The 72089-nt window shown below is 37.5% G+C and overlaps 1 protein-coding gene and 4 long non-coding RNA genes across 6 annotated transcripts; 3 read left to right on the forward strand and 2 right to left on the reverse strand.

The window, feature by feature from the left end:
• The first annotated feature begins 2716 nt into the window (after window positions 1-2716).
• On the forward strand, window positions 2717-5577 carry LOC147544206 (uncharacterized). Its single transcript, XR_015223043.1, has 5 exons — window positions 2717-2816; window positions 3324-3385; window positions 5047-5174; window positions 5260-5365; window positions 5467-5577. It is a non-coding gene; the product is annotated as an uncharacterized LOC147544206 (long non-coding RNA).
• Window positions 5578-35953: 30376 nt separating this feature from the next.
• Window positions 35954-38460, forward strand: LOC147544207 (uncharacterized). Its single transcript, XR_015239840.1, has 3 exons — window positions 35954-36083; window positions 36722-36799; window positions 38244-38460. It is a non-coding gene; the product is annotated as an uncharacterized LOC147544207 (long non-coding RNA).
• Window positions 36871-45291, reverse strand: LOC147544208 (uncharacterized). The gene is made up of 2 exons (XR_015239843.1): window positions 44795-45291; window positions 36871-40162 (listed from the first exon to the last, which is right to left on the reverse strand). It is a non-coding gene; the product is annotated as an uncharacterized LOC147544208 (long non-coding RNA).
• Window positions 42450-47305, forward strand: LOC147544209 (uncharacterized). 2 transcript variants are annotated; one of them, XR_015239841.1, is made up of 3 exons: window positions 42450-42568; window positions 43207-43284; window positions 46001-47305. It is a non-coding gene; the product is annotated as an uncharacterized LOC147544209 (long non-coding RNA). The 2 variants fall into 2 exon arrangements; XR_015239842.1 differs by lacking the exon at window positions 46001-47305 and adding an exon at window positions 44728-45003.
• Window positions 47306-63287: 15982 nt separating this feature from the next.
• LOC147544210 (uncharacterized) lies at window positions 63288-67411 on the reverse strand. Its single transcript, XM_086635653.1, has 6 exons — window positions 67124-67411; window positions 66862-66980; window positions 66418-66649; window positions 64869-65766; window positions 64506-64823; window positions 63288-63958 (listed from the first exon to the last, which is right to left on the reverse strand). Exons 1-6 carry the CDS (start codon window positions 67409-67411, stop codon window positions 63288-63290), a joined length of 2526 nt encoding a protein of 841 aa, XP_086491779.1.
• Window positions 67412-72089: the final 4678 nt, after the last annotated feature.

Genomic DNA, 72089 nt, shown 5'->3' on the forward strand with positions numbered 1-72089 from the left:
TTACGTAATGTCGTCGAATGGACTATAGGATTGTTAAAGAAAAGATTTGCATATTTGAGAAATGCACCATTCCACGATATTGGTACACAAGCTAAGATTGTGATCGCATGTTGTGCTTTGCATAACTTTTTACGAGACGGAGATCCTGGTGATATAAGTAGTGACGAAGATAATGAGAGCGACGACAACGAAGTAGGCGAACTTGAGGATGTAGACCAACTCGTGCAAGATGAAGAAATTAATATTGTCCCGTCACAAGTTTGGACAGCAAATAGGGATATAATAGCGGAGGAAATGTGGACTAATTTTTCGAATTCATAATTATATTAATGTTTCATTCACGTTCCATTATATTATTGAATATTTTTTTTCACGTTTAAAAATATTTATCATATTATTCTCTACATTATGTTTTATCGCACAATTTATATAGTTTTAGATTATCAAAATATATGACATTGTGCTTTTTTAGGTGTTGATAAAGATGACGGTTGACTCTGGTCCTGTCAATTCAAACAAAAAGTGTAAGAAGCCTGCTGTGACGTGGAGCACTATAATGGGCGATATTCTAGTTAATACGCTTTATGATTACATTTTGGCTGGAAAAAAATGGAAATCAACAAGTAATTGATGAAATTCATAAGAAGACGGGAATCCGTATTACTGTTGATATATCAAAGCTCGTATGAAAACATTCAGAACCCACTATACTACTTGGAAACATGCAATCGACGCTAGCGGGTTTGTCTTTAACTCTGTAACTTTTCGCATCGAGGTGGATGATGATGCATGAAGAGATTACGTGGAGGTACGTTTTCAATTTATATTGTCTTAAAAAATTTACAAATAAAGTTTGACTTTGCCCTTCACATTATTTATTATCAGGCACACCCCAATGCAAAAAATTTGCGTACGAAGAGTTTTTCGTATCAGGAAAGATTAGGAGTCATCGTTGGGACAGAACAAGCCACTGGCAACAGACAAGTGGAGGCTGATGATATTTCTTACGAACTACCTGCTTAGTCAATCATTAAAAGTTATCAATTCTAAAAATTTTAATCATTTTCGTAACACACTTATCTTATTTTTCTTATAGGTGAAAATGTTAATATGACGTCCATCAATCTGGATGAAGATGAAGGTCTATGCTCTCCAACTTCCGTTAATCGAGATCAATTTATAGCGCCAAAACGAAGACGACGGTCAGAATTTGATGAAACATCTATTTTACTTGCGCAAGCTGCAAACAAACTTGCCGAAGCGTTCAACCTCCTTCAGTTCGTGGTGTGGAAGATGCGTTGATGGCCATTCCAAACTTAAGCGAGCAAGAGGTTCAAGATGCTATGTATATGTTCGGAGAGAAACCCGAACTTACACGTATATTCCTTGACTTTCTTGAATCAAGAAGAACATCATGGTTAAGGAGAAAGTTAACCAACGGTTAATCAAGGGTCAAGTAGTTGCACTTTTTCGCGAATTGATAAACTTTAGTATGACTCAACTTAGCATTAGTATTAGTAATTTAGGAGATTGTGTTAATTTTAATAATTTTTAAGTACTTATTAGCGTATTAGTTTGACTCGGTTTGGTAGTTGCTATACGTTTTGAAAGTATACTTTTCTGGATACTATGGTTTATTTTGATGTTTAACAAAATATTTTCCTTGGTTAACAAAACATAGGAAAAAGTAATGAAGTAGGAAACATATTTTTTCCCCTAGCAAACCAAACAGTGGAAAATTAAGAAAATGAAAAACTAAAGATTTTTCTCTTAATTAACCAAACAATAGAGAATATGGAAAATGTTTACGGAGAAAAAGTTTCTTGGGGAAAAAATTTCTCCGAGTAATTTTTTCTCTATTTTTTTTCCTTACCCCAAATTGTTATCAAACACACTCTAAATGTTTGAACAAATATTTTAGATACTTTACGACTACAAAAATTATCGGGTGTGAAAAATTTATTACTACAAATTCCAAAATATCTTAATGGATAGATAATTTGAATATTTTGTTTTTGATTTCAACTTGGGAATATTAATGCATAGATAATTTGAATAATTTATTACTAATTTCAGTTTATTTCTAATTTCAAATCACAAACATTTCTTCCCTTAGGTGTACCCAAATTAATGTCGTACCCAAAAACTGAGTCAATTTGTTTGGAAAAACAACCAAAAGACATCAACCAGTTTCATTACCAAAATGGAAGAAGCAACAGACTAAAACAGACACCTATTTCAATTAAAATCATTGGAAACAAAAAATGTATCGCCAAAATGTAACATAATTATAAATTTGATGACTAAAAATCGAAGGTGCAAAGATTAAAATGCTGAGTTGGGTTGGTAGAGACTTGAGATTATCTGTTGCCCTTCAATATCATGGTTCAACACGGTTACATTTATTATTCGCAACGTAAATATCTTTCTTTTTTTTACATGCGTCAAATGTTAGGTTGTAAATTATTTGTAATTTTAAAAACGAAAGAATATAAATATTTTTCTTGACTATATCTCTAGGATTTTTTTATTTGAAAAGGGAAAGAATATAAATATATCTCTTAACATTCATGGTGCTTAAGATCCTAGATGGATTTTTTTTTGTTGCAAGAGCTTCCAGATGGATCTTAGGTAGGAAGCAATCTCATTATAAATACTTTGTTAGGTTTCTTTTGTTTTCATCAATCTCATCTTCTTCCATCAAACTACTCATTCTCTTCCCTTTAACCTTGGTAAAATAACTTTATTTTTGCTACTTTATACATTCTTAATTCAAGGATTGAATAAAGACAAGAAAAGGCTCCATCTTAGCCAAGGTTTCTTTCTTTCCTTCTTCTCTCTTTTTTCTCTTTGTTTTTAGTTATTTTTTTCCTGTCATTCATCTGTGTTTAGGGTTCTTCGTTTTTTATCATCATGACGAAAAAATTTCTTTTAGGATGTTTTTTTAGGAGTTCTATTAGTAATTAATTTATCATTATATTTTAGTTTATTGGTTTTAATGTTTTAGCAAATCTTTGATTTCACCCAAAAAAAAAAGCAAGTCTTTGTTTATTTTGCTTAGAATTGGTTTTTCATTTGCTTGATTTGATTCAACGTAATCTTCAACTTCCACTTGAAACTCTTTTTAAGTTATTTGATGAATCAACCCAAATTAAAACCTTATCAATTTTATACCCAAAGAACCCTAACTTAACTTATGTTTTTGGTACATACTCACGCTGTCATCTTAGTAACTTATAGCAGAACGTTTCTTAACTTCTGTTTTGTGTTCTCGTTCTCTTTTTTGGTCAATCCTCTCTAACGACACTTTTGTTCTTGTGTAGATTATCCACCAAATGATTTAATGAAGGAAATGGAACAAGAAAGTAATTGATCTAAAACAAAGGTATGCGTTGTTTTCTGACTTTTAGTTTTTTCTTTCTATAATATACTATGGTTGTTCCGGCTATTTCGAAAATCAAGTTGGCTAAACAATTTTCGAACAAAACAAAATTAGGAAAAATCATTTGATAGGAAAGAAGATTTAATTGAAGTATAAAGTTGTTTTGATTCAATGGAGATTTTCGGAATAACGTCATACTAATGGGAATGTTGCATCTATAGAATATCACCTTATTTTAATACATTAAAATGGATTAGATTCTAAGAGTTAAAAGATGAATAAAAGTACATCGATCTCTCAAAACTATATGTGGAAAACATAGTTTCTTACAGTGGCAGCCAGAAAGTTGTCTCCGGGGGCACTTTACCGACCAATTGATAAACATATCTCTACGACGAGTTTTCATCATACGAAAAAGTGCAATTACAATGAATAATAGTTTTAAATATGTATTTTCTAAATATAGCTGAATTTGTCTCCCATTTGGTTGACTAGCAATCTTTTTAGTAAAAATATACATTTTGTCAGAAAACGAGTAGGGTTAATGCTAAGAGCAAGTAAATCTAAAGATAAACGTTATTTTTTTTTCTCTTAATCATTTTTACAAGATGAGTCATCATTGGTAAATATGTTGTTTAACTTCTCTTGAAAAAATAAATAATAATGAACGCCTTTGATTAATCTTTCTTTTTTTCAATATACCCTTGTAAGAACTCTATTGGAGACTGTCGTATTTTTTCAACTGTTTATCCAATGAACAACGAAATTTTGCAGTGTTTTAGAAAATCGTCTCTCTAGAATCTTGCAAAAATAAAGTTTCTCCAGATGTTGAACTAAAAACATGTTGAGACTAATTTTTAAATAAATAGACACTTTTCTGTATGATAAGGGTTAAAGCGTGTTAAAGGCGCCTCCTTAAGATCAATAAAAGTATATCTTTCGAAACTATGGGAACCATGGTTCTTCCTATCTAAAAAATATATTACCTTTCCCGCCATCAAAGACCTCCAAATTATATGATGCTTTTCCATATGAAGGAGGACAAAAAGAAGTAGAAGAAGAAACTTACATCAGAAGAACACGAAGAGGAAGTAGAAAAATAGGAAGAAATGAAAAACAACTTCAATAGAGAGTAAAATATAATTTTATTATTTAGAAAAATATCTAAATTCTAAATTTCATTTATAAAGCTTTCACAGAATTAGTCTATCACTTTTTGTGCCGCATAGGATTTTCATTTTTAAAACTTGGTGACTCTATTTAAAGTTAAAGAAAAAGAGATATCATAAATACTTTAAGGGAAACTTCGGTATATGTCAAAGATTTTTATATACGAAAATAAAATTAGGATCTTATTAACTCATGTTAGAAAGTGATAAAATAGACTTCAAAGGTTATGCACTCATTGGATATAAGGTAGTATATTCTAAAAAAGAACTCCGTACAAGCGAATACCCTTTGACTCATCATTGATTTCGTGGAAGAGCCACATGCACATTTGATGGGAAATTCTCCAACGTAAAAGATTCGTTACTTTTTTGGCGAAATAAACCATTATTTGGGAATTAGTTCCTTAAGATCACTTACAATTTGGTTAGATTGTTGGTTAAATATCATATAAGAATAATTTGTATGACAGTTTATTCATATATTTGACCTTGCAGTTTTTTTGTTGGTTATATGAATTTAATTTCCCACAAAGAGAAAATGTCTGCTATCACTATATTTGAGCTTGATGAGGTCAGAGATCCGATTCCAAACCGTGTATTATTCTCAAAGATCAATTCTAGAGGTAAAGAACTACGTTTAGATTGAAGTTCTTATTTGTTTCATCCAATGTTAATAGTATTAAGCATTTTATTGGTCCCGAGTTTCAGGATTTAGAGAATACTTGCTTTTTTAACTCGATTCTGCAATGTGTTACCCATACGGTCCCATCATTGCAAAAGCTTTGTGCATCGAATCATCCATATCCCTGCACAAGTAAGATCTTTCAACTTTCTTTATTTTAGGTATTCATTTTTCTTCTGGTTCGTTTTGTTTTGGTTATCTAGTTGTTTCTGAATCTTGAGTTTTAATTTTAGGCGGAGTTGAAGGATTTTGTGCAGTTTATGCTCTGAATAAGCTTGTTCGGGAAATGTTTGTTTCGCCTCATGGAAATATTTTTCATATCGAATTTGTCAAAAATCTAAGCGGTATCCTCTATTTAATAGTTCTTCCGGTTTAGTTTTTAATATGATAAATGATTAATCAATTTAGTTAAATCTAACTCTAGATTTGAATTGATTCGTTTGAACATATTTTCTATCCATTTGTGCCAGGCATATAATGAATCTAGGCTAAGAGTATTGTCTTAAGTAACCTGATGTGTGCTCCTGACGAAAACAAGTTATATTTTAGATAAGTTAGACTTTCAGATAAGTCAGATTCAAACGAATTAAACGCAAACAATAAGAAAACAAAAACTACGTACAATATTTTACGAGTGAGAACAATTATATACCTCTTTAGAGGTGTTCTTTCTAGGTTGTGCCCTGATTGTGTTGACCTAAAACGAATTTGTTTTCCAAGCTAACATGCTCTTGAAGAACACTGAGTTTGAATTCATTTTGGGTTATACTTTAAGGCCCAAGTTGTTGTTAACTCATCAGTACTTTAGTCCTTTATTTGGAGAACAGGAAGAATGACCCAAAATTTAACGTTGTAAATGTATATTTTGGTTTTTTCCAATACTACCCTTATACGTTTTAAATGTTTCTCTGTCTTATTGATTTCCCAATCCACTTCACTTTACCCTGTTTCTCTCCTCTCAAGCTCAACCGACCATCCAAATTCTTAAAAGCTTTTACTCTTTTTAGTATTGTAAAGTTAACATTTTATATTCTGATTATTTTCAGCACTTTGTACTATATTTTGTAGTTCTTAACTTAGATAATTTCAGATATTTCTTCTTCTTCTTTCGAGAATAATCAACAGGAAGATGCACATGAGTTCCTTCATTGTTTGCTTTGAAAGCTTAAGAATTATTTTTCTGATTTCACGACAGAAGAAGAAAGTATCGTAAATCCACTCTCTGGGGTCGTCTTAAAAGAAAGGTATTCAGATAATATTTTCCCGTTCTTTTCTCTATTTGATATTTATTTTAAATTTGTTTACTCAAATTCTGGAAAAAAAAGAAACTTGATTATGCGCTAATGGGGCATAGAGAAAAGTCTCAGGGGCATAAAGATTTAGTAGGGGAGATATTTATTTTATAGCCCAAAAATTTACTTGATCGAACTTTGCCTCTTAATCTTCATCTTCTCATCACATTCACCAGCACAACTTCTGTCTTCCACCACCATTTTCGCCCACCACCTTGAATCAAAAACTACCTAGTAACTGAAGCTACCAAAACCTTGATCGACACTTAACAGAGCCCTGATTTCCATATATCAACAAAAAACATGACAGAAAAAAGAGTGAAGTGGGTACCCGGAGGATATTTTTCACTTCCAAAGAAAGGAAACCATTTTTCTAGCCCCAAAGAGGCATAAGATTACTACCCCTTTACAACAGAAGCCACTTATAACCCTTGGTCTTATTAATAGGGTTTGTAATGAAACTCGAAGGTTGGTCTAGATTCCCCAGATATATAAAACGATACAAGAAGGATCCCAAAATTATTCAAGAATTAACGGTAATGAACGTTTCGATTATATATATGAGTTTAAAGAAGAATAGGCTGAAAAATCTTATATTAGCACGACGTTCATAACATCAAGGTAATATCGGTTTCTAAGTGAGGTTCTTATATGTAATTAATAAAATTATGACTAATGTGAATAAGGTCGACTATGAACCATTTATGAACGGGTTGTTTTTATTTCTCTGATCATCTTTTAAGTTAAATGAATTGGCTAGTTTGAGGCTTCAATAATTTTGAGTGGAATTTTTTGTAATTACGAATTTTATAATGTGAAATTAAAATATACTTCAATCTTTTCGTTTTCCGTGGTTTTTGTACAGATCCTGTCAACTGCAATCAAATTCCATGATTTGATTTAACCATGCTAAAACTATAATACTTGGGGATCTTGTGTGACCTTAATACTGAAATGGGTGAAAGTGTGTGCAGAGAGATGAGAAAGGAAGAAGATAGATAGAGAGAAAGAAGATACAAAGTGTTTTCTCATTGTCAGGGGGCAGAAGATTTGATCTTCACTCCCCATCAAGTTTGATCTTCTGCATTTTCTACTCCTACTACCACCAACCAGAAGCAGCGAGGCCATATGGATATGTTAGCGAGTAATTTGGGTATACAAAAAGAATATTTAATATTTCAGTTTTTTTGTATATAGCAACACCCCTTTGTATTATCATACCATTTCGTGTACTTGTGCAAATTTTTTTTTTTCTTCTATATGCCAATACCCCTTTGTATTATCATACCACTTCGTGTACTTGTGCAAATTTTTTCCAGGAGATAGCAAAAACTTGAAACGTAGCAAAAATATATTATTTTTCGTTATTTTAAGTTGATGAGGGGTCTTCCTAAATGTTTAAACAAAATACTTTAGGAAATTTATGACTAATAAGTTATCGGGTGTAAAAATTTAATTACTACGAAAAGTATTCCATTATATAGTTTCAATTTTACGAAACAATTAGAAAATGTATTTTGATCTCAACTCAGATACTTACTAATTTCAGTGCATTAATTTCCTATCACCATGATCTCTTCTCCCATATCAATTTCATGGCTAAACAGAGTCAATTTGTTTTGAAAATTTACCAAAATGCTTCAACCAGTTTCATTTTCAAATTGGAACAAGAATCATACTAATACAAACTCATGTTACAATCAAAATCATTGAAAAGAAAACCGTATTGACAAAACGTAACATAATTATAACTTTGATGACTAAAATTCGATTGTACAAAAGTAAAAGTTTATAAGTTGAGTTGGAAGAGGCTTTCGATATTTGTTGCTTCTTTTAAATATCATGGTTTTGCATAGTTACATTTATTATTCGCAACTTTAACATATTTCTATTTTCATAGACATATTTCTCGTTATATTAAAATCAACTATTTTTGTTGACTTTATTAATTCAATATTTTTATGTTAAAAAGGGAAAGAATAGAAATACATTCTCGCCTACCCTTAAGACATATAATAGGAAAACCCTGTTTTCTTATAAATTTGTTGTGCACATTGTTCAACTTTCTTGACTTTTCTTTTATCCCATCATCATTACCATCAATGGTAACTTTTAGAATGGTCTTAGGTATGAAGCAAGCTCACTATAAACACATTGCTAGTTTTTTTTTTTCATAAATCTCATCATTTTTTATTAGACCACTTATTCCCTTTGTTTTTACTTCTAACCCTACTTTAGCTTTACTAGCTTATAGATTCTTCATTAAAGGATCCAACAAAGGGGAGAAAGGACTTCATTTCTAACCAAGGTTTCTTTTCCTTCTCTCTGTTTTTTTTTAATCAGGTGGGAAAGTCGATATTTTTACGAAAATCGATATTCTTGTTTGGTTTGACTACAACAGTGTAAAAATCGATTTTTCATATGAATTTTTTTTTGGAAAAAGTGAGGAATACTTTCCCCCAAAAACATAGAAAAACGACCTTCCTACATTTGAACAGAAAAAATGCTCTATCTCCTCCTTCATCATAAAACTCTCTCTAGATTCTTACCTTCTCCCTCTTTCTCGCTCTCTTTCTCTCAATCTCTGAAGAAATTCTAAAGATGCTCATCTTATTGCAACTGGTGCCCCTTTTATGTATAAAAAGGGGGCCAACAGTAATATTATGGGCGACTTTAGATGTTCTCCTTATATTTTCTCATGGCATACCAAACACAAAAAATTGAATTTCTGTTAGAAAAACTTGGTTTTCTTCCTAATAAAAAATGGGTTTCATAGCGAACATTTTCACGTGTATCAAACAATATTTTCTACTATTCATTTATGTTTAGTTTTTCTTCGTTTCTAGTTTCTTATCTTCATGAATTTTTTTTTCTTTTAGGATGTTTTTATATTAATAATTCCTTGATCAATAAACTGATTCAATTTAGGTTCAACTTCCATTTGAAAATCCTTAAAAAGCTATTTAGGAAATTTTAGTCAAAATTAAAACCTTATTGATTTATACCCAAAGCACCCTAACTTAGTCTTGTCTGACTAGTATTCTTTTCTTGTGTAGATTAGCCACCAAATGATGGAATGAAAGAAGTGGAACAACAAAGTAAGTAACCTAAGACCTTGTTATGCATTGTTTTCTAATTTTTCTAATTTTTTTCTATATTACACTACTCTTGTTTGCAGTGGCAGACTCAATTTTTTTTTGTGGGGACACTTTGGGAAGTTTTATAGGCCCCCCATTTTTGTTAAAGGTCTCTCCATGAACCCATTGACTTGGTAAATAGTCATTGACCTTGTTTGGTTAAAGGACCCCCGATGTAATGGGTTAAACAAAACCCACGTTAAGGGTGTATATCACCCACATCATCAATCTACATATCTCAACCCTAAATCTCTCTAAAACTCAAATCCCTAAGCATTTCTCTTCCTTTCTTTTTCCACTGGAAATGTCATCCATCACCGACGACCATTAGTAACAGGTTAAGTTCTCCGAACTTGTACATTATCCCCACATTGTTTCTGCACTCATCTCTAAAGTCACAAAGTAACTTCATTGTTGTAAACCACCATGGATGAAGCAACTTCTACAAATTTTGGAAAAATAGCAAAAGATCCCCAAAAATCAATTTCTGGACAAAATTCAGTCTCCCAAGAAGCATATGAAAATTTCCTAAACACATTTTTACATGTTTTATGATCTATTTGTTGGTTGTATGACTTTTTTAAGTCCTATATTGATTAGAAAGAAGAATGTTTCCACCATTGAAACTCAAGAACCATCTTCACCAAAAGTTACTTGTATGGGTCAAGTGCAAGTTATAAGATGCAACAAACAGAACCCAAAGAATGGAAGAACAAGCAGATGTAGTTGTACTCAAAAATGGTATAATTGGTTCCAAAAGTCTCTGTTCTGTAATTGTTTCTCAAAAATAAATATAATGTTGAATCTTCTAGTCCTGTTTCAAGTAGTTGGTTTTCATTTCTTAGATATGGGTTTCGTTTTTGATGGCGACCATCCACCTAGTCGGTCTCTCGGCCAGACTAATAGTGGGCCTAACGGTCAGGTTACTACATTAGCGTAGTTTCCAGATTGTAGTATTTAGGGTTTCCATATTTAGAGTCCTAGCAATCAAGGAAAGTATCTTTAATAGTTATCTTATGTCCTTATTTGTGTCTATCTAGGAAAGTCTAATCTCTATAAAAGAGAAGTCCAGTCTGTCTTGTTAGATATTGAATTGAATTATCAAATACAAAATCTCCTTGATTGCATCTTCTTCTTTAATTATTTCCGTTGTTCTTCGTTTATTCATCGTTTAATCGTTATTTTATCCGCTTTACTCCATTAGTTTAGTTTATAAGAATGGTGGATTCCATTAGTTTTATGCTTCTGCAACAATCTACATTAATTTTGCTAGAGAAGAATTGAAATCCAAAAGAGAAGTAGAAGAAACCGAAGAAGAAAGAGAAGCAATCAAAGAAAAAGAAACAGAGGAAGAAAAAGAAGTAGAGAAAGAAGATGAAGAGAGAGAAAGTAATGGGTTTGTTTTGTCTACACCACCAAATAATGCTTTAATTCTAATGAGGTGCAGATCAGATCCATGTAGAAATTCCTCCATGTTAAATCAATTTTCAGATTCTCCTTCAACAACTAACCAAGATTCAGAGAAAAAAAATAGAGCTCAAGTTGACAATGAAGAAGAGCAAGAACAAGAAATTGAAGTGAACCCCAGATTGAAACCAAAACCCATTTACTTAGATTTTGGAGATCCAGAAACTGAGGAAAAAAATGGATTTTACAGTGAAAACTGTAATAATGGAAGCATCAATTATTCCAAAACTATTAAAATGAGAGAAGAAGTGAAGAAGGTAAGTGGAGGGATTTCTTTGACATTAACAAGATGTAAATCAGAAGCAACAAGACGAAAATCAATGAGGATTGATTCATCATCACTAGTCAGATACGGTCTTAAACAAGCCTCCCGTCAATGGTTTTCAAAATTCTCCTCCGTCCTTATTGAACGAGGTTTTTCGCAATCTAAAAGCGACTATTCTCTCTTCACTTTTCGTTCGCACTCCACTCAAATCTTTGTTCTCGTCTACGTAGACGACATAATCATCACGGGAAATAATGATAGTGCTATTTCCAAGTTAAAGTTATTTCTTAACAAGTCTTTTTCACTAAAAGATTAAGGCCGTCTACAGTACTTCCTCGGTATCGAAGTATCTCGCTCATCGCAAGGCATTTTCCTATGTCAACGGAAATATGCTCTTGACATTCTAAAAGATTCTGGCCTAACCGCGGCACGTCCCTCTAAATTTCCCATGGATCAAAAGCTTCGTCTCAGTCCTACCGACGGTATTCCTTTAAAGGATCCGTCGGTCTACCGCCGACTCATTGGCCGATTACTATATCTAACGGTCACACGACCAGACATCACCTTCGCAGTAAATAATCTTAGTCAATTCATGCAAACACCTAGTCAAGTACACTTAGACGCTGCTCATCGCGTTCTACGATACTTGAAAGGCACCCTTGATAAAGGAGTCTTCTTATCAGCGAAAAGCTCTCTTCATATCACAGGATACTGTGACTCAGATTGGGCAGGTTGCCCTTCAACCCGTAGATCAACTACTGGATATTTTACAATGATGGGTGATAGTCCACTCTCTTGGAAATCAAAGAAACAACCAACGGTTGCAAAATCATTTGCAGAAGCAGAATATCGAGCTTTGGCTATTCTCACTTGTGAATTACAATGGCTCAAGTATTTACTACTTGATTTCGGAATTGATCACACAGACCCGATGACAGTTTACTGTGACAATCGGGCCGCACTCCACATTGCTGATAACCTCGTATTCCACGAACGTACGAAACACATTGAAATAGATTGCCACATCGTTCATGAGAAGATTAAAGACAACGTCATTGCCACTCGCTTCATCACTTCAGACAACCAGTTAGCGGATATCTTCACCAAGCCACTTGGAGCGAACCGTTCAAGAACATTATTGGCAAGTTAGGCGTTACTTCCATTCTCGCTCTAACTTGAGGGGGAGTGTTAGAAGGTCCACTCCACTCGGCTAAACCGAGTGGATTAGGTTCATTAATTATAGGAAACCTAATAGGATTAGGATTCCTAGTACAACCAAGATTGATGTATTTTAGATAAACATATACTTAGATATAGTTTTATATTTCTTAAACACCTTCTTGTAAAACCTATATAAAGGTATTAACCCCATAATGTAAAATCAAGTTGTAGTGAATAAACAAAGGGTTTACCTATCTCTCTCACGATCAACATATCATCTTCTTCTTCTCGGTTTCACCGAAGCTGCCTCACTCCATCTCTCGGTCTCACCTGAAGCTGCTACATTCATAGCTCTCTCGGATTCAACCGAGATCACTCACTCACTCGCTCTCGGTTTCACCCGAGAGCCATTATCATAGCTCTTGGGTTCAGCCGAGAGTTCTTACTCTTCCTCTCGGTTTATACCGAGAACATCTTCTTCTCACTTCTCGGCTTCAACCGAGGAATTACTACAACTCCCTCGGCTTCATCCGAGTTGATCATCAAGAGGTTATTGCCTCTTCACATGGTATCAGAGGCAGAATTCAAATTTTTTTAAGATGACTACTCCCGAAACTTCGAAAACTTCTCAAGTTCATCATAACATCAATAGTGGGTCGTTTGATGTCCACCATTCGGATTCCCCCACTACTATTCTTATCACACCGCTCCTAACCGGTGATAACTATTCCTCATGGTCACGAGGAATGACTAAAGCCTTAAGAGCTAAAGCTAAGTTAGGATTCGTTGATGGAAGCATCGAAAAACCAACCGATCCTAATGAACTAGAACAATGGGGACGATGTAATGATCTCGTTTCTAGTTGGCTCATCAATTCCGTTGATCCACCTCTTCGATCCTCCATCTTATATGATGAAATGGCCTCCGACATATGGCACAATCTCTATGATCGTTTTCATCAACGTAATGCTCCTAAAATTTTCTAATTAAAGAGAGCGATTTCTTGTCTTAAACAAGACAACTCCGATGTTTCGACATATTTCACCAACCTCAAGGCTCTTCAAGATGAACTCAATTCCTTGATTCTCAACGAGCCTTGTACATGTGGTCATAGTCGTTCCTTACTTGAAAGAACAAATCAAGATAGGGCCATGGAGTTTCTTCAAGGACTTAACGATAGATTTTCATCTATTCGGAGCCAAATTTTATTGATTGAACCTTTTCCTTCGATTCTTCGAATCCATTCACTTATTAAACAAGAAGAGGTTCAAAAAAACTTAGTCACTCCTATGAGTATTGACTCCAACAATGCGGCACTTGCCGTTGGAAACAATGAGTATAATCAAACTCGTTTTAATGGATCCGAGAGACAACGTACAAAACGCCCTCGTCCTTTTTGTGAAAATTGCAAGATTCATGGTCACGATGTTACCTCTTGCTACAAGATACATGGGTATCCACCCACTATGGTCAAAGAGGACGAAACCGTACCCGACAAAAACCCATCAACCTCTCGGTTTCAGACCAAACCGGTCAGGGGGTGCCTCCAGCACCCTCCTTCACTAATGAACAATATCAAGGTATATTGGCACTCCTTGACCGCAATAGGCAACCGACCGCAACCAATTCTCACGGCAACACAAACAAGCATCCTCTAATCAACCTTACCGGTAAGTACTACTCTTCTTTTCATCCTCTTTGGGTCATTGACTCGGGAGCCGCCAAGCATATTTGTTCAAATATATCTCGATCCTCCTCTTATTCCCTTGCACCACCGGATTTATACGTCCGTTTACCGGACGGTTCACGGGTAAAGGTTGAAAATATTGGTACCGTCTATTTTTCCAATAGATTCTATCTTGAAGATGTTTTTCATATTCCATCTTTTCAATTTAATCTCATCTCTATTTCTCAAATTTCTAAATCACTTCGTTGTACCGTCTTATTTGACCAGAATTTGTGTCTTTTTCAGGATCGAACAACGAAGACGAAGATTGGGCATGGTAGTCTTCATGACGACCTTTATTTCCTTCGCACGGAGCGTCCCATCCTTTCGATTTCTAGTCTATCTAAAGATAGTTCTAGTAATGAGTCTTTTATTTTATGGCATTGGCGTTTAGGCCATCCATCTTTTAGTCGTTTTCAATATTTTAATTCCAAACTTCCATGTTTGAATTTTAAATTTTTATATAATAAAGTACCGTGCGATGTTTGTCCACTTTCAAAGCAATGTCGTTTACCTTTTCCAACTAGTACCACTTCTTCCTCTCACATATTTGAGTTGATACATGCGGATTTATGGGGACCTTTTCCGGTCCCTTCCACCTCCAGGTGTCGATATTTTTTCACCCTTGTCGACGATTATTCACGTTGTACTTGGATATTTCTTATGGATTCTAAGTCCGAATCAAATAGAACAACTATGAATTTCTTTTCCTATGTCTCAACACAATTTAATTGTAAAATAAAGACTTTTCGATCGGACAATGGAACCGAATTTATCAATTCATCTCTACAAAGTTGGTTTATCAAAAAGGGGGTTTACCCACCAACGTAGTTGTACTTATTCACCTCAACAAAACGGGGTAGTTGAACGTAAACATTGCCACATCCTTGAAGTGGCACGTTCCTTACGACTCTAAGCTCACCTTCCTCTCTCTTTTTGGGGAGAGTGTGTTCTCACCGCGGTTTATTTAATCAATAAATTACCGACGCCCATTCTCGATGGTAAATCTCCCTATGAAATCCTCATGGGTGTTGCTCCCAATCTTTCACATCTACGTGTCTTCGGATGTCTTTGTTATGCTCGAATTCCTTTGCTTAAAACCAAGATGGACGCCCGCTCTTCCGCCGGTATATTCCTTGGATATCCCAATGGACAAAAAGGTTATCGTATTTACGATATCTCCACACGACGAATTTTTGTCTCAAGAGACGTCACATTCGTTGAAAACAAGTTTCCCATGTCACCCTCCTACTCTTCGGCTACACCAACCCGCTCCGATCCGGAACCGTTTCTCTCCATCGAAGACGATGATACTTTCATATTTCCGACGACCGGCAAATATCCCACCGTCTCGGCACCAAACAGCAGCACCATCACTGATGGAGCTGTTGTTCCTGACTCCTTTCAGCAGATCACCGATTCAGGGGTGCCTTCAGACACCCTTGCTGGACCGGGTTCTGGTCCCGGTCCGTTACCAACAGCACCATCGCTCGAGGTGCCTTTAGCAGCTGCTGATGACACTCCCCAATCAGGAGCGTCTCCAGCAGCTGCGGACAGACATATCCCCGACAACTCTTTGTCGGACTCACCACCAACCGAGGCTATTTCCGAACAGTTGGTTGAAATTTCCGGCTGTCCAACACGGTCTCGCCGACCACCATCCCACTTGGATGATTATGTGTGTTCTAACACTAGTTCCGTCAAGTACCCACTTGAAAACTACTTCTCCATCAATTCATTCTCCACATCTCATCAACAATTCCTATCTTCAGTATTAACTACTACCGAGCCTAGCTCCTTCACTTAAGCAATGAAATCTTCTCTTTGGAAGGAAGTTATGGCCAAAGAAATCTCCGCTTTGGAAGAAAACAAGACATAGTCCATCACTACTCTTCCACCCGGCAAGCGACCTATTGGTTGCAAATGGGTATACAAAATTAAGTTCAATTCCGATGGTTCCATCGAGCGCTATAAAGCTCGTTTAGTAGCTAAAGGTTACACCCAAATCGAGGGACTCGACTATAACGACACTTTTGCTCCAGTCGTCAAACTCGTTACTGTCCGTGTTCTCCTATCAATTGCCGCCGTTAAAGGCTGGTCTCTCCACCAGTTGGATGTTAATAACGCCTTTCTCCAGGGCGATCTCCATGAAGAAGTCTACATGAAACTTCCACCCGGATTCTCATCTCAGGGGGAGTCCAAAGTATGTCGTCTTCATAAATCTTTATACGGTCTTAAACAGGCCACCCGTCAATGGTTTTCAAAATTCTCCTCCGTCCTTATTGAACGAGTTTTTTCGCAATCTAAAAGCGACTATTCTCTCTTCACTTTCCGTTCACACTCCACTCAAATCTTTGTTCTCGTCTACGTAGACGACATAATCATCACGGGAAATAATGATAGTGCTATTTCCAAGTTAAAGTTATTTCTTAACAAGTCTTTTTCACTAAAAGACTTAGGCCGTCTACAGTACTCGGTATCGAAGTATCTCGCTCATCGCAAGGCATTTTCCTATGTCAACGGAAATATGCTCTTGACATTCTAAAAGATTCTGGCCTAACCGCGGCACGTCCCTCTGAATTTCCCATGGATCAAAAGCTTCGTCTCAGTCCTACCGACGGTATTCCTTTAAAGGATCCGTCGGTCTACCGCCGACTCATTGGCCGATTACTATATCTAACGGTCACACGACCAGACATCACCTTCGCAGTAAATAATCTTAGTCAATTCATGCAAACACCTAGTCAAGTACACTTAGACGCTGCTCATCGCGTTCTACAATACTTGAAAGGCACCCTTGATAAAGGAATCTTCTTATCAGCGAAAAGCTCTCTTCATATCACAGGATACTGTGACTCAGATTGGGCAGGTTGCCCTTCAACCCGTAGATCAACTACTGGATATTTTACAATGATGGGTGATAGTCCACTCTCTTGGAAATCAAAGAAACAACCAACGGTTGCAAAATCATCTGCAGAAGCAGAATATCGAGCTTTGGCTATTCTCACTTGTGAATTACAATGGTTCAAGTATTTACTACTTGATTTCAGAATTGATCACACAGACCCGATGACAGTTTACTGTGACAATCGGGCTGCACTCCACATTGCTGATAACCCCGTATTCCACGAACGTACGAAACACATTGAAATAGATTGCCACATCGTTCGTGAGAATATTAAAGACAACGTCATTGCCACTCGCTTCATCACTTCAGACAACCAGTTAGCGGATATCTTCACCAAGCCACTTGGAGCAGAACCGTTCAAGAACATTGTTGGCAAGTTAGGCGTTACTTCCATTCCCGCTCTAACTTGAGCGGGAGTGTTAGAAGGTCCACTCCACTCGGCTAAACCGAGTGGATTAGGTCCATTAATTATTGGAAACCTAATAGGATTAGGATTCCTAGTACAACCAAGATTGATGTATTTTAGATAAACATATACTTAGATATAGTTTTATATTTCTTAAACACCTTCTTGTAAAACCTATATAAAGGTATTAACCCCATAATGTAAAATCAAGTTGTAGTGAATAAACAAAGGGTTTACCTATCTCTCTCACGATCAACATATCATCTTCTTCTTCTCGGTTTCACCGAAGCTGCCTCACTCCATCTCTCGGTCTCACCCGAAGCTGCTACATTCATAGCTCTCTCGGATTCAACCGAGATCACTCACTCTCTCGCTCTCGGTTTCACCCGAGAGCCATTATCATAGCTCTCGGGTTCAGCCGAGAGTTCTTACTCTTCCTCTCGGTTTATACCGAGAACATCTTCTTCTCACTTCTCGGCTTCAACCGAGGTATTACTACATCTCCCTCGGCTTCATCCGAGTTGATCATCAAGAGGTTATTGCCTCTTCACATATATTAATACAAGTATCTAAAAATGGAGCAGTCTGAGGCCCACAAACCAACCAAGCAATCTGAGGGCAATCGGAGTCACCTTAAGCCCAGGTTGTTCACGTCCAACACGGACTAGATCCAGTCTAAATGCCATCGGACTCGTAGGAGCATGAAGGGTGAAGGTGTGTCTGAGTGAAAAAACGAGATAACTATAGATTGTCCTTACTTGTATCTCGTTTTTATTTTTAATTTCTTTATTTTTGGGTCATTTAAGAGTAACCTCAAGAAATTTTAATTTCCATATATTACTAGTAACTAGGTTACTATCACATAATTAAACAATTGATTTTCTGCTAGATGCCTAAATCAGCAAGAACCCTTGGTTTTTGAACATGGTTATTGATTTCAACAACTAAACCTAAAGAAACTCCCATAGATTTTCGCTATTCTCGTGGTGCCAGAGCTTGTAATCTTACCAATGAAAATGAATAAACAGATAAGATATAAGGAAAATAAGTGCTACTTGATCGAGGCGAATAAACTCATACGACTTAGATATTAACTTTTATTAGGATCTAAGTTTATGCAGTTCACGTTCAGACCATAATGCCCATTGATCGAGACGAATAAACTCATAGGACTTTCATGTCAAATAACTGTTTTCTACTAAAACTTTAACACCCTTTTTCTTTCTGTCTGTTTTTATTTTATGCAGATCAAGGTGTGGCCTCACTATCCATAATGCTTCCATAAATTTGCCTTCTATCTGGTACAACTACTCCTTCTGTTTTTGGCTCAAATTGACTAAAGATTTTGTCAACTCGACCTGTTTGATAACCTTGTCATCCTCGTAGGGTAGACTGACATAACAAGTTAAAATAATATATAGTCAAATCTTAAAGGAAGGAACGTAGCCTCTAATAACATTTCGGTCGAGGTTGTTTTAATCTTTTAGGTACGCTTCCAACCTAAGCGACCTATATGGTGGTCTCTAGCGGCTTATATCTCTCAACACTTATTGGGAAGTTTATAGGGCCCCTCCATTTTTGTTAAAATACCTCTCCATGAACCCATTGACTTGGTAAATAGTCATTGATCTTGTTTGGTTAAATGGCCCTCTATGTAATGGGTTAAAAAAATCCACATTAAGGGTGTATATCACCCACATTATCAATCTACATATCTCAACCCCAAATCTCTCTAAAACTCAAATCCCTAAACATTCCTCTTCTTCCACCGAATTGTCATCCATCATCGGCGACCATTAATAACAGGTTAAGTTCACCGAAATTGTACAATCCCACATTGTTTCTGCACTCATCTCTAAAGTCAAAAAGTATCTTCATTGTTGCAAACCACCATGGATGAAGCGACTTCCAAAAGTTTTGTAGAAATATCAAAAGATCCTCAAAAATAAATTTCTGGACAAAATTCAGTCTCTCAAGAAGTATATGAAAATTTCCTAAACACATTTTTACATGTTTTATGATGTATTTATTGGTTGTATGATTTTTTTTTGTTCAACATGAAGCTCAATTCGTTCTGGTTCCACCGAATAATGTGAACATGGTACGGTGAGACCATTCGAGTAGAATTTCTCTTAGTAAAAAATCCAATCGATGGGAAAACACCAAAACACTGTAGTGGATTCGTTATATATGGTAGGCTCGAGTCGCAAATATTGTCAAATTCGGCCCGAGACCACTGAAAATTGGTCCAGTAGTTACTCGTGCTACTTGACCAATTTTCGGTGAGCTCGGGCCCAGTTATGCTCCAATTCTCGGTGGGCTAGGGCCGAATTATGCATTATTTACAGATTGGTGGGACCGGAAAGCTCACTTGGAGGTTTTCTTCCTCTCTTTATTTTCACTCAATTCCAGACAGAAGGCTTCCAAAGAAGTTCCACAAATCTTCTTCCTTGGTAGATTTAAGTATTCAAACAATGTAGTAGGTTATGAGGAAGATGAAAGAGGGAGAGATGAAAAGATGAAAAGAGAGAGAGAGAGAGAGGTGGGGGGAGAAAAAGAGGGGTGGGACTTTTGACCGGTGAAGGGAGTTTTTGTTGGTTTAAATAATTTTGACCTAACGGCGTTACCTTTGTCGTTATGTCAAACTAGAGAAAGGGGAGTGTCTTTGATGAGACATAAAAATGTCTCATATGAATCTCTTAAGTTAGGCTAGTTAATCCAATTCGAGCCGTTACTCTGATGAATTACTTGTTTCTCTTGTCCAGGTGTCTTCTACGGAATTGAGCGCGGAAAACGGATAAAAATGGGAGAAACACACACCCAAGGGCATTTTGGTAATTATGGTAGACTGGTGAATTGGTCAACTTTATTGCTCGGATGAAACTAGACTCCAAGACGATTCTAATGGCGAAAACGGAAGTCAAATCGGAGTCCAAATGGGAGAAAATAGACCAGGTCATAGTTTTGGTCAAAATGAATTCAACTTTGGGGTAGCAACGACACGTGGTGTGCAATCTGATGTTGAGGGCTAAGTTCTCGGTATGCAGGTGGGACGCGCAGGTTAACTTGGTGGTACAGATGAAGATTGATCTGCTACTTTTTGCAGATGCAATCTACAATACTCCCAATCGATCCAATGAATTAATCAAGACGAGAAACGCTTGCTACAATTTCATCTAACGGCTTAGTCTCCTCTGTCAAACCAGCCGCGAAGTGCCTTATCGAATTCATCATTTTCAGCCGGGCTTTACTTGATTGACGCCCAATATTTTGGGTAAATCAAATCTTTCCTTCCCTCTCATCTCTATTCTCGGACTTTTAACTTCAAATACATAGAAAGAGAAAGAGATGAGACGCCAACAACCCTTGGCTCAAATGGTAAGAGGTAAGTCATCCAACTTAAAGGTCAAGGGTTCGAGGCACACGCTTACCTATTCAAAAAAAAAAAAAATATGAGACCGAGAGATTGAGAAAGAAGAGATTGATGGAAGATTTTCAGAAATTTAGAGAGAGAAATAGAAACAAAATAAAGACAGAGAAGGGAAGTTTTGATTGAAGGACTAATTTTAGAAGAAAAAATCTCAAAGAAAGAAAGACGGAGATGACCTTCAGTAATATAACAGAGAGATAGAGCTCTCGGCTTCTTCATCTTTCCATATTCAGAGAGTATGCTCTGGATTTAGTGGAGCTGTTTATGAAGAGAGAAAGATTTGATTAGCTTATTTTTCTCTTCTTTTTTTTCTATATAATGGAGATAAAACAGAGATGAAATGATCTCGGTTGGGGGATCACTTCTCTTAAGCTCAACCATAAAAGAAAGATTAGAGAAAGAGAGAGAGTGAGAAGAACAGAGGTATCTCTCTAGGTTGGGACAGTGAAGAAGAAACGAAAACTCAGATTAATCACGGTTACTTTTCTTGTTTTCTTTGCTTTGCTGTTTCCTTTAGTGAGAAAAAGATACAGAGAGAGTGAGAAGAGAGAATTGTAGAGAGGGGTAGAGAGAGAAATTCAGTGAAATCAAAGTGATAAACCGATTGTGAATTAAACAAAGAAGATTATTATAGTGATTCTCATCTTCTTCATTCTATTTCTATATTGTTCTTAGTTTTATGAGAGAGATAGATTAAAAGAGCGTGAAAAGCAGAAAGTTAGAGAGAGAAAAAGAGTTAGATAAGATGAGAAAATCTGTAGGAAAATTTTTTCCCAGAGAGAAATCGTTTCCAAAAAGACAAGAAAATCAATTTCCTTAAGGGTTTATTTGTCTAGAAAATAGTAAAAATAGAAGGAAAACTGCTCCTTAGGGTGCGTTTGGCTGCCAGAGGAAGAAATCAGCAAGAAAACTTTTCGTATTTATTTTAATCTCGTATTATGATTAGCTGAACATCCAATCTAGGGCTAGGATGAAACCATGTTCAATCTTTTAATCGGGGTTTTAACGAAAACATCTCTCGGAATTAGGATAGTTCATTATCCGAAATTCTGAGTTATAAAAAAGAGATTTAATTTGTCTAAATATTTGTTCTTAAAAATGATTTTATGTGGTGAATTCAGAAACATTAGGCTCTCCCCCATTTCCTGAGTTCCTTGTATCATTTGTTTTTATTTTCATTTCCGTTATTTTATTTTAATATTTTATTCATTTTAAAACCAAAACCAAAAACCGTACTAATTCTAAGTTTTAGAATAGATTTGACTAGTCTCTGCGGATCGACCCCGACTTACCGGAAAATTACAACTTGACGCCCGTGCACTTGCGGGTGTATACCTATTTAAGGAAACTCATCAGTCTTTTTCTAGAGGGGCCCTTCTAACCAAAATGACCAATTTGGGGGGCGCTTTTAAAGGAGCAGCCATTTTAACAATAATGGGGGCCCCTATAAAATCCCCGTAAGTTGTAAATTGTCTAGAAATCTTGATGTGTCGTCCGATCTAGTAATTTTTATACATTTCTGTTAATTCTAAGCCAACTAAACTAGTATTGACTTATGAGTTATGTTGACTGTAACCAATATAAATAAGTACTCTTATACACATTCGAGATATATAAAAAGTTAAGGAAACAGAGAGAGCAAACTCATTTTAGAAAATAGTTCAATAATAACATACACACATTTTAGAAAAACAGGCAGGAAAAAAAATTATATATAGAAAATGAAATTAAAAGAAAGCATAAAATGATATGCAGAAAACTATCTCTAGCAACATTTACGGGAGTCAATAATGAATTTACAAAGAATAAAGGCGAAAAAAATGAACTGATATATAAATAAGGGGGTCAAAATGGAATAGCATTGGGCTAATAGGACAGCTAATTGAAAACTAAGGGGCAAGTGCCCCCACGTGTCTCTGTCTCTCGCTCCGCCCTGCTTGTTTGAGCTACTCATACCATCTTTACAAATCCAATTCGTTTAAGGCTTTGCTCATTTTTCGAACAAAATAAAATTAAAAGAAATCATTTCACAGGAAAAGAGATTTAACTAAAAGATAAATTATTTTATTCAATCAAAAGTCATGTGAGAAATTCATAAATCTTGAAATAGACACAGTGATTTCGTGATCCGTTGGAAGAGCCCAGGTCGGCGACGTGCACATTAGATGAGAAATTGAGAATAATCTGTAGGATAATCTATAAATCCTACTCCAACTTGGAACCTATCTTACTTTTGGTTTAATACAACCATTATTTGGAATTATTCGTTACAGTACTCACAAACAATTTTGATTTCTCTTATCGGCTAAACTTCTTGCTAGAATCATTTGTTCTCCTTCTTTTTATACCTTTTTATTTAATATTATTCTACACCACTTTGACATTCTATTCATATAATTTGACCTTGCAGAGCTTTTAGTTGGTTATATGAATTTAATTTCACAAGAAGAGAAAATGTCCATCACTAAATTTGAGCTTGTTGGAGCTTGTCTTCGTGAATTTATTCAAAACTGAGGTCACAGATTCGAAACTTGAGGTCACGGATTCTATCCCACGCTTTTAATTTGTTATTCTCGACGATCAATTCCTGAAGTGAAGAACTACTTCTAAAATTTTGGTTCTGATCATTTTATTGTTTGAATTTGTTCGTTCTAAAGTCTTGGATTCTCGCTATTGACCTTAATCCTTTCACTCATAATGCACAAGTACGGATCCATGGGAGTGCGACCGCACCCCCTGGATCCTCTCGATAAGAAAAAGTAGTAGTAGTAATATATATATATATATATATATATATATATATATATATATATATATATGTATATATAATTATGTATCTAATGATGTATACAAATGACATGAAAAAAGTATCGGCTTAGTGGTTAAAGCACATGTTGCAATTGACACGAGTGTAAAATCATGAGTTCAAGTCCCTCTTTAATCATTGTAATATTTTTTTTCACATATATATGTGTTTATAACTCTATATCTAATTGTGAATGTGTAAAGATGTCATGAAATAGAGCGTGACTTAGTGGTTCTTGTGTTATGGACATGTGATCTTGAGAGGTTGAGGGTTCGATTCCCACTTCATACTCTTTTATGTTTTGAAATTATTAAATTTAACTATTCTAAATTCATATAAAATCAATTCAACTACTCTAAAACAATAAAATTTAATTTATCTACCCTAATTCCCTACAAAATTCAAGATGCAAACTTTTGAGTTCGTATTTTGTTTACATTTGATGAGCTTTTGTTGGGAATAACAAATGAATTGTCACAAGTACTACAAAGAAAAGACCAAAATATTGTGACTGTCATGTATATTGTTGAATCATCAAAAGCTAGTTACCAATATGTACGAGACCGTTAGTGGTCATCATTGGTTTGGAGTGTTTCTACTTTTTGTGAAAACATAATGTTGAAGTTGTTTATCTTAATGGTTGATAAGACATGAAAATGTCTCATCTGAATCTCTTAACTCGGGTTAGTTAGTCCAGTTCGAGCGGTTACTCTGATGATTTTTCTGATTTTCTTTCTCAGGTGTCTTTACAAGGCTTAGTGTGAAAAACAGATGAACTCGGGAGAAATAGTTGTTAAGGGGTACTATGATCATTTGTGGATTCCAGTAATTTTGGCCAACATTGGTGCTCGGGTGAAAAAAAGGGTCGAATACGAACCCAACGGTGAAAACGGGAGTCCAATCGGAGTTCGGATGAGAGAATTGTAGTTACTCAAAGTTGAGGTCAAGATTGGTTGACTAAAGGTCAACATTGGGAACTCGACGACACGTGGCACTCAGAGAGAATCAGATCGCACGGCTGGAAAACTACAGGGCATATATTCCGGTACATAGGTGGGACCCGTGCGTTTGAATCGGGATTTTCTTTGGAGTTGATCATTTGGCGCATTGAACGGCTTGGATTTCACCCGGTCACATGGCGTCACCTAAGCTCGCGTTGTAGCATCTTGTATTGTCCCGTGATACACCAAATCATTTTCTTCATAACACCAGCAAGCACCACCCAATTGCCAACCGGTTTGATGCCCATATTTGAGGAAGTTCCTCTTACCTACTCCCTCCGTCCCATATTCAATGACCTAATTTCTATTTTGAGTTGTCCCATTTTAGTGTCCCGTTTCTAAAAATAAAGAAATGAACTTTTCACTCTTTCCAACAATACCCATTACTATATATTTAATGACAACTTTATTTAAAAGTAAATTCAACTTTTTCATTGTAAATTACAAAAGTTAATGAGGTTACAATTGGAAAAACCATGTTATTTTTTAAAGTCAAACTCCAATTAATGATGTTCCCTTAAAAAGTTATGTTTTCAAAATAGGTCATTCTTTTTGGGACTGAGGGAGTATTTATTTTGATTCTCTCTCTACAAAAACATTGTAGCAGATTAGTGCATAAAACTGTAGAGAGAGAGAGTTTGAGAATTCTTTTAGAGATTTAATAGAGAGAGAGGGAAAGTTTCTTTATAACTAAAATCTAAAGAGGGAAGGCATAGGAGGGGATTTCCTATTTACAAATGGTATAGAGAGAAACTGGTTTTCTCGGCTAAATAGAGAAACAAGGTACGGAGGATCAAGGAATTGGTGGTGATCGATTGAAAAGAGATTTCACTGAAGATATTATTTTTTTTTAAATGAAGTTATTAAAGGAAGATAGAGAGAGTGAGTTGTTCGGTGGATTGGAGTATTTGCAGAGAGAGTCTATTCTAGAGAGAGAAAGAGATTGGTTTTTATTTTTCTTTCTTCTATATAGAGGGACAGGACAGAACAGAGACGGCTTATCTTTGAAAATCTCATCTCGGTTTTGGGGGCGACAAAAATCAATCGGTTTGTTCTCTTTCTCTTCTTCTCTGGAGCTGCAAGAAATAACTTATAGAGAGAAGAAGAGTTAGAAGAGAGAACATATCTCGTTTAAGAGAGCATTGATGTCATTAAGCTCTTCTCATCATCATCTTCTTATCCTTCTTATTATGTTTTCTATCTTTTAGTAAGAGAGAGGGAGAAACAGAGTGTAGAGGGAGATTTGTAGACAGGGACAGTAGAGAGAGAAATTATTTAACAGAGAAAGAGAGATTATTTGTAATGTGAGAAATCAAGAGAAACAGAAAGTGATTTATAGAGAGAGAAGATTGTTTTTTAATTATTAATCTAATATAATCATCTTCTCCTCTGATTTGTTATGTTATTTCTTTTGGTTTGAAAGAAAAGAAGAAATTCAAAAACAGTAAAGAGAGAGAAAAATCAATTGAGGAAGATGAGAAAATTGGTTGGAAAATAGTTTCTCCCGAGAGAAATTATTTCCGAGAAGACGAGAAAATTATTTTCCTGAAGGGTAAGTTTGGCTGCCAGTGGAAAATCAGTGAGAAAAGTTCTGTTTTCCTCCCTATTTCTCTTTTATTCTTTCTATTTATTTTAATCTCGCATTATGATTAGTTAATCGTCTATCTAGGGTTGATGATGAAACCATGTTCAATCTTTTAATCAGAGTTTTAACGAAAACATCTCCCGGAATTAACATAGTTCATTATCCGAAATTCTGAGTTATAAAAAGAGAGATTCAAGTCGTCTAATTATTGGTTCTTAAATCGATTGTATATGGAGAATTTAGAAACCCTAGGCTCTCTCCCATTTGACTTCTCCCCATTTGGGTTTCACTTTTTTTTTAATCGTTTTAATATTTTATTTATTTTATTTTAAAACCAAAACCAAAATCAAAACAAAAAACCGTACTAATTCTAAGTTTCAGAATATTTGACTAGTCTCTGTGGATCGACCCGGTCTTACCGGAATTTACAACTTGACACCCGTGCACTTGCGGGTGTAGACCTATTTAGGGTAACCTTTTAGGCCCATCAATGGTTCGTACATAGTTCAAGGGAGAAGCAGGAGGAATGCACAACAAATTACAAATTTTTATTACTATCAAGTGGAGATTTTCTATACCGTTATTGATATGAAGCTTCAAGAATTAAATGCTCGTTTCACTGAGAAGAATACCGAGTTGCTCAGTTCTATGACATGTTTGAGCCTATCTAGAGGTTTGCCCTTTTCGGCAAAATAAGTTGATGCATCTAGCTGAATTTTGTCCTTCAGATTTCAGTAGTCTTGACACTATGCTACTTAGTTTTCCGCTTGATAATTACATTTACGATATGAGGCAGAACGATGATTTCTCAAATTTAGATGAGATTGGAGCTTTTTCAGCTATGAAGCTAGTTAAAACACGCTTAAGAAACAAGATGAGTGATCCGTGGCTGAATGATAGTTTAGTAGCCTTTTTTGAAAAAGAAGTTTTTAGTGAAATTGACAATGAGTCGATCATGCGAACATGTCAAAATATGAACTCCCGTAGAGGTCAATTGCGTTTGTAATTGTTGATGTATTAATATAATTAATGAATATAAATATTTTGTTAATTATTGTGTCTAGATTTTTTTTTATTTAGGTACATAAATCAGCACCCCCTTAGTGAAAATTCTGGATCCGTCCCTGATAATACATATACACTATTTTCTTATTGGCTATTGCTTATGAGGGGTATTTTACATATAAGGGTTTGGTAATTATTATTTGAATACAGATAAATCTAATGTGGTGGATAAGACTCAACTGAAGGAAATTAGACCACTCTTTGTTACTTGTAAACGAAACGAAAGAACGATATGATGGACCTAGAAAGTTTCCTAAATAGGTCTACACCCGCAAGTGCACGGGTGTCAAGTTGTAATTTTTCCGGTAAGACCGGTTCGTTCCTCAGAGACTAGTTAAACTTATTCTTAAACTAGGAAGTAATAAGATTTTAGAATAAAATGATTTGATTTTGATTTTAAAATAAAATGAATAAAATATTAAAATAAAATTACGGAAATGAAAATGAACTCAAATGGGGAGATGATCTAAGGGAGAGAGGCTAAGGTTTCTGAATTCACCACATAAAAGTACTTTTAAGAACAAATACTTACACAAATTAAAGCACTCTTTTTTTCATAACTCGGAATTCAAGATAATGAACTACCCGAATTCCGGAAAATGTTTTCGTTAAAACCCCCGATTAGAATTTTGAATGTGGTTTCATCCTAACCCTAGATTGATGGGTTAGTTAATCTTAATATGAGATTAAAATAAATACGAAGAATAAGAGAGAAAATGGAAAAAGAATTTAACTTTTTTTAGTTGGAAATGATTTCCTTCTGATTTTCCCGTCTATCCGCCAAACGCGCCTTAAGGGAGAACGATTTTCTCGTCTTCTCGGAAATATTTTCCCTGTGAGAAAACTATTTTCCACTCACTTTTTTCGTCTTCTCCAACTCTTTTTCTCTCACTAACTTCCTGTTTCTTCCTCATTCTACTGTATTTTCTCTCTCTTCCCACTCTCTCTGTTTCTCTTTCTCACTAACAGGAACAATAAAGCAAGAACAAGATAAATAACAAAGAAATTCGGATTTCTTCTTTTCTTTTCTATAATTTCTCTCTCTCTCTTTCTCTGTAATCTCTACAATCTCTCTCTCTCTCTCTGTAATCTCTCTCTCTCTCACAAACAAAAAGAATACAAGAAAATAGAAAAAGAAAAAAAAAAACAAGAGATGATGATGATTTTGGTCGAGCTCTCTCTCTCTCTCTAATCTTGCCCTATTGAGCTCGAGAGGATCCTCCCCAAAGATGAGATGATCTGTTTCTATTTCTCCTTCCTGTTATATAGATGTAGAAGAAGAAGAAAGCTTCTTGATTTGTCTCTGATCTCCACTGTGATCCTCCTCTGACTTCTTTATTTTCCAGAAGATAGAGATGAGAGAGGGATAAAGAAAGATAATATTTCATCAATCTCTATCTTCCAACCGAGAATTCTCCTTGATTAAAACAGCTCACTGATTCAGCCTCAATCTCTACATAAAATATCATATTCCTTTCTCTCTCTAAAAGTATCCATTATCAAAGAAGGAAAATCCGGCAAGCTTTATCAATGGAATTTATCTCCTCTGTAAATCTCTTTGTTTCTATTAAATCTTTGAAGAAATTCTCAAGCTTCTCTACCATCTCTCTGATTTAAACTAGCCAATCTCCCTCTCTTTCTATTTTTGAAAAACTCCTGCCATCTTTCCATTCTCTCTTCCTTTGTTTTCTTTTATAGAGAAAGAAATCTTTCTCTCTAGATAGATATGAGAGGAGAGAGATAAAGAGACTTTCCAATCGAGATGCTCAATTAGCAAATTTCTTGAAATATTGTTACCAATCACGTGGAGACTTGCTGGGTAATAAAGGAGATGATTCCATGCATCAAGAAGTAGTATAAGACGTTGCAACGTAAGTCTAGACGAAACCATGTTATCACAAATAATTCCAGCCGTTAGATGCACTTCAATTGACGGTAGTACATTGCGTTAGGTACACATAGAATCAAAGACCTTAGAAATCCTGAAATGCACCGGTCTTGTGACAGAAGATTACCCGCATATGATCTGTTCCGTACACGTATCATTGATCGATATATGTGACTTTAGTCAATTGAATTGATTCAAACTTTGACCCGCTCTCTCCATCCGGACTCCAGTTTTACTTCCGTTTTCGTGCCACGAGTTCACCTTGGGCTCTACTTTTCAGTCGAGCACCACTATTGACTAAAATCTCCAGAATCATAAATGACAAAAATGCCCCTCGTATATCTTTCTCCCGTTTTTATCCGCTTTTTGTGCTTAATTCCTTAGAAGACCCCTGAGTAAGAGAAACAAACTATTCATGAGAGTAACGGCTCGAAATGGACTAACTAGCCCAAATTAAGAGATTCAGATGGGACATTTTCATGTCTCATCAAACATCCCCAAACTTAGATTTTGCTAGTCCTCGAGCAAAACAGAAAACAATAAAACTAAACCCATTTCACCACTTTCGTAAGGAACCACGATTGCACTTAGCCCGTGCAACAAGCCGTTAAACCTCTAGGTTACCCAAGAAGACGAGTTTTGTCTCGTGAGGGTTTGCAGTGAATATGCCCACAAAATTCAGAAATCCCAAAAATCCATAAGGGTTCCAATATGACATGGACTAAAAATGTTTATCCGGTAGACTTTCGAAAGTTAAAGAAATAAAATCCAAGTCGACCAAATTATACAAATGCTAAAAATCCCTTCACTAGTAATCAAGATCGAAAGTGCACGTGACCAACCAATATGAGTATCATTTCGGTTCAGAAAAGACAAGACTTTGGTTACTTTCTCGATACATTTCGCCTCGACTGTTGTGTCACGGTCTTACGCTCAAAATTTTAAGTCACTCAGAAATATTTCACTCAATGTGCGAGTATGAATATGAAGGAAAACTCAACACACGAAAAAGACGGACTAAAGTTTTTGTGAACGACTGATCTCATAGGAAGAAAACAACCACTAATACGGGATGGGGAAGTTTACCAACTCTTCTCACCTGATCTACTATCTAACAGTGTTTCCTAGAGGTAAATATGCTCTAATGGTGAGGTAAACTAGAACTCCTGAGAACTCGACGTCTTTAAATCATCAAGAACGAATTCAATGTATAAACACTTAAACTAGATAAACACACTTTTTTTTTCTTTGATTTTTCAAAAAAAAAATTTCTTTTTTCTTTTTTATCTTTTCCTTTTTTCTCTTTTTTTGTTTATTTATTTATTTTATTTTTTTACTTATAAGACTCATAATACAAGCACTACTTTCTTGACATTATTCTTTCCTTGGTAATATTCTCTTCATTTTGCTTCATGCCTTATTCTCAGGGTTCTAAATGATGGATGAAGTTCCTATCTTCTTCTAGTTGACACTGCTTTCAAGTTTCTCAGACTATAAGAGAAAGGTTTGCTTCCTGATGACATCCCTAGTGGTTGTAAAGTGTGAACTCAAGAGATCACATTAGCTCTAATGAATATTGCGAGGTTGAGTAGCTCTTTACTCTACTCAGAATTAGCTCAGAAGAGATCGCTCAAAACAACAAGAAAGACTCAGAATCTCACATAGGTTGAGTCTCCACTAATGATCGATCAAGTTCTCTCAGAAAAGTCTACTCTTCACCTATCTAACACTCATATGGCTAGTGCACAGACAACTTCAAGACTCGAAATTCATGGAAAAACCTTTAGCAAACGGATAACTTGGTCAACTAGACTCTATAACTATTAACAAGCAAAAAACAACTAAACTCACATTTTCAATCTAAAATTTTTAAAATTTTGAACCCTTTTGAATTTTTGAAATAAGGACTTAGCAAAAAATTCAATCCCCTATCCCCAAACTTAAACCAAATATTGTCCTCAATGTTCTGAGAACTATGCAAAAAAATAACAGGGTGAAGGGAAAGATATTACCTGATTCCAACGTCCTAACGGTGGGTTGCCTCCTAGAAAGCACTAAATTTAACGTCTTTAGCCAGACGAAACAGATGACTCGAAAAAATAGAAAGAATTAACCTACTAGATTACAAATATGTGATTAACTGTAAACCAATATTCGATACATCTGTGGGTCCACCCAAAACACAAAGTTTTCAGTGAATGGTAGTCTCACATTTTTGTGAATTGTTGATAGTGCATGTGAGACTATCAGATAAGAAGGGAAATCCCCAAACTTAGATGACACTAAGGGAGTTAAGTTTGGTACTACACCAGAGAGTGTACAAACCGGATAGAATGGGTCTTCATATGCAGGGACGGATCTACATGCAGGCCAAAGGGGGCCATGGCCCCCCTTGACTTGCCGTAAATTGTTTTAGAAATGCTGATTGCTCTATGGCTTTTCGTATAAATAAAGTTCGAGTCATACTCATAACATATATATAGCGGGTGAGGTGGTAGAGGTCCGAGTTTCAGACGTGAGACACCTGGGTTCGAGCACTGGTAGACTTAGATTTTTCACTTTTTTTTTGTTCGGCCCCCTTGACTACTACTCCTAGTTCCGTCCCTGTTCATATGGATGATCGACAGAGGGAGTGAGTGTTTCAAAATCTACACATGGTTTCGAGGGGCAAAATACAAAGAAATCTAGATGACTATCAATGACACCCGGACTTAAACTAGGGTTCTCTAAAACAGGTACTTCGGGTTCCTTCCATGGAGAAACCCTTCTATCAGACTCACAGTCCCTAGAAGTCGAGTTAGATACCTTCTATAACTTCTTTTATCATGTTATCATCGGTGTCCCTAAAGAATTCTAAATCTTCGCCTAAGTCAGGCGAGTCAAAGCTCTCATTTAGCAAATCATCCTCAACTCTAGTGAACTCTTCATTATGGGCTGAATGGATTGAAAAGTTCGGTACAATGAAAGGATATCTCAATATTGGGCTCCATCGTTTCTGAGACTTTAGTCTCAATAACGATGTTGTCGGGAGAACTGTACTCCTCTAAAATTGTATCCTCGTCATCATAGTACACAGGACACTGTGGACCGTACTCTACATTCTCATGGTGATCTTCTTCTATAATACTAATTGTTATTACTTGTAGAGTTCTACAGATATTGTCAGTCTTTTCTTCTAAAGTCTGACAAAACTCGAAAGTACTCTTTTGAAGATCACTAACAGTTTGGGTCAATAAAGATGATGATAAAGATGGAGAGTCAATAGTTTCAACATTATCCTATTGATGTTGAGACACGTTTAAAGCATAAGACTCTTTATTAATCTTCCTTAACATACTCATAGTTTCGGCCAACGAAGATGATTCTAAAGATGGAGTGTCAACCTTTTCACCGTTATCCCATTGAGGTTGAGCCACGTGTGGAGCATAAGACTCTCCTGTACTCCTCCTTAGCGCACTAATAGCTTCGAAAGTAATCTTTTGAAGATCACTGACAACTTATTGGACTAATGAAGGTGATGCTAAAGATGAAGGATCAACAGTTTCACCGTTATCCCATTGAGGTTGAGACACGTGTGAGGCATAAAACTCTTCGTTATAATACATGTAAGAGTCATTAGTTTCAATATTATCCCATTGAGGTTGGGACACATTTGGAGCATAAGACTCCCTACTATAATGTATGTAAGATGATCTATCAGGATATCTATTGAAGGATTTATCCGTTCGGTCTGAAGGAGATGTCCTTCCGAAGGAGTGTCCTTCGACCAAGGTGGCAATGCGATCAATTTGTCAGTTAGGATAACGATGACCACACGTAAAGATCATCCAGTCCGGTCCAATTAGGGGTCGTAATGCTTTGCTAGAAGCCAACTACGATCGTCGGATCAAGGAGTTGATTCGAGGCTAACATAGACCGGATCCTACAACGGGTTACACATAAGAGTGGTAACTTGATCGGAGAGATTTGACTAGACGGGAACTGGCTAAAGTTGGATGGGATTCAACTGGAAAGGCCGAAAGGGTCCGAATGGAGATTCGGGACAAGATAGAAAAGAGGCTCTTTGGGCCGGCCATGAGATGGCCGACCAGAGTAAGTGGGCCGGCCATATAAGGCCCATAGTGGGCTGCCCTGGCCGGCCACACTTAAGGGGATTATCAAAATACCCCAAAAAGGGTATTTTGGTAATTATCTTTTCTGTGACCCAGAAAATAGAAAACCTAATCTGAATGAGATTCTAATTAGGGTTTGTCTATATATTGGGTCAGTTGAGAACAGAAAAGGAGTGGATTTTTCTCTAAGGAAAATTATACAGCTCTCTCTCTCTCTGAATATACAGCTATTGGAGAGAGAGGAATATAGAGAGAAAGTTCCCATTCTATCAATCTAGTCAAGAAGAAGAGTTCTTCTCAACCTTCTAGTAAGTCCTAGCAGTCTGAAAGGAAGGGAGATCAAGTCTATTCACTCGGTGTCTCAAGTAGAGGAGCTACATTTGGAGCTCTCGATCTTTGCATGCGATTGGAATGGTTCGAGGGAAAAACGCGTTAAGGTATTTATCCCTCTCTAGTTCATTGATTAGTTTATGCATATAGGTCCTGGGCATTCTAGTGTTAAACATGAGATGTTTGAGATTCCGCTTACAACACTAGGTAGTGTATGAGATACACCAAAACCCTACATCTATAATGTGGTTCATAACCTTCTTGAGGTTGATAATAATCCCTATGACCATCATTATGCACATTGTATCTAGGATGACTAACACTATTCTGACCATTTGCTAAATACCACCATGGTAGATTTGAAGAACTCTCGTCCCTTCTGCCATTATGTTGGGACCACGATCTATCCATCTCTCGTCAATTTTTTATTTTTTTTCAAAACCAAGGAATCACTACGAAGATCATATAGGAAAACAAACACAAAAGTACCCACTTACAGGAGATTCGTGGGTGATCAAGAAATTACCTCTCATTCAAGACGGGCGATGCCCTTTGAGGACGACCCGGGCCACTCTTCCCTCGAGTGTTCGAACCCGAGGCTTCTTTGGTTTCGATTACAATAAAGCCCTTTAAATTAGGGTCAAAACTTTAATCCAAAAATAAAAACTAGAAAGTCTAAAGTCTCTCTCTCACCAAAAAATACAAAAAAATTAAATAAAAATAAAACGTAAATTCTTCTTCTTAAGCTCCTCTCCTTGTTGCGCGTTTTCCTTTGCTCCTTAGTGTTCTGCACACCAAAAATGGAAAAGCAAGTCAAAGTGTCTAAAAATAAAACTTACCAAAAATAAAATTTTCCAAGAATAGAACAAATTTAAAACTTAGTCCCCGGCAGCGGCGCCAAAAACTTGATGGGCCTAGAAAGTTTCCTAAATACGTCTACACCCGCAAGTGCACGGGTGTCAAGTTGTAATTTTTCCGCTAAGACCGGTTTGTTCCTCAGAGACTAGTTAAACTTATTCTTAAACTAGGAAGTAATAAGATTTTAGAATAAAATGATTTTGTTTTGGTTTTGAAATAAAATGAATAAAATATTAAAATAAAATAATGGAAATGAAAATAAATACAAATGATACAAGGAACTCAAATGGGGGAGAGTCTGGGTTTTCTGAATTCACCACATAAAATCATTTTTAAGAACAAATATTTAGACAAATTAAATCACTTTCTTTTTATAACTCAGAATTTCGGATAATGAACCATCCTAATTCTGGGAGATGTTTTCATTAAAACTCGATTAAAATCTTGAACATGGGTTCATCATCTACCCTAAATAGAGAATTAGCTGCTCATAATAAAAGTTTAAAACAAATATGACAAATAAAAGAGAAATAGGGAGGAAAACAAAACTTTTCTCACTGATTTTCCACTGGCAGCCAAATGCGCCCCTAAGGAAAATAATTTTCTCGTCTTCTCGGAAGTATTTTCTTTCTGGGAAAATTATTTTCCAGACATTTTTTTTTTCATCTTGCCTGTAGCACCCAGACCTTCAAGGCGGATAATCAGATGAGTTAGAGCGTCGAGCGGATTTAGTGGTTTCTTCGGGGTTTGGTATTGAATACTTATTTTAGTTGATTAGTGCAACTCATCGGAAAGTTCTCGAAAAATTATGAATTTTGACTGGTCACACGTGAAGATCGGGCGTGGTTTGACTATCATTTTGTATTCGATAATTTTCTTCTTTATCGAGTTAATGTGGACTATATAGTTTATTCGTTGCTAGTTGTGGGGTGAAAAAGAGAAAGAAAAAGGTTAAACTGGGGGTCATATGGTAATGAATGAAGGTTGAATTAGTTGAATATAAATATGATTGGACGTGTTAGTAAGTAGTTAATAATTGGGGGCTTCAAACAAATTTAAAATCCATGGCCATCTCATTAAGTGACATGTGGCACCCACTTTTCTCCCCTTAAGAAATCTAACGCCAAACACCATTTGACGCTTACACGTGCCCACCAAGTGCCTCCATTAAACCCACGTCTTTAAACTCAATTTTGAATTCATTTTCTGTCTCCACCTAAGCCACTGCATGCACCCACACGCCACCCACCTAAAGCCCCACTTCATTCTAATCCAATTAAGTTGTTTTTCAATTGAATTTCAAAGCCAACAGAAATCAGAGAGACCGAATACATTTCAAGGCTAAAGGGTTTTAGATTTGGTTCGTCGATTTCTTCGAGTCCGGTGGTCGGAATTCAATGAAACTTGTTCCAGGTAATTCCATTCGACTTGTTCTACATATCTATCCGTTTAGAATTTTCTATTTTGTCCTAATTTGGTGGTTATTTGGTTGTTATTTCGATAACTGTATGGTTGGGTATAATTTCATTTGGGATCGAAATTTGGAGCAGTTATTCTTTAATTTCGTCGAATGATTTATGTTCAGGATGATGTTTAGGATATTATAGACTATTTTGGGGTGTCCATATATAGACGGGGTGCTGCCGAATTATTTTAGTGCTCGAATTTCATATTTGGATCAGTTTTATAATGAATTGGAATAAAGATGGTTACCCGAACCTTGCCGTATTTAACATAAATGGATAGGTTGAGTTATGGATTCGTAACATTAGGTTCATTTTATGATTTGATAGTTCAAGATTCATAGTATTTGGTTCATTATATGATTTGTCAGCTTATGAAGACTCGGAAATGTAAAATAGAATTTATGGGAAGTTGGTTGGTTGATTTGTATATATTTCAAATGCTCGATGGATCATCTCAGTGGACTCTATAGTACCGATAGGACATTCCTAGTATAGTTTCATTCATTTTATGCATTCTTGCTTTGCAAGAGGAGTCTTGACAGTTATGTAACTGTCAAATGACCGTTTTGCTCTTTCATATTTCAGTAGGACTAATGAACTGCAATAGGGAGCTCGAGGAGAAGTGGAGCTTACTCAGGAGCATCATTGGAAGCGCAAGAAGAGGTAGGATCCTATGAATCTTACTTGCAGCACGGGTATTCCCCGTTTCACCATTATATATATATAGTTAGTAATTTTCTTCTTTTTATAGTTCTCTAGTTCAATTTATGATATGATATGGTATGATATGTATGTATGTGGTGTGCTCTATGTTATGGATGTTTCTCTTTTAAAAACAAATTGGTTTTTCTGTAAAATAATCACATGGAGGCAGAATCGCTTGATCTATGTGATCTTTTTGTGTGAATTGTAAACACGTGGTGGCGGAATCGCTTGAGCTGCGTGTATAACATGGAGGCGGAATCGCTTGATCTGTGTTACGTGTAATGGTTGTTTTACCACGGGCATTGGTTGGTCCCCTTGTTTATTTTATGTTATGGATTAGCCATGAATTATGTCAAGGGTTACACTCGGTTCGTGGCCAGCCGTTTGGTAACGACCATTCTAGTTTACCCGGAATGGGGTCCGGAGAGAGATTGGGAGTTGGGGTATTCCGACCCTTGGAGTGATTAGGGGACTGACCAGTGCCATGTTTGTTTATTTATTCTGCTAAGCCACTGGTAAGTGTGGTTTGAATTCTGTATGTCTTGTGTTTGATACGTACAATGTTTCACCGAACCGAAAGAGGGTGTTTACCCAAGTTTTCTTAAAAGAAAATACTTAATCCCTGAAAGTGAAAACTTGTAAAAGCTTGGCTTTAAACAGGGTTTACCCTACCTTGAGACACAAGAACGCTCTTCTCCTTCGGTTGATGGGACTTGTTAGGAGGGCTCTGTTCTTGTAGCTTTGGGAGCCTATCAGATCATTTAATATTATTATAGGTTCATGCATATGTTTGGGTATTCTTCGAATGGTCAATGAGTTACCTTGCGAGGAAGCGTCAGATCTGGCCGGAGATAGGACGCGCCTCAAGACGAGATAATTGTATCGCCGTGGGTATATGGCTCTACTAAGCGACGATACTCTTATAGTCGTCTGGGTAAGTCATGACATATTCTAAGCGTATCATTGTTTGGGTGAGATTTACTATTCGATGCGTATTGAGATCACAAGCCAGCCCGATGGGCGATGATGACGAAGGGAGAGTTACGGAAGCTCTTACCGGGGTATTACGTGGATCCATGTGTACACTGCAGTAGTCAAACGTTCGATAAGGCGCCGCCTGCCTACGTACTAACAAAGGCCTACCGGTTCTTCCTAGCCGAATAGTAGGTGACCCCGACTGAGGGCGTATTCAGTCGTGATCTTGGTAAGCTAGAAGAATTATCTTGCTATATTGTTTTGCTTCGTGTGCATATTGATATCTCTGTATATATATATCTGTATATATGTAACACTTATAACTATTAATATATTAAAATGTTGATGTGTGTGGTGCGGGTAGGATGTCTAGGTATCCTACTGAGCTGACCTTCGGGTTTTCTCGTTCCTATTTGTTGTTGTTCAGTTGCAGGTATTGGTGACCCGGAGTGACATAGTTTACTTCGACGGCTCACATTATGTAGGATTATAACTTCTATTGTATTTTCAACATAATCACAACGTTAATATTATATATGTATCATTTAGAATAGTTAGGATCGTTCTCTCACTCGTTTGCGATTGTACACATGTAAATAGTATGCACATTATCACTTTCTATTTGATGCTATTGATATTTAGAAGTTTGTGAGATATGTATGATGAATGTTTGACAGGTTTTTCAGGTTTGATATGTTCAATTTATAGAGGAGACTCTGTCCTAATTCAGTCTCTTCTGTGAACTTTTTATAAACATGAATTCAAGTTGTTTTTTTTTCTTTATGAAAACTATTTTGGGTTACATATTTTCCGAGCATATTGTCAAAAGGTTTAAACTATATTTGATTTTCTGCTGTGTTTGTTCTTGATTTGTAACCCGTGATGAGAGTTTTGGCTTGGGTTTATATTTGAAACTGGTTTTAGTGAGTCTGAGACCGAGTTTCTTTTATAAACTGCCTGGCAAACCGTGATTCGGAACACGGGGCGTCACAGTTGGTATCAGAGCATGAGTACGTGCATTGGGCCGACTGGCATCAGAATATACTTCTGTGCTATAATGGGTGAGGTAACTAAAAGTACCAAGGCTTGTTAAATTCGTAAAAGCTTCAACATAAAATATGAAAAGATAATAATATTGTTGATTTTATTTTGTTTTATTTGACATTTTAAGATTTTGATTTTATCTTTGCTGACTTTATGTGCTCAGCACATCTGAGTCAGGCCTACGTGAAGGTCCCACTCAGATATCATAATGTGATTAAGGCTCCTTTAACGGTAGGTCACTTACATTGTGATTTTGTTTGCCGAGCACATTGCCTGCAGAAGATAGTGATGACAATCAACCGAGCATTATTGAGGTACGAATTGCATTCATATTAGGCTTAGGTTCATATCATTGGTTCGTTGTGGATAGACTTCTCTGATTTTCGATACTTCGATGTACTCTGAAAAGGAATACTTGGTGAACGGTTTACATTGGTCGTTTGTTTCCTCGATTATTGTGCAAGGTGGTACAAGTGGCCGGTCAAGGATTGATAAGATGGTTTGGTATAAAGTTTTGGGCAGGGCGGCATATTGATGTTGTGAAAGTATCAAAGACAAAAGTGCCTGAGGAAGTTAAGTGTAGTTGACTTTTGACATTATACAAGTTCACAAAGATCGACAATTGGAAAATGTTAAGAAAATTACAAGATGAATATGGATATATTGGTTCATTTAGGACAAGGATAGTGAACTAGTAAGCTAATCCCCCATAGAAGGACGATTTGGAAATCTATAATGACTCAGGGAAACCGAAGCAAGAAATGGTGCTAACAATCAGGTGTCCAGCAACAATAACCTAGGCAACAAAGTCAAGGAATAATAGGCGTGGACAACTTATCTGATATGGATGAAGTTGTGGTAAAATTTTGTGAGCCTAAGTCACTCGAGCAGGTGATTCTCATATGAAGACATTGCCAGGAGTAATTAACCTAGGTGAATCGATAATATGAGAAATGCCATCGAGTAATGAAGAAACTGCAGATTGAACCACTGAAGAAGTATTCTGATCATAATGGTGCGACCACAACGCTACGAAGGATTCACTAGATGAGAAGATGAGTCGGACCTTTTGTGTTATGGACCTCATGGTAGTTGTACACCTTCCTTAATTTATCAGTTTCGATCAGATCAATTAGAGAGAGTTGAGGTTGACTTTGATCGGTTTTGTTTCGAGCATGTATTATTTTAGTTTGATTACAAATAAGGTATGGTCTAGTTGAAAGAAAGTTATATGATAGAGACACATATCTTTTATCGGCTATAGTTGTTGGTAGTGAGATTTAGGGGCATCAGACACATGACCTTATCGAGAGAGACTACTTCACTGAATGGTAGTTCGTCTCCTGGAAATAATAGATGTGTTGGCCTTCAGATTTATAGATGGGGCGCTAATGTGAGTTATGTCGGGGTTTTATTCAGTTGTCAGAGTATTATCAGTGAGAAGGATAGTTGTCTAAGTTCAGTTGTTATCTGGTACATCTTTTCATTCAGTTGTACTATACGAGATGGTATTCTCAAGTTATATGTTGACTGCACGATATTGAGTTCGATTTTTCTAAAGGATATATATTTTTCATATAAGACTACGAGGATTTCATCAACAATATTCTGTTTATTTAGTGATTGGGGAATTATGGCTAGCAAATTATTGTTATACTGCAAAGGCTAATGTGTAAGGTTGAGTTATATTGAGTCGGCGAGATATTTTGATATTGAGATTATATTGATAGAGGCAGGCTTTGTTGGTAGAAGTATCTAGGGTTCTCAGATTTTTGTAGAATGATTCTAGAGGGTTGGTTTATCTATAATTTGTATAGATGTTATAGCGGTCTTCTATCTTTATTTTTATCATCTTATCGACAACAACCATATTTTCTTGAGGTTGTAGTGGCAACGCCAACATTGACTTGTACATGTTACAGATGTCCTCATTCTTTATTTTCCTATATTGTGGGTATCGGTATTTTCTTATGTTATCGAGAATGCTATTTTCTTTGAGGATGTGGAATTAACGACAATTTATTCTTATATATAGATTATAGAGGTCTTCATTCTTTGCTTTCTCGTATTGAATATGGTTATTGTTATCGATTATTCTTTGATCGTGGGGTAAGATGGAAGCTCAGTAAATTTATCGTTCAGTTGTTTCATATTTCAGAATTTGTTTCAGAGTATGAGTTCAATGTCAGAAGAGGAAACATATGTGTAATCTTATTCTATGGTTGCACATATTAGTGTTTAACCTCTTCACTCATTTATATTATAGGTTTTGTAGAAGAATTCAGAATATAAAGGGTTGGATCTTGTTTGTTTATAGAGTTTAGCCAAATTGGTTTTGTTAGATGCAGTGAGTTTGTGGTTTCAGAAATGATATAGTTTCTTCCAAGATTAGAGTTGGTAGATGGAATTAGACAGAAGAATAGAAAAGGTTGGTTAGCTGTCTTCTGAGCATATGGTCAGATTTTTGAGCTTAGGAGTGGTTGCTTCGAACGAAATCGTGGGAGCACTTGTCGAGCGTTTATTCATTGTCTAGCACATTGGCAGATTGCTTGGATTTTTAATATGAAATTTATTCTCATCAGATTGATGTTATTTAAGTTTTCGTTTGTAGCTTTTGGTCTTCATTATTTGTAAGTTAGAGTTGTAGATCTTCTTGGTTCAGATTGGTAGAAGAGATAAGGGAGTTTCGTTGATCATCGACAAAGACACTTCAGTGGTAGGGAGAGTTGTCTTCTTATGCGGACTGTCCTGACAGAATAGTTCAGAAAATTTTGACTTCGATGAATTACGAATGAGGATGAGGGAATCCTAAGGAATTTACAGGTTATAGAAGTCTGATTTGGTGTTGAAACTGGTTGTTCTTCCGATTCGAGTTTTGTGTCAGATTCTGTTGACATTGGAAATTGTTGTTTCAATTCTACTCTCTTCGAATTTCGAGGACGAAATTCCAATTAAGGGGGGTAGTATTGTAGCACCCAGACCTTCAAGGCGGATAATCGGATGAGTTAGAGCGTCGAGCGGATTTAGTGGTTTCTTCGGGGTTTAGTATTGAATACTTATTTTAGTTGATTAGTGCAACTCATCGGAAAGTTCTCGAAAAATTATGAATTTTGACTGGTCACACGTGAAGATCGGGCGTGGTTTGACTATCATTTTGTATTCGATAATTTTCTTCTTTATCGAGTTAATGTGGACTATATAGTTTATTCGTTGCTAGTTGTGGGGTGAAAAAGAGAAAGAAAAAGGTTAAACTGGGGGTCATATGGTAATGAATGAAGGTTGAATTAGTTGAATATAAATATGATTGGACGTGTTAGTAAGTAGTTAATAATTGGGGGCTTCAAACAAATTTAAAATCCATGGCCATCTCATTAAGTGACATGTGGCACCCACTTTTCTCCCCTTAAGAAATCTAAAGCTAAACACCATTTGACGCTTACACGTGCCCACCAAGTGCCTCCATTAAACCCACGTCTTTAAACTCAATTTTGAATTCATTTTCTGTCTCCACCTAACCCACTGCATGCACCCACACGCCACCCACCTAAAGCCCCACTTCATTCTAATCCAATTAAGTTGTTTTTCAATTGAATTTCAAAGCCAACAGAAATCAGAGAGACCGAATACATTTCAAGGCTAAAGGGTTTTAGATTTGGTTCGTCGATTTCTTCGAGTCCGGTGGTCGGAATTCAATGAAACTTGTTCCAGGTAATTCCATTCGACTTGTTCTACATATCTATCCGTTTAGAATTTTCTATTTTGTCCTAATTTGGTGGTTATTTGGTTGTTATTTCGATAACTGTATGGTTGGGTATAATTTCATTTGGGATCGAAATTTGGAGGAGTTATTCTTTAATTTCGTCGAATGATTTATGTTCAGGATGATGTTTAGGATATTATAGACTATTTTGGGGTGTCCATATATAGACGGGGTGCTGCCGAATTATTTTAGTGCTCGAATTTCATATTTGGATCAGTTTTATAATGAATTGGAATAAAGATGGTTACCCGAACCTTGCCGTATTTAACATAAATGGATAGGTTGAGTTATGGATTCGTAACATTAGGTTCATTTTATGATTTGATAGTTCAAGATTCATAGTATTTGGTTCATTATATGATTTGTCAGCTTATGAAGACTCGGAAATGTAAAATAGAATTTATGGGAAGTTGGTTGGTTGATTTGTATATATTTCAAATGCTCGATGGATCATCTCAGTGGACTCTATAGTACCGATAGGACATTCCTAGTATAGTTTCATTCATTTTATGCATTCTTGCTTTGCAAGAGGAGTCTTGACAGTTATGTAACTGTCAAATGACCGTTTTGCTCTTTCATATTTCAGTAGGACTAATGAACTGCAATAGGGAGCTCGAGGAGAAGTGGAGCTTACTCAGGAGCATCATTGGAAGCGCAAGAAGAGGTAAGATCCTATGAATCTTACTTGCAGCACGGGTATTCCTCGTTTCACCATTATATATATATAGTTAGTAATTTTCTTCTTTTTATAGTTCTCTAGTTCAATTTATGATATGATCTGGTATGATATGTATGTATGTGGTGTGCTCTATGTTATGGATGTTTCTCTTTTAAAAACAAATTGGTTTTTCTGTAAAATAATCACATGGAGGCAGAATCGCTTGATCTGTGTGATCTTTTTGTGTGAATTGTAAACACGTGGTGGCGGAATCGCTTGAGCTGCGTGTATAACATGGAGGCGGAATCGCTTGATCTGTGTTACGTGTAATGGTTGTTTTACCACGGGCATTGGTTGGTCCCCTTGTTTATTTTATGTTATGGATTAGCCATGAATTATGTCAAGGGTTACACTCGGTTCGTGGCCAGCCGTTTGGTAACGACCATTCTAGTTTACCCGGAATGGGGTCCGGAGAGAGATTGGGAGTTGGGGTATTCCGACCCTTGGAGTGATTAGGGGACTGACCAGTGCCATGTTTGTTTATTTATTCTGCTAAGCCACTGGTAAGTGTGGTTTGAATTCTGTATGTCTTGTGTTTGATACGTACAATGTTTCACCGAACCGAAAGAGGGTGTTTACCCAAGTTTTCTTAAAAGAAAATACTTAATCCCTGAAAGTGAAAACTTGTAAAAGCTTGGCTTTAAACAGGGTTTACCCTACCTTGAGACACAAGAACGCTCTTCTCCTTCGGTTGATGGGACTTGTTAGGAGGGCTCTGTTCTTGTAGCTTTGGGAGCCTATCAGATCATTTAATATTATTATAGGTTCATGCATATGTTTGGGTATTCTTCGAATGGTCAATGAGTTACCTTGCGAGGAAGTGTCAGATCTGGCCGGAGATAGGACGCGCCTCAAGACGAGATAATTGTATCACCGTGGGTATATGGCTCTACTAAGCGACGATACTCTTATAGTCGTCTGGGTAAGTCATGACATATTCTAAGCGTATCATTGTTTGGGTGAGATTTACTATTCGATGCGTATTGAGATCACAAGCCAGCCCGATGGGGGATGATGACGAAGGGAGAGTTACGGAAGCTCTTACCGGGGTATTACGTGGATCCATGTGTACACTGCAGTAGTCAAACGTTCGATAAGGCGCCGCCTGCCTACGTACTAACAAAGGCCTACCGGTTCTTCCTAGCCGAATAGTAGGTGACCCCGACTGAGGGCGTATTCAGTCGTGATCTTGGTAAGCTAGAAGAATTATCTTGCTATATTGTTTTGCTTCGTGTGCATATTGATATCTCTGTATATATATATCTGTATATATGTAACACTTATAACTATTAATATATTAAAATGTTGATGTGTGTGGTGCGGGTAGATGTCTAGGTATCCTACTGAGCTGACCTTCGGGTTATCTCGTTCCTATTTGTTGTTGTTCAGTTGCAGGTATTGGTGACCTGGAGTGACATAGTTTACTTCGACGGCTCACATTATGTAGGATTATAACTTCTATTGTATTTTCAACATTATCACAACGTTAATATTATATATGTATCATCTAGAATAGTTAGGATCGTTCTCTCACTCGTTTGCGATTGTACACATGTAAATAGTATGCACATTATCACTTTCTATTTGATGCTATTGATATTTAGAAGTTTGTGAGATATGTATGATGAATGTTTGACAGGTTTTTCAGGTTTGATATGTTCAATTTATAGAGGAGACTCTGTCCTAATTCAGTCTCTTCTGTGAACTTTTTATAAACATGAATTCAAGTTGTTTTTTTTCTTTATGAAAACTATTTTGGGTTACATATTTTCCGAGCATATTTTCAAAAGGTTTAAACTATATTTGATTTTCCGCTGTGTTTGTTCTTGATTTGTAACCCGTGATGAGAGTTTTGGCTTGGGTTTATATTTGAAACTGGTTTTAGTGAGTCTGAGACCGAGTTTCTTTTATAAACTGCCTGGCAAACCGTGATTCGGAACACGGGGCGTCACATTGCCTACTGATTTCTCTCTTTTCTGTACTTTTCAATCCAGGTATCAACTAACACAAACACATTAAAAGATGAAGACTTTATTAGATAAAGGATTAGAAATAATCTTCTCTCTCTGATGCACCCGAAAAGGTTGCACACCCAAGCGGAGGTATCAAGTAGTAACCAGTAAAACCGGAGTCGATCCAAGGATAGGAGGGTAACTCGGATATCAAAGAGTCTCGTTCGCCGATCTTAGATATCAAATGCTAACTTGGACTAAAAAGGAAAGGAAACAAAGATAAATGGGGGTTTTGATTGAAAGAGCAACAAAAGAAAACCAATAAAACAAACTAAACAATTTATGTAAACGGGCGAGAGAGATTCGAGAGAAGTATCGGAGGAACAAGAGTCGGGAGGCAACAAATAAATGAGAGAGGTGTCGAACCCGGAAATCCATAATGATAAACCTACCACTATATGTAGTCCGATCTAATGTTTCAAAGTATAATCGATGTTCGACTCCTAAGGTGATATCTATAAGCACTACGTATATCCGGAGGTCATACTTAGTCAAACAAACATCATAATCGGTTAATCCCGAGTCAACGAAAGTGTTGTCTAGTCGCCTAATGATGTGACACGAAAATGTCACATTTGGAGAGCCTAACATAGACTAATTAGTCATTTTCGAGTGTTATCAATAATATTTTATGTGTTTTTCTTGTTTAGGTACCATATTTGGAGCTAAACATGAAATTCAGAATAAAGGGAGCGAATTATCACTATCATTTCATGTGCCCAAAATGAGAGAAAAAGACTTCAAGCAAATCATATGAGAAGAGGAGTCAAAGACGAGCCCAACGGTGAAAACGGAAGTCAATTCCGAGTTCGGACGGGGAAGTTGTGAAAGAAAGAAGTCGAGGTTCGGTCTTAAAACAAGGATTCTATGAAGGCACCCTCCTTTTGTTGTAATTCTAGAAGGCACCCTCTTGATTTCCAAGTGAAGTCTAAAACCCAAGCCCAAAGAAGATGAAGAAAGAAGAGATTTTGGAGGCACCCAATGGACTCAAGTTTGGGTCAAAGTCAAGGTTGACTAAGTCTAGGGTTTGAGTCAAATACACTATTCATTTTCTTCTTCAATCATCATTCAAGAACCAAGTAAGAAGAGAGAGAGAGAAGGAGGCAAGGGGCTAGGGTTCTTCATCATTTAGTAGAGTTTGAGAGAGAGAAAAAGAGAATAAGGAGAAGGAGGAGTGCCGGCCAAGGCAAGGCCGGCCTAGCCTTGGCCGGCAGCAGCTCGGGCTGCACGGCAGCAGCTCGAGCTGCTCGGGAGAAGCTGCTGAGCAGCACGGACGGGACAGCAAAGGGGCGGCCATGTTAGCAGCTCGGGTTGGTGCTCTATGCTCGGGACAGCAGCTCGTGCTAGCTTCCAGCAGCCGGACCAGAACAGACGGACCAGCAGCTACCGGAGCTCGGGGATGCACGTACACTTCACGGGACGCGGCCACAGCGAGCTTCTCGGCACGGGACAGCAGCAGCGGCTCGGAGCAAGCTCCCTTTGGCCCGGATCTAGCTATTTTGGCCGGGAACTCCATGATTTTGGCCGGATCTTGAAGCTTCTTTGGCCGGATTTTTCTATGGTTTCCGGCCATAATCTTGGCCGAAAACCATAGGGCTTTTACTCCCCATCATCTTGGCTTGCTTCTCATATGTTTGATTTTGATTTTGGGTAAGAAATCTTTAGAGAGAGAAAGCTTGATGAAGCTTTAATGGAGTTTGGGTGAAAAATGGAGAAGATGATGGTGGTCGCTATGGGGAAATCTGATTTTTGCTACGGGGAGATCGACTACACTTAGAGACTCATTCTTCTCGACGAACCTAGCCTCGAGCCACATCGAAAAAGGGGGATTTCTCTTATCATTTCTTTTCATTTATTACTTATTCACCATGTTAGCTAAATCAAGTGTGTCGATTATATGAGATGAAATGTGATGAATTTGTGATTATGTTTAATATGATTTGATGTTTTGATTATGAATTGATGTTCATTTGATTCGATTATCGTTTTGATCGTATTTTCATGTGTCTTGTCAAGCACTTCGCATAGTTAATAGACGAAACGAAGTATTCGATATCGATCGTAGTCTAAGTCATAATTTCATGTGTCTTGTCATGCACTTCACATAGTTAGGCGACTAGACGACACTTTCGATGACTCGGGATTAGCTGATTTAGACGTTTGTTTGACTAAGTATGATCTCCGGATATACATAGTACTTAGAGACATCTACTTTTAGGAGTCGAATATCGATTGTACCTCGACACATCAAATCGGACTACACATAGTCGTAGGTTTATCATTATGGATTCCCGGACTTCGACACCTCTCTGACTTATTTGTTGCCCGAATCGAGTCTTACCGTCTCCCAACTCTTGTTCCTTCGACTCTTCTCTCGAATCTCTCTCGCCCGGCTACATATATCGTTTAATTAGTTTATTTGTTTTCTTTATTGCTTATTCAATCAAAACCCCTTATTAATGTTCCTTCCTTTCCTTTTTAGTTTAAGTTAGCTTGAAATATCTAGACCGAGGGACAAGACCCTTCGATATCCCAACTACCTTCCTATCCTTGGATCGATCCCGGCTTTGCCGGCTTTGCCGGATTACTACTTGATACCTCCGCTTGGGTGTGTAACCTTTTCGGGTGCATCAAGTTTTTGGCGCCGCTGCCGGGGATAGGTTTAGTAGTTAGGATAACGTTTGTTGTTTTGTTCATTAGTCTTGTGTTAGTTGCTTTCTTAGACGTTTTTTTTTTTCTTTATTTGTTTTTATAGTTTTTTATCTTTTTATCTTCTTTTAGGTACCGATTTCGAGAAAAGAGCCAAAAGTGACATAACGACGAAGGAAAAGGAAGGATTCGAGAAGCTTAAGAAGAAAGACGAACGAAACAAGAGGAGCACTCGATAGTATCGCATTCTATCTCATCCTTTTTACTTGTGTGTGATTGTTTAGTTCTATAAGTGTTTGTTCCCATTTTTGCGAGTGCGTGTTAGTATCCCTGAATATTGTGAGATCATGGCAAGTTGGTCATTTGATGAGAATGACCTTATGCGAACTCTTTCCAACACTAGTCGACCATCTACAAGTCATCAGGACTACTCAAATTTATATAGGAATGTTACGACTAGTGATAGGAATAAGCGAGTTGAGTCTGACCGACCTAGGATGACCATGGGTGAATATCGACGGATGTATGGAGTCGGTCAAACTCGTCATGAATATGGTTTTAGGGATTATGAGCATGAGGGTAATTAACCCCGTAAGAGTCTTCGAGACTATCGACAAGAATTTGGGATGACCACACCTTCATGTATGGATTTGTCATTTGATGATAACCGTAGTTCCATTAGTATTGATCGACCACGTCGAAGTCTTCGTGACTATCGACAAGCATATATGAACGGTTCATTTAGTGATGACAATTCCCGACTCGATGATTCCACTCAAAGAGTCGAGTCTAGGTATCTACATGAAGATAGTGAAGAAAGGACCATGGAGACCATTAATCCGATTTGTGCTATTTGTGCGAGCTTAGACCATTTGACCGAGTATTGTCCCATGATCCGTGTTTCGCGAGAGTCTTCGTCTAGTTATACTCATGTGCCTTATTACGAGGAGATGTCTGAAGACACTCTCCAAGCAATTTTAGAGTACCAAACTAGATTCAATCGAGATATAAAAGAGATCACGGAACGACTTCTCAAAATTGTTGATAGACTTGAGTCAGAGCCCATCGTCGACGAGGAAGGGGTTTGCGCACCCCAAACTCAAGAAGAGACTATGAATGATGGTGAGGGTAATACACCTAACTCTAGTCTTAAGTTAAATGTCGAAGAAGCTCTTGACAGACCCTTAGAGCATGAATTGTCCGATAACCCTTATTGCTCACTCCCTCGACCATTGTCACCATGATTCGACTACATTAGATTTTGATGTTGAGGATGATAGCTCTACGAGCAAACTTGGGAATCACATAATGTTGAACTTTCCAATCTTTAACACTTGTGATTATTTGGATGGGTTATGTAGAGTGGAAGGTGTTATGCCTAACTTTGAGGCTCCCGATGCCTTTAAGGATGTCGATAACATAGTAGTTGAAGAGATAGCGGATAGCTTGTTGGATTATTTACCTGAGGAACTTATGGATCTTGACTTGGTCCCCGAGCCTATTGCCTTACCCTTAGAGTCTAGTTCGACCTTCCACATGATCTCAGACTCGGTTGTTGACCCCTTTTGGGACACTTCGGACGTCTTCCCTAGCATGTCTAGGGACTTAGTGGATATTTTATCCACTAAGCTTGAGTTTGACTTTTTGCCTTCGACTGACCTCCTCTCACTTCACTTCTATGTCGATCCTTTTGACGACTTCTTAGTCGTCGCCCCTAGCATTCATGCTAACTTAGTGGACCGTGCATCCACTAAGTTTGGGGATGGCCTCTTTTCGGTTTTCGTCTCACGCGCAGTTCTTTGGTTTAATATTTTTGTGAGACGATTACCATGTGTATATAGCTTTCTTTGGGTTGACCCCCAAATCTTCCGTCTTTTGCTATATGATCGTTAGCCGATTAAGATGGGCCTTTGATGTTTGTGGGTAGCATCTCTGGAAACCCTCCACGAGACATAACTCGTGCTCTTGTGTGAAAACAAGAGAATCAAAGGCTAATTGCATAGCTCAATGCAATCGAGTGATCCCGCGTGAGTGGTCATTTTATATGGTCATGTTTCTATGTGCTTCATTCTCATTATATTTTTGGATATTTTAGGAGCATTTCTTACTTGTTTTACTTCTAAGGCGTGGTTTGTTCCAAGTTTGGGGATGGCGTGAGCTAGGCATCAACTTGGAACCTCGTTATACATGAGTCTTGGTAGTATCATCTTTTATCTCCTTCGGTTATGGTAATATCTCTCCACTCTTCTCTTTAAATTGATGTGCCTCTTTATCATTTGGTGAGTGTATGCTTTGAACATTGAGGACAATGTTAGTTTTAAGTTTGGGGATGCGGGATATGACCATAGCTCAATGCAATCGAGTGATCCCGCGTGAGTGGTCATTTTATATGGTCATGTTTCTATGTGCTTCATTCTCATTATATTTTTGGATATTTTAGGAGCATTTCTTACTTGTTTTACTTCTAAGGCGTGGTTTGTTCCAAGTTTGGGGATGGCGTGAGCTAGGCATCAACTTGGAACCTCGTTATACATGAGTCTTGGTAGTATCATCTTTTATCTCCTTCGGTTATGGTAATATCTCTCCACTCTTCTCTTTAAATTGATGTGCCTCTTTATCATTTGGTGAGTGTATGCTTTGAACATTGAGGACAATGTTAGTTTTAAGTTTGGGGATGCGGGATATGACCATAACCAATGCATGACCATGGGTTTCAAAGACAAAAGGGTTCAAATTAGCCAAAATTTGAAAATTTTGAACATTTTGAGTAGATTTGCATGTGATTGTAGTGATGGTTTTAAGAATGTTGATGCATATGTCTTGAGTTGATGAGTTTTGTGATTGCTAGTGACCTTTGCATGAAAGTCGAGTCTTTGAGTGTTTGTGTTATACTATGGGAGTAACATCTTAGTGAAGAAGAAACATCTCTAAGAGACCTAGAGTAGTCATTAATGGAGACTTAACCCATGTGAGAGCTCAAAGCCTAAATTGCCCTTCGAGTGTACTCTTCCGCGCTAACTCCGAGTAGAATGAAGAGCTACTCAACCTCGTACCTATTAAAAGAGCTCATTTGATCTCGTGTGCTCAACTTCCTTAGCCACTAGGAGTGACATTAGGATAGCGAATTAACCTTGTCCTTGTAGTCTATGAAACCCGATGAGAATGCCAACTAGAGAGAGGCGGATACTCCATTACCATCATCATCTTACATCCCGAGAATGAATACATGAGAAGAAAAGAACGAAGAATGTCAAAAGCAAGTATGAAAGGAAAAAAAAGTTGATTGCACGAATATAGTATTGTGCGAGTTATGTTTGTTTTATGTGATATTGTGTTGTGAAAAAAAAAAGTGAAAAAAAAAGTGAAAAAGTGAAAAAAAGAAAGAAAGAAAGACAAAAAGAAAAAAAAATGAATGATGAATAAAGTTGTTTATGTTATGTTTTGAGCATGTTAGCTCTTTTGTGTGAGTGATGTGATTGTATATATGTGTGTTTGTGTGTATGTTCATGAATAAGTATTCGAAGCAAGAAACGAATGTGGAAATGCTTAAGAGGTTCTATCATGAAGAGTTCGACATTCTTGGGAATCCACCATCATCATCCATTTCTAGTATCCGTTAACCTTTAGAAGACATTCTTAGAGGGTAGAATGGGTGAGAAGGGCGAGTGAGCTTCCCCACTCTATTTAGTAGCTAATTCCTTTTCGAAGATCATTCGTTCCAAAATGTTGTCCTCACCCCTTTTTATGTGTTGAGTCCATGTTAGTGATCACACTCACACATACGAGCGAACCATTCTTGAGCGATTTCATATTTGGAGTGTATGTCCGTGAGGCCGAAGTCGAGGCGAAATGTACTAATTTAGGAATCAAGGTTTTGCGACTTCGGAACATAGATGTTGCTCATTATGGTATGACACTAGCACTTTAGGGTAAGATCATTAGTGAAGGGGCCTTTAGCTTTTATATGAACTTATTTACTTGATTCATTATGTGTTGACATGCTTAAATCCTTTACTATACGAATCATGCTTATCTATGATTTCGATATTGAACCCTTATGTCTCATGAGACTCGATGTTTGTGGGTATCATCTATGGAAACCCTCACGAGACGACACTCGTCCACTAGGGGTAATCTAGGGGTTTAACGGCTTGTTGCATATGCTAAATGCAACCGGGATTCCTCCGAAAGTGAGTTAGGCTTTCATTTTATTTTGTTTGCTCGAGGACTAGCAAAGTTTAAGTTTGGGGATGTTGATGTGACACGAAAATGTCACATTTGGAGAGACTAACATAGACTAATTAGTCATTTTCGAGTGTTATCAATAATATTTTATGTGTTTTTCTTGTTTAGGTACCATATTTGGAGCTAAACATGAAATTCGGAATAAAGGGAGCGAATTATCACTATCATTTCATGTGCCCAAAATGAGAGAAAAAGACTTCAAGCAAATCATATGAGAAGAGGAGTCAAATACGAGCCCAACGGTGAAAACGGAAGTCAATTCCGAGTTCGGACGGGGAAGTTGTGAAAGAAAGAAGTCGAGGTTCGGTCTTAAAACAAGGATTCTATGAAGGCACCCTCCTTTGGTTGTAATTCTAGAAGGCACCCTCTTGATTTCCAAGTGAAGTCTAAAACCCAAGCCCAAAGAAGATGAAGAAAGAAGAGATTTTGGAGGCACCCAATGGACTCAAGTTTGGGTCAAAGTCAAGGTTGACTAAGTCTAGGGTTTGAGTCAAATACACTATTCATCTTCTTCTTCAATCATCATTCAAGAACCAAGTAAGAAGAGAGAGAGAGAAGAAGGCAAGGGGCTAGGGTTCTTCATCATTTAGTAGAGTTTGAGAGAGAGAAAAAGAGAAGAAAGAGAAGGAGGAGTGCCGGCCAAGGCAAGGCCGGCCTAGCCTTGGCCGGCAGCAGCTCGAGCTGCTCGGGAGAAGCTGCTGAGCAGCACGGACGGGACAGCAAAGGGGCGGCCATGTTAGCAGCTCGGGTTGGTGCTCTATGCTCGGGACAGCAGCTCGTGCTAGCTTCCAGCAGCCGGACCAGAACAGACGGACCAGCAGCTACCGGAGCTCGGGGATGCACGTACACTTCACGGGACGCGGCCACAGCGAGCTTCTCGGCACGGGACAGCAGCAGCGGCTCGGAGCAAGCTCCCTTTGGCCCGGATCTAGCTATTTTGGCCGGGAACTCCATGATTTTGGCCGGATCTTGAAGCTTCTTTGGCCGGATTTTTCTATGGTTTCCGGCCATAATCTTGGCCGGAAACCATAGGGCTTTTACTCCCCATCATCTTGGCTTGCTTCTCATATGTTTGATTTTGATTTTGGGTAAGAAATCTTTAGAGAGAGAAAGCTTGATGAAGCTTTAATGGAGTTTGGGTGAAAAATGGAGAAGATGATGGTGGTCGCTATGGGGAAATCTGATTTTTGCTACGGGGAGATCGACTACACTTAGAGACTCATTCTTCTCGACGAACCTAGCCTCGAGCCACATCGAAAAAGGGGGATTTCTCTTATCATTTCTTTTCATTTATTACTTATTCACCATGTTAGCTAAATCAAGTGTGTCGATTATATGAGATGAAATGTGATGAATTGGTGATTATGTTTAATATGATTTGATGTTTTGATTATGAATTGATGTTCATTTGATTCGATTATCGTTTTGATCGTATTTTCATGTGTCTTGTCAAGCACTTCGCATAGTTAATAGACGAAACGAAGTATTCGATATCGATCGTAGTCTAAGTCATAATTTCATGTGTCTTGTCATGCACTTCACATAGTTAGGCGACTAGACGACACTTTCGATGACTCGGGATTAGCCGATTTAGACGTTTGTTTGACTAAGTATGATCTCCGGATATACATAGTACTTAGAGACATCTACTTTTAGGAGTCGAATATCGATTGTACCTCGACACATCAAACCGGACTACACATAGTCGTAGGTTTATCATTATGGATTCCCGGACTTCGACACCTCTCTGACTTATTTGTTGCCCGAATCGAGTCTTACCGTCTCCCGACTCTTGTTCCTTCGACTCTTCTCTCGAATCTCTCTCGCCCGGCTACATATATCGTTTAATTAGTTTATTTGTTTTCTTTATTGCTTATTCAATCAAAACCCCTTATTAATGTTCCTTCCTTTCCTTTTTAGTTTAAGTTAGCTTGAAATATCTAGACCGAGGGACAAGACCCTTCGATATCCCAACTACCTTCCTATCCTTGGATCGATCCCGGCTTTGCCGGATTACTACTTGATACCTCCGCTTGGGTGTGTAACCTTTTCGGGTGCATCACCTAACTATGTGAAGTGCATGACAAGACACATGAAATTAAGACTTAGACTACGATCGATATCGAATACTTCGTTTCGTCTATTAACTATGCGAAGTGCTTGACAAGACACATGAAAATACGATCGAAACGATAATCGAAATAAATGAATATCAATTTATACTAAAAACATCAAATCATATTAAACATAATCACGAATTCATCACATTTCATCTCATATAATCGACACACTAAGGTTAGCTAAACATGGTGATTGAATAAGAAATGGAAAGAAAATGATGAAAGAATCCCCCTTTTTCGATGTGGTTCAAGGCTAGGATCGTCGGAAAATATGAGTTTTTAGTTGCAGTCGATCTCCCCTTAGCAATTTTCTGGGTTCCCCATAGCGACCACCATCATCTTCTCCATTTAGAACACAACCTCCATTAAAGCTAAACCCTAACTTTCTCTCTCTAGAAATTGTAGCTCAAAACCAAATCAAATCACATGGGAAGTTAGCCAAGGACATAGGGAGTAAAAGCCCTAAGGTTTCCGGCCAAGAAGGTGGCTGGAAACCATAGAAAAAATCCGGCCAAATTGAAGGAAGTTGCTGTCCAAGAAAGTCCGGCCAGATCCGAGCAAGTCGCGGCCGTCCCTTGCACTCCCGTACGTCCCGAGTTGCAGCCGTGCACATCCGAGCAGCTGAGCAAGCTTCTCTGCGATCCGGTCGGAGCTGTTGTCCTTGCGTCCCGGAGCTGCTGCTGGTGCGCCCGTGAAAGCCTCCTATGCTGCTGCTCCCGTGTAGCTGCTGCTCGTGTTGCTCCTGAGCTGCTGCTCGTGTTGCTGCCTGAGCAGTAGCTCGGCCGGCCAAAGCTAGGCCGGCCTAGTGTGCTGGCCGGCCTATGCTTTGGTCGGATCCTCCTCCTTCCTTCTCTCTTTCTAGCTCTCAACCCAACCAAACCCTTCAAACTCAAGAACCTTAAAACCCTAAGTTGTAGCTTCCTTTTCTCTCTCTACTTTGGTGCTTGGTTGATGAATGATGAATGAATGAAGAAGAAGATGAATAGTGACCTCCATTGATTCAAACCCTAGACTTAGTCAACTTGACTAAGTCTTTAGACTACTTTGACTTGGGTCCAAAAGTGGGTGCTCATAAAATCTCTACACCTTCCTTCTTCTTTGGGTATTCTTGAACTTAGGCTTAAATGTTGGGCTTTGAATTAAAGACCAAGGAGGCCTTAATCTAGCCTCTACAATTAGAACCAAAGGGTGGTGCCTTCAAGAAAAGACTTTGGCTTCTATCTTTCACATCTTCCCCGTCCGAACTCCGAATTGAATTTCGTTTTCACTGTCGGACTCGTCATTAACTCCTCTTGTCATTTGATTTGGTTGAAGTCTTTTTCTCTCGTTTTCGGCACATGAAATGATAGTGACAATTCGTTTCCTTTATTCCGATTTACATGTTTAACTCCAAAATAGGTACCTAACATGAAAATCAAATAAAATATTATTTATAATACTCAAAACGAACTAACTAGGCTTAGTTAGGTTCTCCAAATGTGACATTTTCGTGTCACATCACTCTCTACAAAATTGCTCTCTCTCTCTGGATTTCCTTTTCAAGCTAAAGATAATGAAGAAAATGAAGCAGTTCTATCTTTCTCTCTCTCTGTATATTTTAATTTCTCTCTGTCACTAAAAAATACAATAGAAGAGAGATGATGGTCTCTCTCTCTCTCCCTGATTTATTTCCTGTTCTTGTTGAGCTTAAGAGAGGACCCCCCCTCCCCCCAAAGATAAAATGACCTCCACTCTCTCTGTTTCTCTTCTTTTATAATCATGAACACATCTCTTTCACAGCTCACACTTTCTCTTTCTGTTATATTCTTTAATCTTTGTACTATCAGATAGGCTCAAACTAAGCCAAGAAGAATCATCTCTCTAATATCTTCAATCCATCTCAAATCACTGAGAATCGAATCTTGCTTTCCCTCTTCATCAATCTAATTCCTCTGCTGTCCACGGTTTCTTTCTAAGACTTCCAATCTAAAATCTTCACATATCTTTCCATCTCTCTATGTTTCCACTTCAATTCTCCAACTCTCATTCTTTCTATAACTTTTCTTTCTTTCAAAAGATCTCTAATAATCTTTTCATGGGTGTAGAGAGAACACACTGTAGTATATAATATCTATATATATATATATATAATGGCTATGTGTGGAGATGAGGGACAAAAACGGAAAGAAACGACCTACCACATGTGTTGCCTCTTTTGCTGGAAATAAGAGTTGATGTGGTGCTTCTCAAAGTAGCCAAATAATGTGCCAAAACAACTCATAGACACGGGATCAAATAAGAGTGAGTTTCAGCCGTTAGATTTCCTTGGACCCACTGTGATATATTGCGCTCAGTTGTGTGGAATTAAGAACTCCTGAAATCCCTCACGTACAACAGTATGCAACCGAAAACAGCCCACACTCCATCCAATGCATGCCACGTGTCATCATCTAGCGATTTTTTTGCCAACATCTTTGAGCTTCTCTAACTTTCTCATCCGGACTCCGATTTGGCTCCCGTTTTCGCCTACGGACTCGTCATGGACTCCACTTCTCATCCGAGTACTAAAATTTCTAGAATACCCTAACCTCCAAATGACCAAAATGCCCTCAAGTGTGTCTTCATCTAGATTTTATCCGTTTTCCGCGTTCAATTCTGTAAAAGACTCCTGGACAAAAGAAATACACAATTCATCAGAGTAACTGCTCGGATTGGACTAACTAACCCTAGTTAAGAGATTCAGATGGGACATTTTCATGTCTCATCAGTAATATTAAAATGATAAATGTCCACCAATTGTCCATCAATGTCCACAGATATCTACGAATGTCTACGAAAGCCGAAAAATATATTTTTGAAATAGTGGTACAAATATATTATTTCATATGGTTAAACGATAACGATAATAGTAAATAAGTAAATGTCCACCAATTGTCCATAAATGTCCTCAGATATCCACAGATGTCCACAAAACTCAAAATCTATATTTTTGAAATATGAGTACAAATATATTATTTCGTATGGTTAGAGAATAATGATAATACTAAAATAATAAATGTCTACCAATTGTCATCCATGATGAGATAATAATAATAATAATAATAATAATAATAATAATAATAATAATAATAATAATAATAATGTAACAATAATAATAATATCAACTACACATTTTGTCCATGGATTCAATATGTTGAAATGTCTCCAAAACATTTTGTCCATAAACCATATGTCTTGAAATTTCCATAAAGACATTTTGTCCATGAATCAAATGTCTTGAAATGTCCGTAAAGACATTTTGTCTACAGACAAATGTCCCGAAATGTCTTAAAATGTCTCGAAATGTCTTGAAATGTCTACGAGACATTTTGTCCATCAATGTCCTTCTAAATCCCTATCCACTACCCCTCTCTTAAGATCTGTAACCGACTGAGATATTTTACGGAGATCCCGGGATTGAGTCGGTATGAGCTAGACGCACTTCTACCTCCCTAGTTTAGGGCGTGAGGCATCAATCAAACTCACGCGGACCCCCTTCATTCCTTTTAAAGACCCTAGGGATGAAATATTCGTGCCAAAGACGAAACAGGGCTGTTACCTAAAGCTGACCTCCTAGTTAGAGGCGTAGGTAGCGAGGTGTAACCATTCTGTTTATCTTAAACCGGGTTGACCCGTTGGACTTTAGGTTCGTTTTTGACTTCTTGACGTCAGTCAATGTCTGGACAATTTGTGCATCATCAAGCCCTACGACTATAAGAAGGAACACCCCTCCTTAGAATACAAAAACAAAAGGCCCATTAGCAGAGGAGGAGTCTGGTCGGTTCTAGACACCAACATCCATTCTACGTCCGCTAAAAAAACAGCTAAAGAGCCAGAGGAACCTCAGGGAATAATAAGCGATATCAGCACTATCGTTGGAGGGCCAACTCTTAGCAGAAACACCAAGGGAGAACAACGTCGATATGCCAACGCCGCTAAAACACTACCGACCCTGTTCATTGAACCCATCATGGAAGCGCCACCCATAACCTTCACGGACGATGATCTAGTAGGAGTGATCACCCCCCATACCGAACCGTTGATAATAACAGCGGTGGTGGCTAGCTGGAATGTTGGGCGCATCTTGGTCGATACAAGAAGTTCAACCGAAGTCATGAGCAGAACGTGCTTCTGAAAACTCGGGGTAAGTCCTCAGCACCTCAAATCTTATAAGTCTTGCTTAACAGGATTCGGCGACAACCAAGTTGAGACCGACGGGATAGCGTCACTACAGAAGTAATCCGACAATCGTAAGCGGCTTCTAGCAAAGCATTACGACCCCTAATTAGACCGGACTGGATGATCTTCATGATTAGTTCATCGTTATCCTAATTGACAAATTGATCGCATTGTTACCTTGGTCGAAGGACACTCCTCCAGAAGGACATCTCCTTCAGACCGAACGGATATATCCTTCAATTATCTTCTCAAGTACAGGGCCTTGTGGAAGGAAGCATTTGTTCTCTCGCTCCTAACAACATCTTTACCAAGGGTTTGCTGATGTGACATGAAAATGTCACATTTGAGCCCTTTAATTTGGACAAGTTAGTCTGTTTTGAGGCGTCATTCTAATAAAATGATCGTCTTTTCTTGTTAGGTAGGTTATTTGGATTTTGGCGTTTGATTTGGAATAAAACGAGGAGATTCATCACATTTTTATCTCATGTGAACGAGATCGGAAGAAAGAAGCCGAAGTCTTTTCTTGTAATTCGATTTGTAGAGAGGAAGATAAAGGCACCCCTTGATTTCCAAGTCAAGGTCCAAACTCAAGCCCAAAAGCCTAACGAAGGAGGATAAAGAAGAGTTTATGAGCACCCCAAGACAAGTCAAAGTTTGAGGACTTAATCAAGTCAAAATAACAAGTCTTCGGGAAAAGGGCTAAGTCTTATTTTAGAGAGAGAGAGAGTCATCTTCTCCAAGCTAGGGTTTTCCATTATTCTTGAAGGTTAAGAGCTTGAAAGAGAGAGTAGAGAGGGAGTAGTGCCGCCATCGCTTGGCCGGCCAGAGCTTGACCAACGAAAGCTTGGCCGGCACCACAGAGAGCTCGGGAAGCACGGGAAGCACGACCACCACTCAATAGAAGCTCGGGGTTCCATTAAAGCAGCTCAGTTGCACCAAATCGGGAGAAAGAACAGTGAAATAGCAGTTCGGGAGAGTGTATAAGAGCTCGGGTTGAAGCTAAAACGCACGGGACTTCATCAATCTTTCTTGGGACGACACAGATGCAGCTGGACATCACACATTACGTGGTCGGATTTCTATTTCTTGGTGGGGATTCACCATTATTGGGCCGGAAACTTAATACTATTGTTGGATTTCTCTTGCCTTTGTCTCTTGGTGAATTCCTTGTGTTTGTCTTGCTATTTGGTGTTGATTTGCTCAAGAGAGAAAGCTTGGCTGAAGCTTTAATGGTGGGCTTGTGATTTTGATGAAGAAGATGACTAACTCTAATGGGGCTTTCTGATTTTGCTCGTGGACACCAGATTTGTAATTCTAAAGGGAATCCTGATATTCGCTAAGGGGAGATCGGTAGCACCTTGACACTTGTATTTCCCGATGAGCCTAGCCATGTGCTTCATCGAAAAAGGAGGATTCTCGCTTTAACTCGTGTCTTTCTTTATATTATTTCCATTCATTACTTGCTTTGCCATGTTTAGCTAATTAGTGCGTCGAATATGGGATAAATGTGATGAATTCGTGGTTATTTATGGGATGATTTAATGGTTCGATAATAAATCGATGTTCTCTTATTTCGATTACTTGTTTCAATCGTTTTTCATGTGTCTTATCAAGTACTTCGCATAGTTAATCGATTAAGCAATGTGATCGATGATTCAGTTTTATTCGTTTAGGAAGCTTATTTGACTAAGTATTATCTCCGGACATACGTAATGCTTATGAACAATCCACCTAAGGAATAGAGACTAGGTTTGTATCAATCCATTTGATTAGACCGTACATAGTTATAGGTTCACCACATCGAATTCCCGGACCTCGACACTTCTCTCATTTGTTGTTCCCGACTCTTGTTCCTTCGACTATTCTCTCGAATCGCTCTCTCCCTTTTGCTTTGATAATCTAGTTAGTTTTACTTGTCTTTTCGTTTTGTTGCTTTTCTTCGTTTATAAAACCCCTGTTATCTTTGTTCCTTTTTAGTTTAAGTTAACATTTGATATCTAAACCGGGGGATAAGACCCTTCGATATCCAAACTACATTCCTATCCTTGGAACGACTCCGACTTTGCCGATTACTACTTGATACCTCGCTTGGGTGTGCAGCCTTCCGGGCGCATCATTTACCTACTTCAAGGGTTCGCCTACTTTAAGAGGTCAGTACCTCCCTACATCACCCACGTGATTATCTATAAGGATTGGCTCACTTTATCTCTCCTGGAGGTCAGACCCTTCAAGCTCTCCATATCACCCACGTGATTGTCCACATACAAGGTCAGGACCCTAAACATTCTCACTTATTTGCGGTACATACCCCTGAACAAGCAAACGTCTCCAGGGTTGTCTCATACACAAGGCAGACCTCATAATCTCTCTCCAAACTAGTCAGTCAATCCGTAGAGAGCTAGCTCCGGTCACTCTATGAGTCGTGCCTAAGCTCCAACCATTATCCAACCAACGATAACATTTCAAGGTTAATATCCACGTATCTATTACTCGTCTTACAAGCTTACTGACTTGATCGTCGGAGCCCCCTTAGGCCGACACCATCCCGATGTCCCAGGGATCTTACGGTTATGTGTGTTATTGTCTCTTGTCGCAGGTATAAGACCGAAGACGTTGTCGGTGCCCGCAAAAATATTAACAGGTGATGGTCCGACTTCCGGTCAACGGGCCGGTCCACTTGACCTCTTGACCTGCGATTTCAGACCCTCACACCATCGATGGGTGAAGCAGGCAATTAAGAGTTGGAATTTTTTATTCGACAAGGTAATCAAAGATGTTTGATTTCCAAAAGAATGAAGAATAATTTTGAAACCTCAAGAATTCAAGAAGGTTAGTGGGAGTGGCCTAATTTTCTTGGTCCGTTATGTAGACGGCATACTGAAAATTAAGAACAACATTGTAATGTTGAAAACAATTTAAAACTGACTCAATAAAAGACAACACGCAAAGGTAAAATGTTTTTAGCCATCAAAGATCTATAATGATAGATTAAAATGATGATAAAACTGAGTCAAGAAAGTTACAGAGATAAGATTCTTGAATTATCTAATGTGAAAGACTCTGAAAGAGAAATTCCACCGAAGTCTCATGGCACAAAGTTTAGCATGACTTAGAGCCGGGTTAGCCCTAATGAGCAAGCACACATGAGAATGATGCTTATGCTTTAAGAGTAAGATCAGTCATGTTGGACGTGATTAGAATTTGCCTAAGAAGTCTCAAATACTTGGAAGAAATCAGTTTAGTCTGTGGGAATGACAATTCAGTATAATCTCTAACCCCTTAGTTCATCTTTTAGCTTATGCATGAGATCCTAGGGATACTAGTGTTAGACATATTAGATGTCTGAGATTATGCTTAGAATACTAGGAGACACCATAAACTAATAGTTTTGTTATGGCTATGCTGCAGGAATGGTTAGAAACATCAACGACTGAGGCTGAAACTAGAGCTGCCTTACTGGATGTAGTATTGGCTTTAAGGTTCTCGGATTATGACTATGTCATTGAAGGGGGTGCCTTTGATGTGATAAGTGTTTGCTCCAAGTGGATGAATCTCCTTGGCGAAGTAGACCATTGATGATGATATTACAAGGAGAATTGAGTAAGTTACGTGTGGGAGTTGTTAAATTTTGTCCTCAAGATCCTAATAAGGTAGCACTTTTAGTAGCAATACATTATTTTATATTGCATTTAGAACAATTAAATATTTGTTGATGTATAATGGTAAAGCGGTGGTGGAGGTACGACAGTGGTAGAGGTATGACAGTGGTAGAGGTATGGTGGAGGTATAGGATAGTGATGGTGGATGTATAATGGTGGTGGTGGAGGTACGGTGGTGATGAAGGTACGGTGGTGGCGGTGGAGGTATGATGGTGGTGTAGGTACGATGGTGGTGAAGGTATGGCGATGGAGGTGGTGGTTGAGATGCAAATGGCGGTGGCGGTGGTTGAGATGCAAATGGCGGTGGTAGTGGTTGAGGTGTGGTGGTGGTGGTTGAGGTGTGGTGGTGGTTGAGGTGTGGTGGTGGAGGTTCGATGGTGGTAAAGATACAGTGGTGGTGGAAGTATGGTGGTAATGGTGGTGGAGGTTTGGTAGTGGTGGAGGTGTGGTGGTGGTGGTGGTAGTGGTGGTGGTGGTTGAGATACAATGGTGGTGGAGGTTGAGATACAATGGTGGTGGAGGTTTGAGGTATGGTGGCGATGGAGAAGGTGTATAGTGGTGGAGCGGAAATAAACAAAAAAATTTGATAAAGTAAAATTTCTACGTATGTTGAAGAAATGTTGCTTAACTTTAAAGTCAAAAGCTAAAAATATGAAATTTAAAAGAAAGTCAAATTTTAACTTAAGAGAAGTTGGGAATTTTCACGTTACCAAACTAACTTTTTTACTGTTTTACTTAAATAAGCACAAAAGTAACTTATTTTAGTGTTGCAAAACGACACCTTAGCCAATATGAATTTTTGCTGAAGTAACTAATAAATCAAGGCACTGGTCCCTTTTCATAAAAAAAAAATTCAAATAGAAAACCTAACTGACCGCCATTCTTTTAGGAATTAATGACATTGATGAGGTAAAACGGTAACTTTTTTTTCTTATTTTTTCAATTATGTAGTTTGGGAGAATCACATAAGATATCACGAAATAAATTCATGGTGAAAGGGAAGGTAACCTCAGATTCGTGGCGACCATACAAAAATTTACTATAATTTTTGGGGGTTTTCCACGAAATTATAGGTAAGACCTATTTTGAGGTCTTTGTTGGTAAGTACTATGAGTTCGATGTGCATACTGTGATTTAACAAAGAAAGCATTTTCACTTTCTTCCTGTGTCTCATTGAGTAACCATTGTTCATGAAGCAATAATGTTGACTTAAGTTCAGAAAAACCAAATCTACTTTCTCTATTGTTAATGGATATAACAAATTGGTTATACTCTTTACCTAATCCAAGTAAAGTAATTCTACAAAGTTCTTGATCTGTTGCCTTATCATAAACTGCTGTTAGAGCATCGAATAATGATTTTATCTTTCTGAGATATTCATTCACTGTTGATTTTCCTTTCTTTATTGATTGAAGTTGAGATCTAAGAAGATCCTTCTTTGATTCTAATTCTTTTGTGTAAGTATGATCAAGATATGACCAAATATCAGCCGCTGTTTTCAATCCAAGCACATCAGATTTGATTTCATGAGAAAACGTAGCTTTTAAGCATGATTTCACAAAACTATCTTGTTTTCCCCATTGTTGATATGCTGGATTGAGTATTTCTCTGTTATTAACTACTGTCATCATTAATGGAGGTTCGATTGATCCATCAACGAATTCAATGAGATCTGCACCATATAGAATCGTTTCAACTTGATCCTTCCAGACCAGATAATTCGTACCGTCCAATTTCTCTGAAACAAATTGAGCAATATTTGAAATGGAGTGATTTGAGAAGATGAAGATGACGAAGCTTGATTCATTGCCATGGCTCTGATACCATATAAGAAATTTAAACACTTTGGAATACTTTGATTTCTTTATTTTATGTTCTTAAAACTTGTTTACAAATGAGAGAGATACTCTTATATATAGAATGAATAAACAAGAGAGAGAGTGAGAGAAAAGAAGACAATCGGTTAGGTTTAGAGAGAGAGAATAACAGATTTTTGAGTTAGAATCTATTATCTTAACTGTTTTAATAACAAAACTTCTGTTGTCTAAGGGCACCTCCAATTCTCCAAGTCTTCTAACTCTTTATACAGCTTACCAATTCAGCTCAAGTCTTCTAACTCTTTATTTATCTCTTTATTCAGCTTTGATTATTCAGACCTGACATCTATTCCCTTATATCCCCCCTCAAGCTGTGCCTCTTCAAAATGCATCAGCTTGTGTTTGAGAGAAGTAAAGAGGGGAAATGGTAACCCCTTAGTAAAGAAATGTATTGAATACGAATGGTACCATTTGCAACCAAGTCCCTTATAAAATGGTAATCAACTTCAATGTGTTTTGTTCTAGCATGGAAAATGGGATTTGAAGCAATGTGTTTAGCACCTTGATTATCACAGAGAATAAGAAAAGGTTTAGATAGAGGCAGATGCAACTCATCCATAAGATAGTTAATCCAAAGAACCTCAGTAATTGCCACACCTAATGCTTTGTACTCAGCCTCTGTTGATGATTTTGCAACAGTGGGTTGCTTCTTTGAAGACCAAGAAAGCAATGTAGAACCCAGAAATATGCAGAAACCATTAGTGGATCTCCTAGTATCTGGACAGCCTGCCCAGTCTGAATCAGAGTAAGCTTAAATAGAAGATAGATCACCTGGGTTAATAGTGACTCCAGACCCAATTGATCCCTTCAAATACTTCAAAATCTTCTTCACAATAGAAAAATGAGAACCCTTTGGTTCTTGCATAAATTGAGCAGTGTACTTCACTGCAAAGGATATATCAGGTCTTGTAAGAGAGAGATACTGAGGAGCCCCTACCACACTTCTGTAGAAGGTTGAATCAGGCAAAATATCTCCATCAAGTTTGGAGACTCTAGAACCACTGGCCACAGGAACTTGACTTGGTTTACAATCCATCATAGATGCCTTCTCTAGAATTTGAAGAGTATACTTCTTCTGAGTTAGCAAGAGAGAACCAGATCTATTTGAAGTAACTTCAATCCCTAAGAAATAATGTAAGGAAACTAAATCCTTCATAGCAAACTCAGAGCTCAAAATAGTGATGAAAGAAGTGATCAAAGATGGAGAAGAACTAGTAAGGATTATGTCATCCACATACAATCGCAATACCAAAACATCACTGTCCTTGAAATAAAAGAACATTGAAAGATCAGTGGAACTTTTATGAAATCCAAATTGAAGGAGAAAAGTGGAAAACCTTGTGAACCAGGCCCTAGGTGCCTGCTTCAGTCCATATAAAGATTTGTGTAGGAGGCAAACATGGGAATTCTTAGCCTGATCAACAAATCCTTGAGTTTGTGACATATATACTTTTTCATGCAGAATACTATGAAAGAAAGAATTTGACACATCAAGTTGTTTAATAACCCAGGACTTAGTTACTGCAATGGTTAAGACCAATCTGGTAGTTGTGCTTTGAACAACTGGACTAAATGTTTCATTATAGTCAATTTCATCCTGCTGATGATATCTTTTTGCTACTAACCTTGCCTTATAACGTTCTAAACTCCCATCAGACCTTTGCTTAACCTTATAGACCCATTTTCACCCTAACACATTCATAGAAGACTCAAATGGAACCAGAGACCAAGTCTGATTCTTTTCCAAAGTCAAAAACTCATCCTTCATAGCTTTACACCACTCTACTGACTTAGAGGCCTCTTTGAATGAAGTTGGTTCATGAAATTTATTTAGAACAGCAAAAAAAAAAACAGAAGAGAGAGGGTGACATATAGTGTAATGAACAACATAATCAGGTATACACTTAGGTTTCTGAATTCCATTCCTGGACCTTGTAGTCATAGGGTGAATGAAGTGTGAAGGGGATAAAATGGAAGTGTCAATTCTTGAGATAGAAGTGACTGGAACAGCACTAGAGGAGGATTGAGCTGAGGTTGAAGAAGTTACTAGGGAATCATGTACTACTGGAATAGGAAGAAGGACATCATGACATGTAGAAGCAGGCTTTGAAATTGACTGAGTAGGAAAAGGAATGTATTTGAAAGGAAAAATACTTTCATCAAAGATAACATGTCTTGAAATATGAAGTTTTTCTGAATCAATGGCAAAGCATTTATAACCTTTATGTATAGGGCAGTAACCTAGAAAGATGCATTTGACTGATTTAGGACTTAGTTTGTCTGTCCTATAATGAGCCAGATAGGACAATGACCCAAATACTTTCATAGAAGAGTAATCTGGACTTTTATGAAATAAGGTTTCATATGGTGATATATTCCCTAAAATAGGAGTAGGTAGCCTATTTATGATGAATGTAGAAGTAGAAAAAGCATCATACCAAAAAACTTTAGGTAAAGAAGCCTGAGTAAGTAAAGTATTACCCATTTCTGTAACATGTCTATTTTTCCTTTCAGCTTTGCCATTTTGCTGAGGAGTATATGGACATGAGCATCTGAAGATAATTCCATTATCATCAAAAAAATTCTTGAACTCTCCCTTAGCAAGTTCAGGAGCTCCATCACTTTGAAACTTCTTAACTTTGTGAGAGAGCAAGTTTTCATTTGAGGATTTAAAATGTTTGAAACATTTCAACTATTTGATATAACTGATAAAGGATATATCCATAAAAATCTACTATAATCATCAATGAAAAGGATATAGTACCTTGTTCCAGTAGTAGTTGTGACAGGAGCTGGACCCCAGATGTTACAGTGAACCAATTCAAGAGGTAATGCAGTCTTTGAGGAAGAAATACAGAAAGGTAAGCACTTGCTTTTACCAAGCTGACATGAGGAACAAACTTGATCAAGAGAGTTTGAGCTAAACTTTATCTTATTCTCAGCTTTGAGTTGAATGAGAATAGATTTAGCTGGATGACCTAATAACCTCAAATGCCACAAAGTTGTTCTTGTTTTTGAATTGCTACATTTGCTGTAACAGGAGTATCACTTTTGGAAAATTGGATAGGATATAGACCATTTTCCATTGGACCACCTGCTAGTATCTTATCAGAACATAACTCTCTGATATTATAACCCCAAGGAAGAAATTCAACTGAACAAAGATTTTCCTTTGTGAATTTGGAGATAGATAGTAAATTCTTTTTGATATTAGGAACATGAAGAACATTCTTGAGATCAGATTGATGAGATGAAGCTGTTAAAGAAGTATTTCCAGTTTCTTTGATTTCCAGAAACTTCCCACTTTCCACCATTACTCCTTCTTTGCCATTATACACTTTTGGATTTGTAATCAATGACTTGTTGTTTATCCTATGACTGGATGTAACACCCCTATTTTCTTGATATACCAAATTGGGTGGAAATAATAAAAGTCTAGGTCAGTTTTGTTTAGATGAAATACTGGTGGGTTTAAAAACCCTATTTCTCTTCACTTTTGAGGAAACCCTATAGAAAAGAAAGAGGGTGCAGCCGCTCCTTTGTGAAGGGAGGAGGAATAAAGAAAAAATGTGATGGAAATAGAATTCTCTAGTGAGAGAACAAGCCATGGTTGTGGTCTTAAAGTCATCTAAGGCGAAAAGAGGTAGATTTCCTATCTCCTAATTTTTTTGTAGGCTCTTTCAATTTATTCCATGATAGGAATAGTATTGTTAATCACATGAAAGAACGATTAAATGGCTTAGAGACTAGTTTTATCTAGAATTTCATAAAACATATAGAGAGGACAGTATCTCGGTCTAAATTCAACATACATCTGGTATTGATATATGAAGAATCTTGGTGCGATTCTTACATGTTTGGAAAGTTTTGTTTGTCTACTTTCTAGTAGTTCAAACGGTTCGTAATCCGAGTTCCGAGTGAAGAGTTACGATAGTTTTCGTACAAGGTGTCAGAACAGTGTCTACTGCACGTCGGTTTATATTAAAATTGAATCTGGTGTAGATATATAACGAATCTAAGTGTGATTCTTATATGGCTGGAAAGTTTTCTTTGTCTACTTTCTAGTATTTCAAACGGTTTGTTAATACGAGATCTGAGTGAAGAGTTACGATAGTTTTCGTACAAGGTGTCAGAACAGTGTCTACTGCACGTCAGTTTATATTAAAATTTAATATGGTGTAGATATATAATGAATATAAGTATGATTCTTATATGGTTTTAAAGGTCTGTTCGTCTACTTTTTAGTAGTTCAGACGGTTCATTAATCTGATTTTCGAGTGAGAAGTTATGATTGTTTTCGTACAAGGTGTTAGAACAGTCTCCGATGGACGAATTTATTGAGATAATTCACATGGTTTCTGTTCTTTAGGCAATGTATCTCCTATGTAGATACCTTCTAGTAATGAGTCTATGTTTGTTAATTATTATTTTTATTTGCTTGTTGGAGATTGCGATCCACGTGAGGATCTACTATGAGCATCATCCCTTCTGACTTGTCATGTGTTGTTGACTTGAATTGTTTGGTGAGCTTGTTTGTAATTCTTGATAAGAGTCAATGTTTGTTGTGTATTGGTCTGAGATACCTGAACGAGAGTTTGATGATTGTGTCTTTCGACATAATGTGTTTGTCGACGTACATGTCAAGTTTGTGGCTATAAAGGTTTACCTTAGTTAAAGGCATGATATTTTCTATCTGCTGAAAAAAAAGGGAAAGATCGTTGTATTATCAGGGTTAGTATTAGATTAAAATAAGAGAACCGAAAAACCTAATAATTAATCAAAGGACATAAATTATTATTTTCGAGAGGGATTGGATAAATCTGATATATTATGTTAGTATTCACCGTTAAATTTCAGATAATGCCAATAATGAATATGAATGCAATGCTTCCTTGATTGGGGATTGAGCTTGCCTACCCGAGACTTAGGTTTGAGGAAATCTACTGCAGTTGGGTCTTAACCCAGCTATTTTGTTTTTCAGGTATTGATTGTGCACTCATGGTAGGTGTTGCTCGTGGATCCAGTTTGAAGGTCTCAAATCTTCGATTTCAAGGCGGTTAGCTTGAGATTTGAGATTTGGGGCGCTACACTGGATGCCCCTGTGTCAGCTAGCCAAGGAATGGTTTCAGCTAAATTACATTCATTTGGCTCATGTGAAGGAGTTGAAGGAGATGTTCTTCGACCAAGATGGCCATGCGAGCAATATATCGGCTAGGAAAATTGATGAAGAAGATAATCAAGTCCGATTGATTTAGGGGTCGTAGTGTTTAGCTAGAAACCAACTACGATCGTCGAATTACGAAATAATTCGCGGCTAACTTCGATCGGATCCTACATCGGGTTACACATAAGAATGGGTATTTAATCGGATGATATGACTAGTGGGAGTGTGATATAACAATGGGAATTTCCCATAAACATATCTCACAGGCCTAAATAGAATTTGGGCAATAGATAGCAAAAAGACCCGAAATAAGGGTTTTGGGCCTAGACCGATTCTGGTACTTCTAGGACTCAGATTGGGCTGAATTTTGGAGGGTTAGTTGCTGATATAATAAGCACTATATCTGCCAATTTTAGTGGTGTTTGGACAGCTCCTCCTTAGGGAATTGAGAAAATATCAATAGTTGCTATTTTCGACAATTTCTCTAAATCTTATTCTAAAGGGTGTTTTAGGAAACCTAAAAGGAGGTGGATTCTTATTAGGGTTCTATATAAACACTCTTAGGGCAGAGAATAAGGTGTGGAATTTCTCTCTAAGCTTTCTTACTCTACCACATCAAGTAGAGAGGAGAAAGTGAGCTAATTCCCAAGCTATCTTTTAGTCAAGCAAGAAGAAGGTCTTCTTATTATCAAACCACCATTGGAGTGCTAGCAAGCTTTCAAGGAGGGAGATTAAATACACTATTCGGTGTCCCAAGTAGAGGAGCTACGTTTGAAGCTCTTGGTCTTCTTTAATCTATTCAACTAGCTCGAAGGAAATAGCGATTAAGGTAATCTACTATCTTCTTATTAGTTAATTACTAGTTTTGCATGATGATCTTGGGGATACTAGTGTTAGAAATTAGATGTCGTTATCCGCTATAAACACTAGTATAAGGGTATAAATCCCTACAGTGCGTCAGAGCCTCTTGCAATTAACTAGTTTTTGCTAAGAATCGAACTAATTGATATTTGATATGCTTGATAGTTTGATAGTTTGATAGTTTGATAGTTTGAGTTTATTAAATTTTAAAAGTGTTTTAAAAGGTATTATAAACTCATGATTTGGTTACAATGAATATGATGCAACTAGTTTTCAAATTAAAAATCGAAATTGATGATTGAATTTGTTTCAAAACATTGAATTTCATTGAGTTTGAATTGGTTTTCAAAATTGTTCTTGAAAAAGTTTCAAAAACCTAGAATTTTGATCCAAAATTGGTTGATTAAAAGAGTTGTTTTTGAGTTTTAGGAAACTCCCAAAAACAAAAAATTTGGAATTTAGAATTATTCTAAAAGGAGTTGTTTTGAGTTTTAGGAAACTCCCAAAAGAAAATTTAGAAAATTTAAAAGTTTCTAAAAGTTTTGAAAAATTTTAGAAGTGTTCTAAAAGGATTTCAAAATTTAGTAAGAATTTAAAAAATTGGAAGTTAGCAAATAGAGATTTGCACAAAAAAAAAAAATTTGGAAACTAGGGTTTTGGAAACCCTAGTGTCTGGCCAGGAAGCTTCCTGGCCGGACAGAAGCTGCTGGACGCGTCCACTGGACTCGTCCAGGGCAGCTGCTGAGACGCGTCTTGGAGACGCATCCAGGTCGAGTCTAGGACCCGACCACCAGCTGCGGTGGAAGCATCTGGACGCGTCTTGGAGACGCGTCCAGAGCTCTCGACCAGACACCTCTTGGAAGACGCGTCTAGGAGGTTCTGGGTCTCTCGGACTAGGTTCGAGACACCTAATGTTGGTCCGGTCCAGCACCAGACGCGTCTGGTACATGGACTAGCATCCTGGCTCCGGCCAGGACGAGACCAGGCCTTGATAGGCCACGACCTGGACATGCCGCCCCTATGGGCCGTGCTATGTCCGGACCTTGTCCGTGCCCTTTTGTGCTTGGGCTGGGACTTGTCTAGGACTTGTCCCGGGCTTTTTCGAGGCTCTTCGGACCACGAATAGGGACCATCATTCGAGTGGGAGTTTTTGCCAAATTTTCTATCGATTCCCACCAAATAATTCCAAAAGTAATTCGGACCATCCAGAAGGCCAAAACGGATTTCTCTTTAAATTGATTTATGAAATCATTAAGAATCGAACCAATATTTTTTCCAAAATTGACCCGGGCTTTCAAAACACGAAACGGAGTTTTTCTTGAAATTGATTTTAGAAATCATAAAAGATAAAACAGGAACGGACCATCAATCGAATTCTTCGAATTTAGACTTAAAGTCCATAATGTGACATGTGATGTCGACAAAAGTGTCTCCCAAGATAATCATGCATATATAATTCTTAGCCTTAATATATTATATGAATGCATGTGATGTGAATGCGGGAAGCTAGTATGGCCATAGATTTGTTTCTATATTCTTGTTTTAAGCACGGATGGGTGCATATTTGTAATTAATTTTAATTTCAAGTTTATACGATTTGCGAATTGTTAAAGTCTTGTAATTAGAGTTTAGGGTCTATGAGTCCATTGAAGAAACTCAAGGAAGGAATCCAAAGGCGAGTTGGAGAAATCAATGGAGGTTTAAAGATGGAGATCTAGACGAACCAAAAGGCGAAACAAGAAGCAAACCTAAGGAGATTAGATCTTCTAGGTTAGGGGCCATACTAGGATCCAAGTCTGCTTGATTTATTTTTTCGCGCGCATTTACTTACTTATTTACGCTTTATGTCGTGGATGTTAGTTAGGCTAAATAGTTCACTATAACAAACGCCAGACTAGCGTAAAAGTCCCCAAAAACGTAATCTTGAGTAATCGCCTATCCAGATTAAGACACTCGTTGCGCCCTTG

Source organism: Eschscholzia californica, unplaced genomic scaffold (genome assembly GCF_041429995.1).
Source record: "Eschscholzia californica isolate CP2 unplaced genomic scaffold, dmEscCali1.0.p SCAF_4, whole genome shotgun sequence".
Taxonomy (NCBI): domain Eukaryota; kingdom Viridiplantae; phylum Streptophyta; class Magnoliopsida; order Ranunculales; family Papaveraceae; genus Eschscholzia; species Eschscholzia californica.

Coding starts and splice junctions, on each gene's coding strand:
- LOC147544210 (XM_086635653.1), bottom strand. CDS start 67,411: ATGGTGGAAAGTGGGAAGTTTCTGGAAATCAAAGAAACTGGAAATACT. Junction 66,981..67,123: donor ATACTCCTGTTACAGCAAAT/GTAGCAATTCAA, acceptor TCCTCATGTCAG/CTTGGTAAAAGCAAGTGCTT. Junction 65,767..66,417: donor CAGATTACTCTTCTATGAAA/GTATTTGGGTCA, acceptor TGGGTCTATAAG/GTTAAGCAAAGGTCTGATGG.